Source organism: Lygodium microphyllum, chromosome 17, assembly GCF_053477565.2.
Source record: "Lygodium microphyllum isolate KBCC chromosome 17, Lygodium_microphyllum_v1.1.10, whole genome shotgun sequence".
Classification (NCBI taxonomy): domain Eukaryota; kingdom Viridiplantae; phylum Streptophyta; class Polypodiopsida; order Schizaeales; family Lygodiaceae; genus Lygodium; species Lygodium microphyllum.
This window is the reverse complement of record NC_141151.1, coordinates 22,397,148-22,469,236: the sequence shown is the minus strand read 5'-3', so window position 1 is coordinate 22,469,236 and position 72,089 is coordinate 22,397,148. Positions and strand designations below refer to the sequence as shown.

General features: G+C 42.7%; 1 protein-coding gene across 3 annotated transcripts; it reads left to right on the top strand.

The window, feature by feature from the left end:
• The first annotated feature begins 20,214 nt into the window (after window positions 1-20,214).
• LOC148021678 (RINT1-like protein MAG2) lies at window positions 20,215-39,096 on the top strand. Of its 3 annotated transcripts, none has more exons than XM_087697166.1 (3): window positions 20,215-20,670; window positions 20,759-20,877; window positions 36,013-39,096. In XM_087697166.1, exons 1-3 carry the CDS (start codon window positions 20,262-20,264, stop codon window positions 38,122-38,124), a joined length of 2,640 nt encoding a protein of 879 aa, XP_087553292.1. In that variant the 5' UTR covers window positions 20,215-20,261; the 3' UTR covers window positions 38,125-39,096. The 3 variants fall into 3 exon arrangements, with proteins under 3 accessions (XP_087553292.1, XP_087553294.1, XP_087553293.1); XM_087697168.1 differs by having other exon boundaries at window positions 20,513-20,654; window positions 36,013-39,091; XM_087697167.1 differs by having other exon boundaries at window positions 20,540-20,680; window positions 36,013-39,091.
• Window positions 39,097-72,089: the final 32,993 nt, after the last annotated feature.

Below are 72,089 nucleotides of genomic sequence, written 5' to 3'. Positions count from 1 at the left end.
TGACTATTGAATTACACATAATTCATATCTCATCCTCCTCCACTCCATTAAGCCAAAACACCTCGTGATGCCCGATTGAGTACCTGCGATTACCTACGTAATACCCTTGAGCACATAGCAACGCTTTGGGTATCCATCGTGACATTGTGCTAGCTCTCCATCGACGCCTTCGTCTATAAGCCCTAGGCTTCTTTTATGGTCTTCTGCGATATTTGTAAGTCCAATGCTTATCCTTGGCATTGTCTCCTAACCTTCTTGTTTCATGTATGGCCTCACTCACTGGTTCTCTTTGCTCAACATGTGCTTATATCAACTCTTGCAACAAGTCCTTACTCTTGTTACTAGGCTTGCCTAGTATGTCAGAACATTCATTATCTTTCCCTCGAGGTTTAGTGAGGCCACCCTTGCTAAAGGTTACGATTATCCTCACACCCAGTAGTGTCAAGCGTATCCTCTGTGCTACATAATCTGCCTCACACTTCGTCGCCCTTTTGAAGGGCCATCCTAGGAGGGTTTCCTTTCCACAATTAGCACTATTTGGAGGGACATGGAATAGGATAGGAAAGCTTCCAGTTTCAATGTTTACAAGGATGTTGCACTTTCCCATAAGTGCTTGGGAGTGTCCCTCATAAGGACTAAGAGTTACATTAGTCGATGTGAGCTCTGGTTGGCCTAGTAGGGTCCATGCTTCATAGGTCAAGATATTAAAATCAGCTCCTTTGTCCATGAGGGTGTTGACACAGTGCCCTCTTTTACAGCGAGTTTGACCTAAGATAAGTGGGTGGTATTATGTCTTTGTCTTCTGGGTCTTGGCTTGTAAATTCAAGCCTTCTGATACATACCTTTGAGTCCCCAACTGCACAATTGGATGTGGATTCTCCACTGATTTCCTGGGTCATCTGTGCAGTGTCGTTCTAGGTGCATCTATCAGTAAGACTGTCATGTTTAGTCATCCTTGCAGTTGTAGCTTGATGTTGTTCCATTCTGCTTTGACTAAATGCAGTCCGGACACAACACATACATGTTTTTGTGGTGTGGCCTTTTTGCCTTTGTTGGCTAGATTGGCCCACTGAGGCTCTAGGTTCTCTGCTTGTCTTTGTTCGAGTATGGGCTTTTGATTGCTCCTTTGCAAGTGAGAATCCATGCTTGTGTGGTGCCATTACTACACCAAGGTCTAATGTTGGAGGACCTGTCAAGGCGCGCGTTTTTTCTCTGACCTACTAGGGGGAGGTGCGGAGGAGGGCAAAGCCCCCTTTGCGGGGGTCCTATTAACGGGGCTCTGTGGCACCCAGCTATGCCTCAGGGTCTACTCCTACTCGTGTGTTCTTCGTATTATTATGATTCCATGCGAGTTCCTTGTTATTGAAAGTAGCTGTCAATTTCATTCACACTCGTGCTTAGTGCTTTCCAGTGCACGGTGCCAAATCAGGATTTCTCTCTTTTAGTGCACTTTAAATGATGAAATCAACGTGGGGTGTGAATGCAACATGACCAATGGAGTTCCTGCTCTTCCCCCTTTTGTTCGTAGCCTATTATGGCTCTAAGCGCATTTCCTGGCTGTCCTCTCATATTGTCTAGGGTTTATGCTGCACACTCTACACTCCCTCAAGGCCTGATTGGAATCTGAGAGTCAATTTCAGCTCTAAGTCTCACTTGTTCTATGGCCTGCTTCTAGAGATTGACTCTAGGTTGCCAAGGTGTGGTTTCTCCAATCTCTGGCTTCTGAGAGCTAAGTCCGGTACTCAGGGATGTTTGGGGATGGGTTCAGAGCGGCCTTGGCCTGAGGAGGTGGCTCACTTACCAATTTACAATGTTCTGCCCTGGTGGTCCGATTCTAGGAGTCGGACCGCTGTCTGAGTCTGGGTGGTCGACCGCCGACTAGAATTGGTCCGACTGGTTGAGGTAGGCTGCGTGATCAGACCGGGTGGTCTGAGTCTCAAAATGGATCTACTGCCACGTGGCAAGATCCGACTGGCAGAGTCGGACGGTCAGGTCATATAGTTGGTTCGATCGGACTGGGTGGTTCGACTGGTAAAAGGTCCGACTCCGAGAGTCGGACAGTTCGAGCGACCGATTCTGGGACTCAGACACCTGCAGAGTGGTTCAACTACGTTTGCCGCAGCGCAATTGCGAGGGCATGAATGATGAATGTAATGCGTGGGGGTCCTAGCACAAGCTCCAACTTTCTAGATCCAACAAGCACAACTCCGAGAAGGTCAATGAATACCTAGAATGGTTGTATGACAACGAAATGACAGGATCAAATCCCTTCTACAACTGCAGTCATAGTCTCTCTCTCAAGCTCTCTCTCTCAATGTCTGACTGCAAAATGAGGCTTCCCTTGACCTTTTGGGCCTCTTATTGCCCTGCACAAGTTTCCTTCAACCTTATGGTTGCCCCTCTTGCACCCATCTACTCACGATTTAGATTTTATGCCCCTTTCTCCCACTTTCCAGCCTGTTTTCATGAGGAGAAAACCCTTCTATTTTCCATGTTTCCTTGGTCCTAATCCTATCCTAATGCAACAAAAATAAAAAACAGTGGATGAGGTTGATTTACCTACTTGCCTACTCAACAACAAACCAAAATACTTACTTGTTCGGAAGATCAAACCACCTAGATCTCCTATCTATCTCAACCACTGGTTCGAGCTGAAAACCCTACTTCTATGCTCGATTTGAAGCACGCAATGCTTAAGGCTCGATTTCATCGGTCCCAGAAATGGAACCAAAATGAAGGGAGCTCCAAGCTCAACCCCTGAGACCTACGGACCGCTTATTGGTCAAGCGTTTCAAGCTGAGTAGCCATGGCTACCTCTCACATAGCCGATGCGCCCTCCCTACTTATGGGATGTAGTGAGCTTACCTTGATGCACAATCGAGTATCCTTCTCTCTCATGCACGCCGGTAGCTCCACGATCCTTGAGGCAAGCTCAAGCAACCTCAATCCCTCTCCAACAAGCTCCATCCTCCATAGCCATGCGAGACACGAGAAAGAATAGAGAAGAGAAGAAGATGAAGAGAGGAGATGGGGAGCTTCTTCTCCTCGATCCCTCACTCTCACACACTCACTCCCTCACACTCACTCACTCCCTCTCTCAAGCACAAGCAAGAAGGCAAGAAGAAGAGAAGAAGAATAATAAGGCTTTTGCCACACACAAGAGTGAGCTTCTCATTCACTTTCCAACTTTATATACAAAACCTTAAATCCCTTTTGGGCAATCATCCCCTTTTTTACATGGCCGATGGTTGCCTATGCCCTTTGTCCTGTTGTTCTTCTATCTTTCTAGCTTCCTTCCTACTGCCCAACCACCTTTACAAATTGCACGGGTGAGAGCCCGGCACTCTTAAAATAAATCATGGTGCACCTTGTGCTTTTTTACAAAAGTATAGACTTGCACTTTTTCTCACGCACCTTTTTCCTCGATTTAGGACTTTCTTGAACTTCTTGTGTTTCTAGGCTCTTCTTGGCATGCTTCACTTTTTCCTTGGCCTTGTCTTTTGCTTTAGATTTTTCGGTTTTTCCACCTTGTTGTTTGAGGGTTAACAACACTCTTGTGCCACACGATGATCCAATTTATCAAAAAATGTGGCTTTGCAACCACCCATTTCCCATATGAAAAATGCATTCTTGTTCCTTAGAGCCACAAGCAACTAGTATTTGATGGATATGCAACTTAGGTTACACATTTTGCATGGGTTAGTTAGTTTGCACCATGGTCATGTTAACATGCACATGTGGTTAGAGGGTTTCAAATTTGAAAGACCATCAAATTTAGTCATAAATAGCCCAATTAGAGTCTTTAAGATCAATGTCATAAAGCATCCACATTAAATGCAATTTCTTGCCAATGTGCCATTAATTGGGCACATGTTACGGGTTGTTTTTTTACCGTGAGTTACTTGTGCACCATATGGACAATCAGATTTCATGTAGAGATTTGCACAACCACCTTGACTATCAATTCCCTAGAACAACCTCTATGTCATGTAGTAATGAGGGTGGTTTTATAAAGGAGGGGTGGGATGCAAGGGGAGGCATGGCATGTCACATGCAACATTCAACAGTCGGAGGGGTCACTTGCTAATGTGACACCTCTAATACCAGCCCATGGTAACATTAACAATGACATTGGAAGTCATGCAAAAAAAGGTAGTACCATTCTGTTCTTTTGTATTTGTGTGTGTGTGATACAAATATGTGCAAAACCCTAGCTCGATAATAGCAATGGAGCATGTTACATTGGTATATATCAACTTTTTTCACCCCCTTTTCAAACCAATTAATGATTTTTTTCCACAAACTTGCTGGTTCCTTTTTCCTTCCCCTTTCTTATCATGTTTTTTAGCATTGGCGCAAGGTTTTCACTCTTAGACTTCAGTAGAACAAGAGATACATTAAAAAGCCAAAATGTTGCTTTAACATGAGTTTGCCCCTGATGATTGTTGTATCTAGTGCCATTGTGGCTCAACCATTTCCCCCCAGTTTGGTATTCGTTGAGGATGCCCCTCTCTTGCCCATCAACTTGAGATCAAAGGATGCCCTAGTGATTGTTGTCTGTAGTGCCATTCTACCTCAACCATTTTCCCCTAGGATGCCTCTCTCTTGCCATCAACTTTAGATTAGACTCACCTACATCTTTCATATTCCCTTTACTCTCTCATTCTCCATTCCTTGGACTTTAACATTCTTGTTTGGGAAGATCTAGTCACGCATAATGCATGTATGCTATATAACAAACCTTCTTAATTCATGCACACCAATAGAGAGATTTTTGTGTAGTTTTGGAATGTCAACAACACCAACATAAAAAATGCAAAAATAAAACATTCGTACTTGGACCCTTACACTAGGGAAGGGCAAAAAGTGAGCGTTTCAGTGACCTTTTCTGTGCAACCTCCATTTCTTATTCCATGTAGTCCACTTATTCCACCCCCAGATATTTCCACCACCAAAGCTTCCACCACCACCACTACCACCATGGCTTCCACCACCACCACTGTCATTGCTGTCGCTATTGCCACGGCTACCTCCACCACCACTACCACCATCTTTGCCACCACCATCACTGCCATCTCCACCACCACTACCCTCACCACCTCCATGATCGCCACCACTACCTTCACTCTGTGTGTGTGTGTGTGTGTATATATATATATATATATATATATATATATATATATATATATATATATATATATATATCTCTCTCTCTCTCTCTCTCTCTCTCTCTCTCTACATGCAATTTCTCCCTCTCACTCTACGTTCTCTCTCTTTGTGTTGCATAAATACCTATATATATATATGTACACACACACATATATAGATCTCAGTCACTCTTTCACTCTCCATATTTTCTCCCTCTCTCTCTCACTCTCACTTTCTCTCTCATGCATGCGATTAGTCCACATTGTATAATAATGCCTCATATTGGATTACAACACATGTTGTAATAAAATCTTCTCTTAAATCCTCTATATATATATATATATATATATATATATATCTCTCTCATAATGCGAATGCTTGTGTGGCCACTCTGTATTTTTAGAACTTTAATTGCAATGGATTGATAGCTCCCTCCCCTCCCCCCCCCCCCCCCAATGAATTCGATACAAGACAATTCATACAAGCAATCCAAATGTACATTTATATTGCATTAACTCTGGCAACAATGCTTTTGCTTGACAAATTGAGAGAGACAAGGTCATCGAAGGCTTGTTAAAAATTTGACATAAGATATCCAATAGAATTGTATACTAGTACTTTCTTAACAAAATAAAATGCAGTTGTGCTAAGAGGTAGTTTTAGCATTGCATTGCTGGTCATAGTGTAGGTGGTGTTGGAAAAGTTTTCCTACTTCCAAATACAATGTGCAAGTTTTCTTTTGTGAGTATGGATTGGTGTATAAACATGTTGGCATTTGCATCCATTCCAAACACTCGAAGGTACACATAGTATAGGTGCTTGCATACCAAAATGCACTTTTTCTTTTGTGACACGATCCATGAAATCCTGGCAATTACATGTTGGATTCTTTGCAATGCGCACATCATAACACTCTTAGAAGACACTTGAGTTAGGTATCTCTAGTCTAAAAAGCTCATGCTTCAAGGGCTTCACCACTGTGCGGGCCTTCACAATTGCATCTAGAGCCAATGCCGAGTCTATCCTTTTCCCTGCAGCTTGTGAAACACCTCTTTGATATCTATATGAGCCCTCATTAGCATCCACCTCTTTGTGGTGCCGCCTTTTGTAAAACAAACCCACCACTCTCCAACATGTAGATTTCTTCTGTTGTCCAATTTGTGCCTCATGCCACTAGCCATACTTGTGGAACCTTGGGCGATGCATGAAAAATGGAAGAACAAATGTTCTATGTATGGTCCACACTATCATTATAGAACCACATGAACTAGCGCTGCATTCCATGTTGATTGCTAGCTTCTCGTCTTGAACTAAACCACTCTATGATGCCCCAGAATGAAGGTGCATACACCCCATGCATCATGTTTTTTATTGGTTTTTTGCATTTCCCCTCTCTAGCTCTCAACCACCCTTGGTATTGCACAAAACTGTGAGCTGGAATCCTCCTTATAGCCCAAACAGTGTCATGAAGGATTGTCTCCACCACCATTTCCTCTGAAGAATTTGATGATACTGCCCTTGATTGGTTGGAAGGAAAAGGGTCCTCAAAGTTTAGCTTTCTTGTGCCCTTTCTTCTAGGTATGTTTTTGGTCACATACTCAAGCCTATGAGAGGCATTGGCTTCCTCTGACCCCACTTTCCCGTCAACCTGACAATTTCTCACTACACTCACATTGTCCCCTCAAAAATCAGGACGTTAATGCAATTTAATTCCTCCTTCCACCTCCTCAACCATCCTTGTTGTTGCTTGAGGTGTGGAGCTAATTCCTTCTTGTAGTCGACTCAAAGCTCTACACTAGGTCCTACACCATGGGACTTTCCACCAATGAATGCATGTCGTTTTGTGCTCTGTAGTAGAGCATTGGCCAAATCACTAACACATGCATTGTACAAGCAGTTTGGCAAAGAGGGAGTACATATATGTGGACTTTGGTGTTTGGTATAGCACTTGAAGCTGGACCCATTTTCAAAGCTATCTACACATGTACGAATAGGCATGTCAGATATGGGTAACATTGAAAGACTTAGTGTGGAGGTGTATGTCATATATGAGAGAGAGGGGGAGGAGAGAGAAGAGGGTATATAAAGTGTGTGCATGAAAGAGACAGAGAGGGAGATAGAGAGCGTGCATGTGTGTACAGGTGTCAGAGTGTCAGATATGAGAGAGAGAGAGAGAGAGAGGGGGGAGGTAGAGGGCAGAAAGAGGGAGCCAGGGAGAGAGAGGGGGTGGCGGATAGAGTGAGGGAGAAGAGGGGAGATAGAGAGAGAGAGGGAAAGAGGTGTGTGTACCTACAAGATTAAGTAAATATTCCACAACTTGGGGGAGGGTAGGGGGAACGCTTTGTCATAGGGGGTGTGTGGCCTTATATAACCGCTTTGAGATAGTGGGGCATTAAATACATGTCAGAGAGAGAGGTGAGAGACGTGTTGTACGAAGAGAGAGCTACGAGAGGGGGGAGGGGTGTTTAACATATTTTTCTTCACCAAATATTGGGGCGTCGATGACCCCTTCTTTGGCGATAAAATGATCCCAGTCCACATGCACACACACTCTATCTCTCTTCAACCATTTTGGCCCACACGCACTCTCTCTCGCATAGATGCAGGCATCCCGACAAGTCCTTTCTCAGTGGCAAAATGACCCTAATTCACATGCATTCGCACTCTCTCTTCATCCCCTCCAAAAAAATCCCATACAACTAACATAGTAATGTACTATCATACTAGCTGATTAATTAATATTCTTGTACTAACACATTGATTTATATGAAATGATTAATACTAATATGTAAATTAATTAATATTAATATACCAAGAGATCACTTCATACTAATTGATTACTATACTAACAAATTAATTAATAATCTTATTGATATAATTTGATTAATATACTAATTAACTAATTGATACCTTCTAACTAAATATTACTTGATTTGTACACGTATTAATTAATATCAATATTAATTAAATATTTCATCAATAATTTAATTAATAAAATAAAGTTAATCAATTGAGTAGTTAATAATACCAATAACTAATTAACTATTTAATAATCAACTATTTAATATACCAAACTACTAACAAACTAATTAATTAATTACCTAAAGATTTGATAAATAACTAAATATGTGATTAACTAATTTCTTGATTAATTAATTATTAATTAACTAAAAAAGCAAAGGTATGTACATGCGCACACACACACACACACGTGACACACAGTTGGCAGGTGATAGAAATTCATGCGGCAGCAGCAAGACTTCCCGTACGAGTGGCGCAGGTGTGGCACACGCAGGGGGGGGCACATGCAGCAGCACATGTAAGGACAACATGTATTTATGGAGAGAGTCATAGTCCGTAGGAGAAAAATCAAAGGCACATTTGTTAGGCACCTTCAAGGTGTGCCTTAAATGCACCACAGTCCATGAGAGAGAGAGAGAGAGAGAGAGAGAGAGAGAGAGAGAGAGAGAGAGAGAGAGAGAGAGAGAGAGAGAGAGAGAGAGAGAGAGAGAGAGAGAGAGAGGTTTAAAAATTTTCCCCCCAACAAGGGGACATCAGTGCCCCGTTGCTTGGGGAAATTTTTTTGAAACTCGTCCCCCCCTCCCCTTAAAAATTTGACTCCCCCCACAAAAAAATCAATAAAAATTAGAAACTAGTAACCAAAAAAATTTAACTAATAATTAAAAAATTAATAATTAACTAGTAAGTAGTACAAAATAATAATTGATTAGTAACCAGTAATTAATAAGTAATTACTTACTTAATTACTAATAATTAGTTATTTAATTATTTATTTAATGAGTTACTAATTATTAGTAATTGATTAAATAATTAACTACTTAAATAACAACAAATGATATATCATAAACCACTATACTTACTTAATTATCAAATATCAACCAATAATTAGTTAACTTTTAATCGTTATTGACTCTCCCCACAAAAAAGATTGACATTTTTCCCTTAATTCTTAAAAATTAACTCATCATTATAGACCCTTTGAAAAAAAAAGATCCTCCCTCTTAATAATAAGCTAGTTAATTATTTAAACTAGTTAATAATTAATCATTAGTAACTATTACTTAAAAATTAACTAGTAACCAATTAATTAGTAACTAATAAAAATTAATTATTAATTATTAACTAATAATTAGTTACTTACTTAATTATTAAAAAGTAACTAATCATTAGAAATTAGTAATTAGCTACTTAGTTCATTATTAAAATTTGGTTAATAGTTAAAAAGTAGATAATAACTCATTAGTTAATTAGTTAATAATAAAAAATTATTAATAATTAGTTCATTGTTTAATTAGTTATTAATTATTAATTAATTGATAATTCATTAGTTAGTTAGTTTAGTAATTGTTACTTAGTTACTAATTATGCATTTTTGTTGATTGACCCACGTGAGCGTGAGAGAGAGAGAGAGAGAGAGAGAGAGAGAGAGAGAGAGAGAGAGAGAGAGAGAGAGAGAGAGAGAGAGAGAGAGAGAGAGAGAGAGAGAGAGAGAGAGAGAGAGAGAGAGAGAGAGAGAGCATGGGATTGGTGGAGTTTCTCTGCTCAAAAGGGGGTGAAGGGGACTTGTGGATTTTTTTTCACCCAAGAATAGAGAACATGGGGAGAAGGGAGAGCAAAAGAGTGATGAGAGAGAAAAGGAGAGAGAAAGCATGCAATATATACTATTTTATCTCGTTGAGAAGGTGTTGCTGGCAGCCCCTTCTTCGATGAAAAAAGGAAGCCACAAATGTACCATATACTACTTTTTCATCTAAGAAAAGATTGTCGACATTGCCTTCTTGGCGAGAAAAAATAGTACATGTTGCACGCTCTTTCTCTTCTCCTCTCTCTCGTCACTCTTTTACTCTCTCTTCCCATTTGCCTATAAAAGGACCCACCTCTTTTTCACGTTGCGAATTGTTCCCACAACTCTCAATATGTGGCTCTCTCTCTCTCTCTCTCTCTCTCTCTCTCTCTCTCTCTCTCTCTCTCTCTCTCTCTCTCTCTCTCTCTCTCTCTCTCTCTCCCTCCCTCCCTCCCTCCCTCACTCTCTCCCCTTTCTCTCTCCTTTGTCTATAAAAGGACCCCTATAATTCAAGTTCATGTTTTTTGTCCTCTATCCTTGGTACGGTTCTCTCTCTCTCTCTCTCTCTTTCACATACACACTCTCTCTCTTGATCTGTCTCCATAGGAGAGTCTGTACTTGGATTTGTTCCTACTAGGCTACCATGTTTACATATATAACAATTGGTATTTAATAGCAAGAAATCAAGGAAGCAATATATTTGCAAGAAGTAACCCTAAACCCTTTAATCATGGCCAGATCGGATTTCAAAAGACAATATCATGTCACCCTTTTTTAGGGTGATGAAAGCATAGGAGAAGGTGAATTCAACAAATGTTTCCCTCGCCAAGCTTGCTCCCTAGACGAGTGGGAGTTCTTGTCACTATTGTGCAGCATCAGAGAGGTGTGAAGGCTCATGGCATAGGCAATACTGAGATTAATGTCAAGGAAAATGCAGTTGTGTAATGGCCAATGGAACAGATGGTAAGCAACCCCTCTCTTGATTTTTGTTATGGCTGCTTTATCTTCCCCTCTTACCCTATTTTGGATTGTTGTATATAGGAAATAGAGCAACGATCGGATGAGTCTCCCGAGGACTTTGACTTGTCCCCATGACCTAGAGTAGGACAGGCTATTGTCACTAGCAACAGCATGCAATCACAAGGGGAGTCACCCTCCAAGAGCGAGGGGAAGAGCAACACAAACACGATCATTGACATCCACTGAGCTACAAGCAACCATTGCACTTGCATGTGGAGAAGGAGTGACATCAGGAGAAGGTGGGCATGCTTTGATGACACAAACAAGGAAGGTTCAGAGAAAGCTCATAATATCGGAGAGTGATACTGACGAGGAAAGTGACGACCATCAAAGCATCAAGTCCTTTAGTGCACAACAGGGAGTGGCTACATGCAAAGTAAGAAGTGAATACAAATAATTGAAAAGGAGCGCATGACAAAGGCAAGGATATGATTGGCGAGGCTGCTCTCACAATCACCTGCAATAAATGTATTGTGCAAGCATGTATCAAAGACTGGAAACATTGACGATGAGTGCTTATAAGAGATGGTGACATGATTTTGATTATTGTTTTTATTTTTTAATATTGATGTGGATATTACTTCATTGCTTTATACAGATGTGGACATCCACCCCTTTGCCACCCATCCCATTATGTCGTTTGTTTCCATGCCTACAATAAGATAAGTCATATCAAGGTACAAGCAACTCTTAGAGACCTTTTTTAGCAGCATGTATGCTAGAGGAATGGGTATATTCATCGTATCATTAGAGACTCCAAGGCACCAGTGCAAGAAGGTTGATTATACAATCAATCGCCTTGTAAAAATGATAAGTGCAAAGGGAGAGATTTTGTTAGCTATATCTCGTACAAATAGGTATGCAATGGACTGTTTCCACATATGCTTAGAATGACTATGTGCACTAAAGGTCACATGGATGATGAAATATGCATGAGACTTTGATATAGAATGTACACAAGCCTAGCACAAAAGGGGATTGTCCATACATTGTATCGAGACCTTATTTGCGAAGCAAGGATGCTAGGGAAGGCTGACCACAAAACTATTTTTGATAAGTTAACTAATGATGCAAAGGCATGGGTGCAAGTGCATAGAAAGCCAACATCCAATCCTGCATGATACAAGGCACCATTGATTGCGCTTGCCCACATCATGTGGAAGGTAGGTAGTTCTTCAATCTAACTTAACAATGTTTCTCTTGATGTTTTTTTTACCAATGCAATAACATTGTCCTTAATTACCAAGTGCAGGATGAGTATAATATGGTGGTGCGACCAATCAAACAAAAATGATCACAACTCTCTGATTTTAAGAGTTGCATACCCTAGCCTCGAAAAGAAGTGGTATCGATAAGTTGCCACCTCTTTCTACTTGCCATTGATATATACTCAAACTACATTGGTCCAAAGTAACAATGTTTTTGTCAATGCAGAATTGTCTCATGCTTGGAGTAGGGCTCCAAGATGAGGGCTGTGTTGAACAAGGAGAGACTATACACATTGACATCCTCAAAGCTAAACTGGACAAATCACGTAAGGATATTGAAAACCATGGAGAGTTCTAACGATAGGAAATTTTGAATGTTGATGGGCATGTCTGAATGTAGATAGAGCAAGAGCGGGATGATGAGCGAGATGCCCTATTTTCCTCAATTACCTAGAAAGTGATACCCCTCTAATGAGAAAGGTTTGTACCAAAAATACTCAATGAAAAAACAAATGCAAGAGCACGATGTTCCAGAGGCATGGTAAGTAAAATGAGTTGCATTCTTAGGAGTATATTACACTTTGTTGTCTCCTAATACAGAGATGACGGGCTTATAGGAAACTAAATGCGGTTGTAGAAAAAAGAAAATAGAATAGCAAGCATACACCTAATATTGTCAAAGAAACCAATTAATTTGGTTTCTTCACACCCAAAAGGTTTGATATTTTAATGTACTATAGCCTAGACATCTCTTGTATTCTTGTAGTGAAAATATTTAACTGAATATGAATCCTAACCACCAAACCATGTAGGCCCCTTGATTGATACCACTGAAGAGCAGATCGCAATCCCAATGATGCAACAAACAATGAACTCAAGCAGTAGATGTAAGACAATTGAAAGTTGCAAGCTTACCATTTATAACATGCTCATCCATATTGTTCCTAAGGATTTGTATTATTTCATCCCTTGACATGTTTCCAATGGACTTGATTTGTAGTGAAAGGCGCCACCAAGGAGGTCTATGCCATTGGCATGGATAGAAGAATAGAGCAAGTTCTTCTAGATCTTGTGGTGGAGAGTCTTACCTTACACACCACTATAGAGAGAAGTGGTAAGACAATAATCAAGGACATGGCATCGCATCGAATTGACACACATATTATAGAGCACTGAGATAGTAAGCTTGCTTATACACAAAACTCATGATGTGAAGGTATGTAAATCTTGTTCATCACTAAAGTAACAACAAGAATGTTTTTTAATTGTGTAGAGGGTGCAAGAACTGAAGGTCTTGGATTTGAGGTGACAATGAACGTGGCCCGTATGTAGAGAGGTAAAGAAACGATGCTCATGAATTTCACACATGCCGTGATTGAATGGCGTCAGAGCTTTAGAACATTCTATTATTATACGATGTTAATAGTGATGTGTGTCCCTGTGTAGGGAAGGAAATAATGCAAGAACATGGACTGGCCGTACTAGGGGGGATGTGGCACAACTACCAGTAAACAAGCGTGACTCGTGGGCTTTTTTTTTCCAAAATACAATGTCAATATATCTTTTTGCAAGGGTGATACAATTTTTTGTTATGAACCTATAATGGTGGAGGATGTGCCAGGCACAAACACTGGTGAACTAACATACCTCAAGAATACTATCTTCAGTAACATTTTGAAGAAAGAATATGTTGCTAATTGTGAGGTCGTTGTGCAGAGGGCCATACTGAAAGTCACATGGAAGCCCCCTTGCAAGACATTGTCTCCCATGGAGCTACAATGGTGCAAGATGTGCTAGGCACATAACATGTATCAAGAATATTATATTTAGTAACATTCAGTAATAAAAATATGTTACTAATCAAGGAGTCAATGTGAAGAGGCCCACACTAAAAGGTGCATGGAAGACCCCTTGCAAGTCATTGTTTCCCATGCTGCTACGATGGCAAAGGTGGAGTGGCGTACTGTTCTGTGCGACCCATTCGAAACATGAAATGCATTACGAAATGATCAGCCAAGTGAGGAATTCTCCCAATTGGTAGAGACATTACAGGAGGTCAAGAAACACAAGATGGTTGAGGTTGATAAAGAAACCACAAACACATCATGCGATATCATGGTGGTTTGTCTCCCTAAAGGTAGTGTCGTGCATGGATTGGAGAATGGAGTTTCGTCATGGAACTCCCATACTGAGGCAAAGTCAGTCGATGTCATGTTCTCAAGGACACAAGGATGTTGCTCTTCCTTGCCACAACACACTCCATGGTAGAGCTTGTCGAGCAAGTTGTTGAGGATGGACAAGGACGGATGGAGTTGGGTAGAAATGTTGGGCCTTATGCATGGCATAGATTGTTCATTGTGAGACGCCTGTCTATATCATTGGAGGTAGAGAGATGAGAGTTTTAAAGTCATGATATGGTCATGTTGGATATTGTTTATGTATCACACTTGTTACTAGCTTCGTTCAATGAGTGCAATTTCTAAAATTAGTATTTCATGCTTTAAATGCAAGTACATGTGATATAGATTCTAGTGCACATACATTTAGATGTTGCGTACAATGGAATTATCCCTCTAGAGTTCACAAAAGATAACATTAATGCAAATGAGTGGGTGCGAGATACATTAGGATCCCCACTGAGAGGTCAATATGAGATCCAATGTTGTAAATGTAATGCATAGATATTTTGTAGACATTTAGTAGATTCCTAATCCCTTATATGAATACCACATACTTTAGGTGGCATGCAACATGATAGGGCTTTTTGGAGCTCATTCTTTGTAAATGTACATAAAAGAATGGAAGACCATTTTAGATTGCAATGCGGGATGTGGTGACCTTGCATCGATAGCGCTAAATTCCAGTAGACAATTTGCATGTCTATATTGGTTTGCCGAACATGGATATTTAAGAGCAAAAGTAACATGCTTACATGAACTTGTACAATATTTGAAAGTAATATAGTTCTCTTTTTTGTCATACCAATATATGGGTGCTCACCCTTCCATGCATGCATGTACAACTACCTCCCACAACCCAAAAATTAATTATGTTTAAGATGAATGGGGTGCTTTTACATGGGTGGCCAAAGTAGAAGGGATTGTTATCAGTGAAGCCCCTAGAAGTGGGTAAGTATTGGGTGATTTTGCTGCCATGGCTCACAAGGTTTTTGAAGGAAATATGTACATTGTTTGGCATTGCCATTTGGAGCTCCATGAAGGAAGATAACTTAAGTGAGCTACTCCAATTGGTTAGAAGCGAATGCATGAAGTCGTCAAAGCGAGCACCAAACTTTGTATTCTAATATGGACAAGGCAAGTGGAGAGCAACTCCCACAACCACTTCATTCGAAATGAGTTACACAAAGCCCCTTTTCTTGAAATATGTTGATGACATTAATTGGTTGCACTTCAACCCAACAATGCACTATTTGTGGATGACAGCATGGAGAAGATGTAGAGGAACCCACCCAATGCCTTTATATGCCCATCCCCCTTTGAGGGAAACCCCATGGACACAATCCTCATGGAGCACATGCTTCCCTACTTAATGTAGCTAGCATGCTTGCATGGTTCAGTCCTAGAGTTTGTTAGAGATCACCAATTCCACCCTCTAGTAATGGAACTCGTTGATGTGCATGATGAATATGTACTTTCATAATTATTTGATTGTGTTGATTTACAAGTGCAATGAAATGAGGATGAGAGGGAAGAGAATCAAGAGAGAGGAATGTGCAAGTGAAGGAGATTGTGTATAGGCATTTGCTCAATTGCAATACTATAAGATGTGTAAATAAAGAATGTGTAAAATATCTAGGGAAGGGTGGAGTGTAGATACATGCACGCATATGAATGTATATGCGCACAATGGATTGAGTAACAATGAGATAATATTGTTATCCCGATATTAACTATTCGAACTATGTGAAAAACAATATATATCGCATGTTATTATACTAAGTGTAACAAATTGTTTGATATCGTATCCTCTTGTAGTAAGTCCACACAATAATGATGAATTGAAAGTAATGAAAACATGTGCAATGTAGTTTCTCTTATGTGTGCACGATGGAAGTGATATAACAGGGTGTAATAGCAAATCATGCTCAATTGAATGTAGTAAAAACATGTGTGATGTAGTTTCGCTTATGTGTGCACAATGGATGTGATGTATCAAGGCAGAATAACAATTCATGCACATAAAAGTGAGAGGTACATGAATGTATATATATGATATTCTATTTGTCCTGATACTAACAACTAAAAGTGTCTAAGATAATGGATCTCATACAAACCCTTGACCCTTGCAAAATTAAGAGGGTTGTGAAGAATAGATGGATACCCTTACAAAATCGAGAGGGGGAGAGAGAGAGAAGTTGCTAATTGAGAGTGAGTGTGCATGTGTAAGAGGAGAAATAAAAAAGTTGCTATGAGAGAGAGAGAGAGAGAGAGAGAGAGAGAGAGAGACACACACACACACAGAGAGTGAGTGAGTGAGTGAATGAGTGCACACGCGTGTGTGTAAGAGGGGGAGAAAGAAAGAGAGGAGTTGCTATTTGAGAGAGAGAGAGAGAGAGAGAGAGAGAGAGAGAGAGAGAGAGAGAGAGAGAGAGAGAGAGAGAGAGAGAGAGAGAGAGAGAGAGAGAGAGAGAGAGAGAGAGAGAGAGAGAGCTGTACTTGAGGCAATTAACATGGGGGGAGAAACATGGGTGGGGACTGTGGAGGTGGTACTGACAATGACGATGGAGGTAATGGTAGAGGTGGTGGTGGTGGTGGTGGTGGTGGAGATGGTGGTGGCAGTGGGGGACAATAGTGGTGCTTGATACATGCCCAGGAGAAGAGGAGGAATAAGTGGACTACGTGGAACAAGAAACGGAGGTTGCCTAGGAAAGCTTGCTTAGAAAGCTCGGATCTCGCATGCACTCCCTTACACCCATTTGAATAGCAATACATACAAATAGTAAATAGTAAATAGCAACACACCCATAAGAAGGCAAAGAGACTTCAATCAAATGCATAATTTCCAAGTAGGAGTAGAACTAACCTATGGATCACCAAAGCAAAGCAAAGATCCATTCAAAAAGAGTAAAAACCTTTCTAGAAACTTCCACTTTCCATGCATTGTGCAAGCTCAGATGTACAATCATACCATCCAAGTCTCTCTTGTACAGACTCTTGAGAAAGCTCTAGAAGAGGGATAAGTGGGAATGTGCATGTTAATAGTAATAGCTAGCATGCATTATGTGTTGTTAAGGGATAGTGACATGCCCTCCCCTCTTGATTGCAAGCAAGCTAGGTGTTCCTAGGTGGGGAAGAGATAAAGGATTCCAAAAGATGGCATGAGTCAAGTTGCAAAGGATGCAAAATGTGTTGATTTGCATGGACTATTTGCAAGCAGCGAAGACCGTTGATGTTACTAGCCTCTTGAAGCTTTCTACCACTTCATCTAGCTTTATATGTGCTTCAAATTTGCCTCTAACAGTTTGTGCTTTCTCTCTTCTTAGCTCCTCACAATTGTTTTTTGAGGCAAGATGGCCTTCTCTTATCATGGTTGGTTATATCATTCCCATTCTTGTTGTCGTTGTCCTCCTCCCATTGTGGTCTTCTTAGCTACCCTCTCCTTTTTCCATTTGTGCATGTTAATTTGGAGGGCTTTAAAGGTTGTTGCACCATCTATGATGCTCAACCCCTCATCTACTACTTTCTCATTGCCTTTGCTTGAGCTTTTGGCCCACCTACACCTCAAGTTTGGCCATCCATTTTAACTCTCTTCGCCTCATGTCTTTGATAAGGGATTTCTTGACACCTAGCTTGAAGTTTTTATTGGTCCTTTCAATTGAGTTCCTAATCCCTTCGCAAGTCCTTAAGGAACTCTTGAATTGCCTCATTCACATCCTTATCATACTTGGACCTCTTCTTCTTTTAGTCTCTCTCGTCTTCATCAACATCACCTTGGCCTTTCCTTCTTTTCTTGCCCCTCTTCATTCTATTGAGGTTTTCTACTCTTTGTCTTGGTCCCTTTCCTCGTCTCTTTCCTCTTATTGTCTTGTTCTCTATCTTGATTTCTGTCTTTGTTCTCTTCTCGATATTCATTCCTATCTTCATCTCTTTCTTACTTTCTATCCTACTCCTACTACGAGCCATCCCATTGGTTGCCTTGGCCTTTGTTGATTTAGTCAAAAGGGATCTACCAATTGTGGCATTACTCTCCTCTACCCCAAGTTTGCCATGAGCTTGTGGATGGATTATTGTGGCCTTAGGAACACCATGGTTGTTAGAATTACCTTGGTGAGGGCATGTGTATACACTATGGTTCTTGCATTGTTGTCAGTTATTGTCTATCTTCCTTACTACTACTTGAGTATACCTTGAGCCTTAGTGGAATTCCAACCTCAAGATTTTTCTCTTGTTATGGCCCCTATTAGCAAGTCTTCCATGAGCTTGTTGGGAATTCAGTTAGCTAAGGTGTTGGGGAAAATGCTAGTGAACATAATTTGGAAGGCCTAAGTGGTCATCCACAAGTTGTCATTGAGTATGGGGATGAAGAGGGGGCCATCATTGTTGGGGTCCTTGCTCTCTTCCCAAGGCCACTGTGGACTTCTTGGACATGCCATATTGTTTAGGTTGCCTTCAGATGCCCAAGGCATGCTCCATTGGTTCTCGAGTGAGCATGATCCCAACTCACGAGTACTAACCTTGGCTAGTGAAGAACGCTATGGTGAATTTAGTGTCCATGTTGTAGTCCCAAATGAAAGTGGTGCATTGCTTCATCAGGGGCTTAGATGCCACGACTTCAATGTATAGCTACAGACCACATTCTATGATCCATTGTTGTAGTCCCAAATGAAAGTGGTGCATTGCCTCGTTAGGGGCTTAGATGCCACGGCTTCAACGTACAACTCGATGCCACATTCTATGATCCATTGTTATGTTTTTGGGCTGCTTGGTGATGGCTTTTTATAAACTAGTCGTTATGCAAAATTTCAATTCATCAATGTTGCACATGTTGGGTTTTAGCCGAAAGTCTATCCTTGTGCTTGTGGATTTGTTGGTGATGGAGTATGCTACCAACTCCATCTATAGGAAAAAGGTATGGGGTGAATAAAATTTGCCATGATAATAATTCGAGGAAATTTGAAAAGAATCATTGACACTAAGCATTCAATGTTTTGAAACAAGTAGTTGATCTTCTCAATGATTTCCATTTCCATCCTACCACTTCCATCTAGGTGTTTTGATGTTGTCGTGGGTGTTCTCTTGTGTCTGTGTGTGTTTTTGAACGAAAGGTTTTATTAGGTATGCACAAGGGAACATGTTTATGTACAAGTTGGTGTAGTGATGTCCTTGGGGAGCCACCAATTGCAAAAGTCTACATTATAGTGGCACTTAGCAAGGACGTCCAAATCAAACGGGCAACATGGTGATTTGTAGAGATAGGTGATGAGGTCAGCGTTGAGTAGGTATGGCCCCTCAAGTTGGCTTGTAACATGTAGGTCTTCCTCAAGTAAGACTTTGTCTAAGAGTGGGTGGTGTTCTAACTTTGAGGGTTAGTTAAGGTTGCATGTGAGTAGAATGGCCCTAAGGGAAATGTCAATGTAGTGGGTAGGATCATGCTTATTGTATAGTCTTAGGTTGGGTTCACACTAGGCAGTGGCAAGGAAAAAGGGTTGAAAAAATTCCACGTGGCAAAGTTATATTGGCTGCTAGAAATTCCGCAAGGCAGCTCCCTGCAACTCCCTTGGGAGCCCCCCCCTCGGAAGCTTTTGCTGCCGCCTGCTATAAGACAAAAGAGTTCAGTTGTACTAAGGTTTGAACTCTCGCGTAGCCAATGAGGAATCTTATTTTGTTGAAGTAACCACGCCACCTCACCATGAACATCGACTACCTCCTCAATTGTGTGAATGAAGACCCGTGCGGCGGAACAAATTGCATCTTCTGCTGCCCGGCTCCAGCCTTAATAGCACATTGCTGCTTGCATTGATCACGAGCTTGTTGCTATTGCATGCAATGTTGAGACAATGATTGTACGAGGCTTAAGGGGAAAAGGAGACTTAACCATGGCAACACATGGACCAGGTTGCCTTCGGTATTCCAATGAGCAAGACATGATCCACTTTCTTTCTCCATGGGATCCCAAGGGGGTCGGAAATCATTGTTTAGATGCCTTTACTTATGGTGCAATAAAGATTGAAGTTGGTTGGACTTAGCACAACCATCATCATGGCTAGGTATATGTTATAGCTTTCAAACCACTTTGAAAGGTTTGGGGGGGGAGGAGAGAGAGAAAGAGGGGGGCGGAGAATGGCTGCTTCTGCGTTGTCATCTGCTTCCTCCAGGATCTCCCCCTCTCTGCGGTTACTGCTAAACCAGGAATTCAAAACCATGGATGATCTGTCCCGTGCTCCCGCCCTGCTTGACCGGCTCTCAGGCGAGCTCAATTCGTGCGAGGATCTCATTTCTCACCTCCAGTCCAGGATCTTGAACAAATTGGACGCCTGGTCATCTTGTTCGAGCTCCCTCTCGTCTTCTCTTGCGCACGTGAGCCAAAGAATTCAGGACCTCTTGCACAGGTCTGATCAGCCCGCAGATGCATCCGTTGAAGCAGGAGTGAAAGCCGATCCCGCAGCTCATGAGAAAAGTGACCTCGTGGAACAGCTTCCGACTCTTGCCGTGGAGGTGGCTCGAGTAGAGCGGGTGCGGCTCTATGCAGGTTTTCCTTTGTATGTGCATGTTGCTGTCTGCTGCCAGGAGTTTCTATTTATTTTTCTTGTGGGTTTTTGATTGTTCTTTGCATGCAGAAACTGCGCTTAAGTTGGAGGCTCTGGTCGGTGATCTTGAAGATGCTGTTGCATCCATTGTCATGGTCACACCAAGGATTCAACTACCACGCAAAATGGTGAACTCACCAGCATCAGATGTAAGTGAACTTGGGGACTTTGGATGTGCCTGACAGCGTGTTTGTTTGCATGAGCTTGCTCTTTTGTTGTATTCAGATATCTATACCCAGATCTGTGTGTTTGTATGTGTGATAGTGTGTTCAGGCATGCACTATTTATGTTTGTGTGCAGGTGTGGAGTTCGCATAAGTGTGTGATTGGGTTGATGGATGGTTCTTTGGGTGGTGTGTGTGTGTGTGTGTGTGTGGGAGAGAGAGAGAGAGAGAGAGAGAGAGAGAGAGAGAGAGAGAGAGAGTCCACTAGAGGCCAAATGACCAATGAGACCAAAATGGTGAGTATAACAAATCCATTGTATGTCTCATCATGGATAAACAAAGAAAAGCAAAGCTAAATTCAAACAATGATGACATTAGTGTCTATAAGAGCTCTTCACTCTTTGAAAACCTACAAGATCCATTGTAGGGTTATAATGGAGGGATTTCAACTCCTATTTTGTGATAGAATCTAATGAAATAGCGAATCTCCTTGGGCATGTTTGACAATAGTGAGAGAATAGCTTAGATCCTGATGTCTCTTGCCTTGGGATTGGGGCCTCCCAGCTCTACATGGCTTCGTAGTCCTATCTTTACTCACTCTTGATAGTCCTCTACTAGGAAAGCATTGTATTAGTAGTCAAGCTTGTGGTGATGGTGCTATGATTCGAAAGAAGTTTGCCAATGTCCTTGTCTCTTATTCCACACATCTATGGGTACTGCTGTGTGAGGCCTGGTCAATGCAAATCTTGAAGTTCTAGGTATTAAGTAAGGCTACAAAAGAATTAGCCTAAACTGATCCTATAATTATCAGCATATTCTTTGGCTCTTCTATTGACCCAATCACAACTTAGATAATTAATTCTAGTCTAGAACTTTGGTTGGACAAATGGCTCAAAAAGTTGTTAGACATGGTGTGTGTTTTGCTATACGGCAAGCTGCCTTGCTATCAGTTTCACTCTAGTTGTCTCGCGGTTACAACTGCCATCTTTATCAAAGATTGTTGGAGATAGTGGAGTGTTAGAAAAGTGTGGAGCAACGGAAGCAAAGAGATGGTGCTGATAGATTTGTAGACATAGAAAACACGAAAAAAGTAAGAACACAATAAACTTAGAGAGAATAGACTTGGGAAATGGAATTCGTATATCAAGACTCGAGTGTGTGCAATGGGACGGGTTGTGGGCAACGAACAAAGTAAAGTAGTCTTCCTTGTTAAGCTAAAAATGATGCATTATACATTAAATCTTCATTATCTCATTAAAACAGTCCCAAAACTTCAAGATTATCAAAGTTTATATCCCATGAGCAAAACACTCAAATTTTGGGAGAATCCACATCTATAAATAGGAGGCTGCCCAATCACTCTCCTTATCTCTTGTTTTATAAGTTACCCGAGTTTTTCTCAACCTCCATCTATTAGGTGTCTCATTGAATTGTTGCCATAGTCATCTCCATCTATTAGATGCCTCATTGAATTGTTGCCATAGTCATCTCCAACTATCATTCTTCAGCTTGATGATCCTATAGGTTGTGTTTTGCCTAGCTTGTTGATGCCTTCATTATGTACATCATGTTGTTTTTGGGTTTTCAACCCTTTTTCTTCATCAACCTTTGCTTCGTGGTTCGAGCACTCAGGATTCATCTCTGGTGGATAATACACATCGACACATCCCTCAGTTTGCTCCTAGGAGAGCCACCGGCTGTTGGATTCTTTGTTGAGCATCTTGTATACTCTTTTCTTTATTTGTGGTATCGATTCATTCATTTTAGAGTTCTCTTTCTTCTTTATTTGATTTTTGCAGTTTTGTATATATGTTTAAGTTCTTAGTGTTTCATTTGTGCTCATACAGTCTAATATGTTTTTTTCGTAAACCCTTGAGGGTATCGTGGATTGCTTGGTTTATTCTTAATGGTATATACATTAGGTGCCGATTCAAGATCACTTCATTTTTTTGTCCTCGACCTTTGACGGTGGGATGGGGTTGGGATAGCAACCTGAGGGTTATATGCTTACTAGACCTAATTTGTAAGCGCAGAAAAGAATGTGAGAATGACAATACTTTGAACTTAACCAACTTGATTAATTATCACCAAGAAAAATGTGAGAGAGAGAGAGAGAGAGAGAGTCAACACCATGTTGAGAGGGGATGACTCCACGTTGAGAGGGAAATTGGTCCCTCCTTTACAAGAATTTATTGAAACAAAACCATGGGCACCTAATGCATGAACCATATACAAAAGGGTTGATGTGTTGCAATTGTGAAAATTAGGATTTTGAAACCCTAAGTTTTGCAAACTAGGGCGGCAAGCAGATTTTATTCTTTAGTGTTTGGATTAGATCAAACTAAGTAAAAAGTGTTTATTGGATGAGAGATAAATAGGAGAATACAAAGCATATGGCTAAAATTTCTGTATGAGAGCTTATTTTAAATGAAAAGAAAGAGATCTCGGATATGTAGGTGTGGGGTTTGGGTGCTCAAAAGTGGACAATAGAGGCTATAAATGATAAGTGTTTGTTGAAAATGGCAAGTGTAGGTACACTTTACTTGTCTCTTCAAAATGACACATGTTCTCATTTAGATGCTACATGTCACTTTTTTAGAGGAAGAAGCTTCTAAACCTTCTATTCTAAAAATTATCTCAAATGGTTAAAAATTTGAGATAGCTGCTGAAGACAAAATTGTTCCTTGCAAAGTTTTGGAGCCTTTGATGCGAATAGAATTTCCATTTGAGCAACTTCCCAAAATAGTAACCTTCTAAATTTTAGGAGTTGTCAAATTTAGCTTATGGAGAGCTTCATTATATAGATTCATTAGTTTATGGTTTGTTTCTTCGATCATGAGCATTTGGTTTCACTTTCTAAGATTACTTATTATATGGCTTCTAGTCAATGTGACTATCTAAGTGTAAAAGTCTTAGTCATCTGAGCTTTTTGGTCAATTTGATTGCTTGACTAAAAATGAGCACTATCAGTTGCACGTGTATTACCAGCACCAAATCCTTGTACTCCAACAGTCCTTGGGGGTGTAGATACATGTTTATATGGCCCACTTTGTGCCCCACGCATCACACCTATGCTCCCTTATATGGATTATACATTTCTCTTTCATTACCCAGATACATTAGGTGTTGTGAGCCATACATTGGCTGTTGCAAACCATAGGGATATGTGCCATACATTTCCATAAGCAGTGCCTGTCCAACCATAGCATGAAAAATGATACCTCCACCAAAGTATCCTTGCTGCCCCATGCTTACATCTGCATGAATACTTGTTGTCCATATTGCCATGGATTGACACTACCAAGTTGGCCATGCATTTGCACTTGTCCCACGGGTAGCAACTATTTGTGCTCATTAAGCTTTTTGGGCTCTTCCAAAGAAGGCTTAGGCACCTCCTTCGGTTCTTCCGACTATTTAGAAGCATTAGAAGAGATCTTTCTCTCTTTGCCTTTGCTGCTTCTTCCTTGGAACATTCAAGAATTGAGTAAAGTGGGTATCCTTTGTCAATTCAGCAAAGATTTTTGCTGCTGTTGTTCGCATTTGATCCTTGAAGCTATCATTGAATTCTTCAGCCTCTTGCTGGTCATCAGTCTCTTGATGCAGAGAAGTGTTAACGTTTGGGTCATTTTCCATGTTTTCAGCTTGCTGTCCATGCTGAGAACTATGTCCAACATTAGTCATTGCATTTTCCCCTTCACCACATGAATGACCAAGAAGTGATGCATCCTCTCTACTTGATCCAATATTACTGTGTGAAGACGTGCTTGTTGTAATTCACTACTATGAACAATTTCAACAAAATTGCAATGATCCCAAGTTGTAATCAACTGTCATGAGTCCACCAATTCAAAGGATTTGATGGTATCTCGACAACAGAACCATGAAACCAACCTTTAGTGGATGAGTGGTAATTCCTTGATTACAACTTAATCACAACCCCAAGTATTTATTGCAAAACTGAAAATACAAATTTACCTACTAATCTTTGGACAATAGACACTTGATTGGTCCCAAAATTGGGGCCCCTTTTGGTAATTTTTAGGCTTTATTGAAGTAGAAGTTGATTTACAATGGGATTCTCCCAATCCCCTTAGCAATAACTCCCCTTGTTGTTCAAAGTGACCAGCAAGTTTTCAATCTAATTAGCCTCGTGATTTGGGCAATTAATTGGCCTTCACTCACTTCGAGAAGAGTGGAAATGTCCCAAATTTGATGGCTGGCTAGTCCTCCACCCGATTTTATCTGAAAATCACCTTCAGCCTTGAATAATTCAAGACTTGGAGTCTTCAATGTTTGGCATGCTTCTTGAGGCAGTTGGTAAACCCTAATTTTTGTTTACAGTAGAGAAAACTGAAATTCCTCGGCCTCCGAAGGTCCAAATGTTGAGATCTTCAAAGTAAGGTTGTGAAATGGTTAGGGAATGAAAGAAAATGTTGATGAGAGAGAAAATTCAAAAGTTATATTGCAAGAAATGATTGAATGTGAGTGGAAATGCCCCAAATTTGATGGCTGGTTAGTCCTCCACCAGATTTCAGCTGAAAATTCCCTTCAGCCTTGAATAATTTAGGACTTGGAGTCTTTAATGTCTAGCAAGCTTCTTGAGGCAACTGTTAAACCCTAATTTTTGCCCTAAATAGGGTTTACAGTAGAGAAAACTGAAATTCCTTAGCCTCCAAATGTCTAAATGTTGAGATCTTCAAAGTAAGGTAGTGAAATGACTGGGGAATGAGAGAGAATAATGAGGAGAGAGAAAATCTAGAGTTATGTCACGAGAAATGACTAAAACTCAGTCAAATGCGGCTGCTGCCCTATCCCAACAGCAATAAATGCTCTCACTTGTACTTGGTGTCAGAGTGTAGCGATGCGGAAGCGTAGGACATAGACTGAGAGAGAGTGAACATAGAGAGGAGAGAAGACAGTGTAAACGCAGAAAATCTGCAGTGTAGTATGCTGTATAAGAGTGCAGAAATATACACGGGGACAGAGAAAATATCTACGTATGTCTCTGACTTGATGACCTTGATCTCTGTCAGCTTGAATACTGTCTCAGCTTCTTACAGATCTGAAGATCAAAATCTGAAAATGAATGAATACTAGAGCATGCCACAAACCGGCTATAAATAGCCAAAAAATAAGAAATAACTGCACCAAGTTGGCTGCATTTAGCCGATTGCAGTAAACTGTCCAACTGCAGGTGTTGATGTAGCACCCTATGGACGTGGCACCTTGATGATGTGGCCTCTAATGCTGATCTGTTGTCTACCAACTGTCCAGGAAATCACTGTCTAACACCCCCTCTCAGATCTTGGACGGGTCAAAAGACTGAGAGATTTGGAATGCTGTCGAAGAAGAGCCTGGGGAAGCGCTTTCGTAAACAAATTTGCAAGATTATCCTTCGTCTTGCAATACTCCACATCAATGGTCCCATCCAGAAGCTTCTCTCGAATCAAGTGATACTGGATCTCAATGTGCTTCGTCCGGGCATGGAAGGCAGGATTCCGTACCAAGGCAATGCAACTCTCATTGTCGCACCGCAGAAGAGTAGGACGAGTCTAGGGGCAACCAAGCTCCTTCAACAATCTCCGAAGCCACACAACCTCACATGTGGTGGAAGACGCAACCCGATATTCTGCCTTAGTAGAAGAAAGGGCTATCGTGGGCTGCTTCTTGCTACTCCAAGAGATAACATCTGTACCCAAGGTAAAACAATAGCTTGTAGTAGACCGTCGGTGGTCCACATCGCCAGCCCAATCCGAGTCACTCCAACTTGCAAGAACTAGATCGGAAGCATCTGTACTTGCGGGATAAGAAATCCCTAAGTCAGAAGTCCCCCTCAAATTTTTTGAAGAATTCTCAGGGTAGCCTGCTAATGCACCTGTTTGGGTTCAGTTATGAACCCTGCCAAAAGGCCCACAGCAAAACAAAGATCAACATGAGTGTTGAGAAGCCAAATCAAGGATCCAATCAACTGACGGTAGCATAAAGCATCCATCACGAGAGAATCTGAGTGTGAAGTGGCCTTCCAATTCGGATCCATAGGAGTAGTAATGGGCCGACAAGTCTCCATCTCAAAAGTCACCAAGAGCTCTTGAATGTACCTTTGCTAAGAGATGAAAATCCCCCTCTGAGATTGATAAATCTCTTAACCTAAGAAGAAATGAAGAAGCCCCAAATCTGTCATCTTGAATGCCTGATGTAAAGCTATCTTGGTCTCTGGGACCTTTTGTGCATGATCCCCTATCAGAATCAAATCATCAACATATAACACAAACAACACACGACCAACCTCGGAAGTGTGCACATAAAGTTGCGGATCAGCCTTGGAGCACTGATATACCAACTTTGACTAAAGAAACGAGTCAATCTTCTTGTTCCATGCATGCAGAGCCTGCTTGAGGCCATACAAGGCCTTCTTCAACCTGTAAACTTTCCCATCCGAGGATCCAAAGCCAGGAGGTTACTCAACATAGAGCTCCTCTTGCAAGTCACCATTTAGAAGGGCTGACTTCACATCCAGCTAATAGACAGGCCATCTCCCATGGCCAACCAAGGCAAGAACAACGCGAATAGTTGCCATATGAGTAGTGGGGGCAAAAGTATCATGGAAATCAATGCCTGTGCCCTGGGCGCTAAGCAAAACCTTTAGCAACAAGGCGAGCCTTGTGCTTGTCCAAAGAACCATCGCTAAGGTACTTGGTCTTGAAGACCCACTTGACACCAATCACCTTCTTGTGAGAGAGACGAGGCACAAGAGACCAAGTGCCATTCCTCTCAATAGCCTCCAACTCGGCTTCCATGGCCTTCCGCCAATGATCAGACTGCAAAACCTCCTTCATTGAAGTGGGCTCACGATCTTGCATAACACGGGTCAACAAACAATAGTTGGAGCAAACAAGCTCTGAAGAATGTGCCTGGTTTCTCTGTGATCTCTGCGGTCCATCCTGCGGTTCCCACTTCTCAGGGACCCCCTTGATCCCTGAATCTCGGAGTGTGTCATGGGCCCAACGAGGAGGACGAACCTCTCCTCGTTGCTCTCCATCTGCGGAAGACTCAATAACATCCATCGGCGGAATCTCCTCGGGGGTGGCCGGTGGAAGTGAAGACTTGGAATCAGAAGAAGAATCTTCATCAAAAGACTTTGGCTCCAAAGGAACTGTCTCGGGAGCCTAACTCTCCTTTGGATCTCCAAGAATGGGGTGCTCCTCACCCACCTCTGTGGTCAGAACTTCCACGAACCGCACATCGCGGCTCGTGTAGACATCCTGCTTGGCGGTGCTCCATCATAGTGCGTGCCATCTCGATCACACTTCGGTTCTTCTGCTCCAAAATGCCATTCTCTTGGGAAGTGTTGGTGTTAGCAAACTCGTGGTGAATGCCCCTATCTGTACAAAACGAGCAAACTCATTAGACATAAATTCACCTCCCTTGTTTGAATGCAAGGTCTTTAGTCGCCGGCTAGAACGGTTCTCCTCAAAGAGAAGCCAATTCTTGAAGTGAGAGAAAGCCTCCGACTTCAAAGTCAAGAAATAGGCCCAAGTCATCCTGCTATAGTCATCTACGATCAACATGAAGTACAAGCTCCCCTTCAGGGACCTAGTCCTTATCGGGCCACAAAGATCCGTAGATACAAGCTCCATGGGTGAAGTAGACCGCCTAGAAGCTTTGTTCGGAATCACATCTCGATGCAGTTTCCTATGAATGTAGGAGACACATGGCTGATGGCTCACCACTATGTCCGGCAATCCTTGGACAAACGACCCTCGTGACGCCTTTCGAAGGTACTCGTAGTTCAGGTGGCCAAATCGAGCATGCCATAGCTTGGACTGTGTCTGAGAAGTAAGAAGAAGAGAGGTAAGAGTTGAGGAAGACTTCAACTTGTAGATGCCATCCTTCTCATACCCTGTAGAGAGAACCTTTTGTAAACGCCCCGAACAACGTAGTATGCTTAAGAATTATGATATTCGCTTGTTTTCGAGATTTAATATAAAAGAGAATGAACACTTAAAGCTGAAAATGAAAATTACTCACAAAATTACAGCCATGAAAATGTAAAAGTAATGGAGACAAGATTGAGGGTTGAAGATAGGCAACCCCCCCCGAAGGAATGTATTTCTGCTCAACCCAAGTCCCTTAGGGAAGAGCTCAGTTACAATCAACCTGAGAGTGAGGAGAAGTAATTCTCACTCTCACAAGATCATGCAAAGATATACAAACACACGTGCATTATCTATTATGCAATGATAAGAACTGATTTCTTTACAGTATGAGAGAAGAAAGAGGGGAAATCAGCCTTTCTCTATCGTTGATCAGCAATACATGGATAGAGCTTGCTTCTTGTTGCTAAAATGGAAGAAAGAGCTTGAGAAGGAGGTGCTGTAATGAATTTACAGGCTTGCTGTCCTGTAAAACAGCAGTGATAGAAGAGGGAATATGGAGGAATTTGATAATGGAGAAGTGGGGGATGATGATGGGGATGAATGGGGCCAATTTCTGGCTATCTGTGGGTGCTGTACATGAGTTTACAGCAAAGAAAAATGATGCTGAATGAAGAAAAACGAGCTCTTATTTATAGGAGAGGGAAGAGCTAGTACAAAAGGGGAAAGTGGAGTAGCACAAGACAAGTGTCCAGCCACATGTCATGAGATGTGACAAGTAGTGGGACACTTGGAAACTTGTGTGACAAGTGTCTTGACACTTGTCTCTTCTCTATGGCCTTTCTTTTTGGGCTGAATACTGTCAAGAATAGAAACAACCAAATTTAGTAAGCACAGTCAGAGTACAGAATTTACTATTTTTAGAATGACATTCCTATTTTTTAGGACTAGCATTTTTTGGCTAATTTGAGGCTCCTAAAATTTAGGGACCTCCTAAAATTTAGGGACCCCCCCCCAATATGGGTGTCATATGAAAGCTTTTTCTGTGTACATCGCAAAAACGGTATCAGAATCTTCATGTGACTTTCCTATGCAAAGAAATGTGCGTTTCAAACTTTCAGCCCATACATGCACACTGTACAAGCATTTCATGATCATGCCATCTTGTTGATTGTAACTGTCTGTTCTGGCGGATCTAGCCCACACTTCAAGGCATCAATCCTTTCTGTGTGCGAGTCTAACCTTGATATGCGTGAGTTCTGGTCACAGGCGCCCAATCGGGCCATATAGGTGGAAGTGTGAACTATCTTTTCTCTGACCCACCGCGTGGGTCCACCATAACATGTGACCAAAGTTGCTATTTTTTTGTAGGTCCTTACTATTGGCGAAGGAGAAAAGGTTGTGTTTTCAGCCTTTTGAAGTAGATTTTGAGTTTTCATTGCCTTTAGTGGGTGAAACTCACTGAGGACAACGAAGGAATCCCTAGTAGGCACCACCATCATGCGCGGAGTAAGAGGGGGAGCCCCTTGTTTTTGAAACATGTCGAGATACACCATTAAGAACTTAGAATGAGTCCTTATCAAACTCAACTGTCAAACCCAGAGCACAGATCTTGTTCATTGAAAGGAGATGATATCCTAGACTTGGCTCATAGAGCACCTCTGATGTATGGGCATCACCTTGCCCATCAAGAATCAACTATATATCACCCTTGCCTTTGATGGGGATTCAAAAACTGTCACCTATGAGAATTTGCCCATGCATCAAACACACATATGCAATCCCATTTGAAGGAGTCATGTGGCGAGAAGTGCCACTGTCTACAATCCACACACGAGACTGTGGGGCCATCATCGGCGCATCAATGGCCATCGGAGGAACATCCTCTATCACCTTCAAATGAAGGAAGGCGGCCAATGAAGGAGCAACCATTGCCCCGAGTCCTTTGTAGTCTTCTCATTCTTGGTCTCCTTCTTGTCCTTGTTGGGGCAATCTTTCCAGTGACTTGTCTTGCCATAGATGTGTCACGTAGACACCTAAACACACTCAATGAACTGCCTAGTAAGAAATTCAGCACGCTGAATTTTCTGGTTTTTGTCTTTAAACTGCTCCAAAATACATGTACAGTGTCCCTGGAGCTTCCTTGAAGCTTCTGCAGCAAATAGACACCAAAAATGTCCAAAAACCTAAACTTGCAAAAATATACAGCAGGCTGTAATTTCCTGTTTTGGGCCTTGTTTTACCTGCCAATTACTTGTGTGCGTAGCCAGCGGACTCCCGCACCTTATGGGCCACTTGCCCTTTGAATCCTGCGAGATTCCATGCGAGAAATCTCAGGAAAACAGCGTTTTCCACACAAGTATCTGCTTGGGAATGCAATTAGCAAACCCTGTACCTGTTCAAGAGGCTCTTGCCTCGGCAATTATGCATAAACCCACAACACTGTACATGATCCATCTGATCAGCCCACAACACTGTACATAATCCATCTGCTCAGATAAGGAGAGAGCGACCTAGGAGGAGCAAACTCAACCTCTGTACATGAGTCAAAGATGAAGAAGTATCCTCCATAGCTGATGTATTTGCAGCAATCTGCCCTCAGCCCCATGAGTTTCATGCTCCAATCTGCCCCTCATGCATTGAAACTCGTTTTTGTGCTGCTCTTTCTCTCTCTTTTGGGAATTTATGCCCAAATTGTGACACATGGCATACATGTAACAATTTTCCTGTTTAAACCTTTCGGTCTAAAATTCTCTATGATCGGTGCAAAATTTGACCTCGGCACACACCAGAGAATTAATCCTCGTGCAAAAACGAAGATAATGACGCAAACAGATTCTGGGGTCCAAAAATAGTAACTCCCTAAATTTTAGGAGCTGCTTCCATTGCATCCCCACTAGTATTCTGACCATCTTTGCAGACTATGGCTACATACAAATTTGCAATGTAGCTCAACTGAAAGTGAATTTCCACTGATCCCACATGGACTAATCTCTTGCAGATTTGTCCATCTTCACTTTGAACTAGTCTTTTCCAGGCTAGTTCTTCAACACACTTGTCCATATACACTTTCACAAGTCTCTTCTAGGCTAGTCAATCTACAGTGCCATCAGTCTCTTCCAGACTTGTACTGGACCTTAACTATCCAGTCTTGACTCACTGGACATTCCTGTCCGTTTCACATACTGGCCATGCAACTCAGGCGTTTAGATTTCAAGAGGGATCCTTCCAAAAAGAAAAACCAAATAAAGTAGTAATAAAGAAATTAGCAAAAAGGTAATAATTGTCACAGTCTTGTGACATACCTCCCTCTCGAAATCGCAAACGTCCTCGTTCGCATGAACGTCATACATGCTTCAAGCTAACCCAGTGAACTTACACTTGGCAGCACATGTACAACGCATACATGCTATCAGTCAACATTGTGTACTGAACACACTATTAACACATGTATGTTCTAACTGTGAAACATGGCAGACTATCATCATGTGACTCCACATCATTGTTTCCAGATATAGTGGCCAGTACACCACAATGATATCCCCATAGTGGTAGTTTCTCATTTGATGACTCCACATCACCCTGACTAGAGATCTAGTGGCTGGTACATCAAAATGATATCCCCACTGAGTCAATTTCCAGAATACATGCCCGATCGAGTAACCATTGTTACAACATGTATTCAATTCAATAGAAGTAAATACTGTATTCTTGCAACCTAGGGAGCCCACCTCTGTGGAGGCTTTGTAGTCACAATATTGGAAGAAGGCTATGGAGCAAGAGTTGGATGTTATTGATTGGAATGGCACTTGGGATCTTGTGCCTAGGCCCATTCATTGGAAGTGATTGGTGTTAAAGTGTGGAATTGAAGAAGCAGATTCTCAACATTCTTAAGTGCCTATAAGTTGTGGGGTATGGAAGAAGTTCTAGATTTGAAGACCGTGCCATGGTTGTGTCCTAATAATCCATATGTTATAATTTAACCCAATACAGATGAAGTGATGGCGTGAAGCAGAAGGGATGCAACCATCCTATGTATTGTGATTAGTGTCAAGGACATGAACTTGACGTTGATACAAGATATTGATATTGCTGCAAAAGCATAGGTAATTCTCAAAGCCGAGTATGAAACCTCAAACAAGATGAGGAAGCAAAATCTTGATAATCAACTAGCTCTTGAGAAGATGCGTGAAATTGAACCTACTAATTAGGGTCAAAGAATTGATCTTGATATTGATAGAACTTGTTGATATTGTTGCAAAAGCATGGGCACTTCTCAAAGCTGAGTATGAAGCAACAAACGAGATGAGGAAGCAAAATTCTGAAAATCAATTGGCTCTTGAGAAGATGTTGTTGAGATTGTAGCTGCTGAAAAATTCATCACTTGGGTTAAGGACTTGGGAGATCAAATGGCGGTTGTGTTAGTAGTCACGTGTGCCATTTTGGTCATCTCTTGCCTATGAGTCTTTGTCAGAGTTAGATGATGACATATGGAGCTTTGATAGTGTATTTGTTTGCTTGGTAATCCAAAAAGGACCATAGTACCTTGAAGATAGTTTATAGCCTTGCTGATGTAGAATCGGAATCCTTTGGGACTCTAAGGTAAACCCACATGCCCTCCTAGGGTTGTTGAGAAGTATGATTTTGGTATGTATAAAATGTAGCATGATCTTGGGCTGTTTTAATGCTTTCCCTTGCAATCATCAATATCTTCTATATGCCGTGTAGAAAGTTGACCATTGTTTGCGTTGTACTTTCATCCCTTTGAGCTTGATAGCAATTTGTGGTTTTGGCTCATAAAGGCACATCGGCATAAATGGACTTTATTAGATAACTGAATGCTTAGCACTAGTATAAGCAAACTTGATGAGGAAGATAACACTCCCAAATCGAATTGTCTATGGTCCAACTTGCACATACAACACGACACAAGCCATATCCACGACAAAGAATATAAGAGGAATGGACATTAGATTCACCTCCCAATCATAGAGCCAAATGGGTTCACCCTTGAACTTGGGAGCTAGGAGCAAACTAGGTCACAATCATGTCCCAAGAGCTGGCTTCCCATATCACCATCCCAACCATCACCACCCATACACAAACAAACCGCTCACAGCCATGTCCCAAGAGCTAGCTTCCCATATCACCAACCCAACCATTGCCACCCACACACAAACAAACTCCACATGCCCCGTGGACTTGGAAGGCCATCACGCTAAGTACTGTGTGGGATTCATGGACCTATCGAACATTTGCTCGATGGGTTGTTTTGGTTGCATGCTCCGAAAGGCATGCATGCAATGCTCTACTTAGTGTAACAATTTGTGGTATGGTTTATAAGCTTAAGCTATACCTTTTTGTGTACACAATCTTTACTCTCTCTTGTTTCATGTTTGCTATTGAAGCTTCCTAACAGAAGTAGGCAGTTGGGAAACATCAACCATCTAATTGTAATTATTTGCAATAATTAAATATTTTGATTCTCTAAATTCTTTGTTCATCACTTGCTTATAGAATTTCCTTTGTTCTATAGCATTCTCTTTTTCTTTGAAGGAGAGACATCAAATGTTTCAAAAACATGTTTCATAGAAAAACAATGTTGCTTATCCAACACAAGGCTAAAAAAGAAGAGAAACCCTAGAAATGTGAGTGGGTAACTAGAATGGTCGTGTAATATTAGATACTATTTGGAAATCATATTTTAAGGTTGTATGCGAAGTTCAAACTTTGGCTCTAGAGTCTAATGTTTGCTATTTAGACTCTAGAGACTATGTGCATCATAGGTATCCAACAAAAACAAACCCTCATATAGGGTCCCAGACAGCCTGAGTGCATAATCCATTTCCGTGTGTCTGACAATGCATTTGCCATACTCAAAGATGACCTGAAAGCCATGTTGGTTAGAAGCCGAGATAGACAACAAGTTCTTTGTAATGCCACGCACAAACAAGACATCTAGAAGCGTGAAGTCAGAACCATCTGCAGCAACAATAGTGATTGTCCCAATGCCACAAACATCATAACTGCAGCTGTTTATCCGGTATGCAGAATTCGGAGCTATGGCATGCCCACTATGGACATATGAGTTTTGGGAGTTTGATGACCCTTCAGAGGTTCATGGCAAAGTTGGCAGATCTAGAGGCTAAACCCCTTGCAGTTCTCCAGAAGAGATAGGACAATTGGTGCCAGGATCTTCTTCGGGTTGGACAGATTTTATAGATGACAGGGCTTGTGACATGGAGGGTCTAATTGATATTGTTCCAGGAACCACTTTATCAGATTACGTACCAGTACAGTTGGTTCTTATGGAGGGAGCCAAAGGAACAATTACCAATTTACCAGCATTAGAATTCCTTTACACAAAACCCAACTACACACACGTATATTAAGAGAGCCTTCTTGTACCCACTTCGTCATTGTAGGCTTGTGGCTTCCTCCATTCTTTTCTTCCTGTCTTTGACACTGCTTGTTTTGCAAGGAGGCGCCTTTTGTTAATATTTCTGTCCTGTAATTCAAAGGCCCAATGCAAGGTGGTGAAGTCGAGGTCATGTGTTTTGACACTCTACCCAAGTGTTCAAGGAACTTGTAAGCCAGACAGGAAGTGGATAGTTCTAATTATTCTTTTGATGGTTTGGAAATGTTATAATCTGCTCACATACAATGCATTACCTTTTCTGTGTTAGGTCAAAGCAAACAGGGTAGTGAGGGGTAAAGGCTGCCGTTCCTGATTTGTTGTTTCTAGTGAGTTACAAAATTGGTTCATGGTTGCCTAGGTGCGTAAAATGCAAGCGCAGAAATGAAGCTGGGTAAGTATTTGCATAAAAGAGGTCGGCCCTTGGATAATATATAAATGTCAAAGTTAAACTCTGAGCATTACATTTCAGTTAGGTCAAGTGTCTTCTCTGCCTACTTAAAAATGGCCTAAGCTGTCTAGAAGTTCCTATGAATGTGCTTATCTGACTTATTTGCATGGAGCATTTGTGATCCTTTGCATATGCAACCACAATGAAACATTCACTATAAAAAAAAGTGTGATCTGGATATTTAAAGAGAGAGACCCGAGTGTACCCACTTCATTATTTCCTTGCCTTGTCATTGTAGGCTTGTGGCTTTCACTGTTGTTTTCTACTGCTTGGTTGGCTACAAGGTGCCTTTTGTAATTATTTCTATACTTAGTTCAAAATGGAGAGAGAGAGAGAGAGAGAGAGAGAGAGAGAGAGAGAGAGATCCTTTCATGTATGCAGGTGGTGTTAGGCTTATCCAACAAGTTTACAACTGCAATAAATGCACTTCAGAATATAGAGGATGTTGTCTCTAAATTGATGGCATCTTGGCCACAGTGGAAAAGACTGTTTTTTGCTGTTGATAACCGAGTAGATGGTGCTGTAGCTTCTTTACGGCCTTCTGCTGTTGCAGACTATCGATTGAAGCTAGTAGCAATCGGGTGGCCACCACTGTTATCTGCAGGTATCACACAAGGAGATTATAGAAACAAAAAGTCAGAGAATCCATTGCTTGAAATGTATGGTGATTCTAAGACAAGATTTGAACAGAGTTTTGTGACTCTCTCAACTCTGCAAGCAGTACAGAGTCATCGCAAAGCCAGGCAACTTTCAAGTATAAGCCAATATGGAAACAGATTACAAAAAGGACGCACACTTAAATCGGTTGATGGTCATGAGTTGCTGTGGACAATGGAGGAACTAGTTGCACCCATTGGAGAAAGGGCCGAATATCATTTTCTTAAGTGGAATGAGAAACCAGACCTCATTTTTGGGCTGGCTTATCGTATTGCTCAACAATACATAAAGAGTGTGGATTTGGTTTTGCAGCCGATGCTAGATCGCGTAAGATTGGCTGGGTATTGTGTGCGTGAGGAATGGGTATCTGCAATTGTTAGCATGGTGGTCAGACACCTTCGATCGCATGTGTTGGTTAAACTTGCAGAAAGACTCTTGGATGATGATATGCCCAAAGATGTGTCGGCACTGTGGCTTCACATGGTAGATCTGGCAATAGATTTTGATAAAAAAATGCGGAGTCTTGCATTGCAACCTCTTGGAGCTTTGATAAGCAATCTAGACTTGGATGCCTTTGAAGAAATTGAGGTTGATATACAGCCTACAGTCAAGTGTGTAAGTGTGTTTGCAGAGCAAAGGGAGTGGCTAGAACTGTGGGCTCACATAGAGCTGGCTGATGCTCGTGATAAGCTCAGATTGGATCTGCAAAGGGAAAGGGGCTGGTTGTCTGATGACAAGTCAATCCTGCTGGGGACAGCAAAGGTGGAAGCTACCCTGTATGATGAAAAATTTAAGGCTCCACACCATGCTGAGACTGCTATGACGAGAATGTGGATGCTTGTTAACCGTTGTCGCAGTCTACTTCAACCTGATTGGCAGCTGTCATTTATCACGTGTGTTGGTGTTCCCTTTGTTAAAAGCTATTTAGGAGACCTATTACAAAAATGTCAAGAAGCAGAAGCCCTGACAGCACTTGCAGAGGAGGATGCTGTCTTGAAAGTTGCCATATGTATAAATGCAGGCTATTACTGTGAATACAAACTACAGGAGTGGAGTGAAGATGTGTTTTTCTTGAATCTGAGGCTTTTGCAAATTTCACAAACAGGTGATTCAGAGAAGAGCTCAGAACAGAGCAGTCATGAAATGACTGAAGTGGCATCATCTGTACAAGGGTCCATCTTTGATGGGGAATTGGCTTGCTTGATGCAGTTTCGAACTGAATGGATGCAAAAGCTTGTTTCGGCCATACAGAGGACTTTTGAGGCAAGCTGCCAAGAGTATCAACGAAATAAAAAACGATGGCAGGACGTCGCTATGGATGACACTAAAGGGGATCAAATTTCAACAGAGGGTGTACAGATGGACTTGGAAATTGGGGTCTCTCCTTCGCTTATTGATGCATTGGCTTTATTGCAAGGTAGATTGAGGGTTCTGAAGGGAACTTTAGGCAATGATGTCTTTTTGGATATGTGGCGTAGCTTAGCTTCAAGTTTGGACCTGTTCTTTCTGAATGGAATCATTGTGAGTGGCATTAAATTCTCTATGTATGGCAGTCGGCAACTTGTCAAGGATATTGATGCCCTTTTACAGGTTTTTAGACCTTACTGCTTGAGACCAGCAAGTTTCTTTCTGAACCTGAGTGATGCAGTGGTACTACTGACTTTACCTGCAGAAGATGTTGCTGCCTTGCAGAAAAGCCTGTCATCTGCTTCAAACTGGCAGTTCAAAGAGAACACAGAGGAAGTCAAACTGCAAAGCTTGAGGGAATATGGAGTGAGATGGATCAGTCCTGCAATTGCTGGGAGAATTCTTTTGCACCAAATTTTACCAAAGTAACGTTGGAGTTTCTGTTGCATGCAAACTAGTTGTCCAGCCTGGTTAGTTGTACAGAGTTCCAAAGGTGGAGGATTGCTGCATGATAGAGCCAATGTAACCAAAATTTGTCAATGGTGGGGAGGGATCACATACTTAGAGCCTCTTGAAACTTACTGGTGCCTTACAATAGCATGGCTTGCTGACTTGGCATAGTTTTGTTTGACTAGTTTGTGGCTCTGGACGGATCCCAAATGCAAAGGGAACTTGACAATTACAATTATGCCCTATCCAACACATGGCTTAATAACTTGTACAAGCTAACACATGCAAATCTGTTCATCCTGATCCATGTGATTTATGCATGTGCGACCAGTGAAAATGATGCTAATCAGTCAGACTGATCTATGAAGAGTGAAAGCATGATGGCAAAAACTTGCTCATGCATTATATTGTTCCACAGTGATTTGGAAAGTAACTTATGTTTGAATATTCAAAAGAAATATTTGCCAAATGCCTTAAGGTTTTCAAGTCCACCTCTAATCAAACTTGGTGCCTATGCATAATATTCCCTTTTGTTTTCAAAATCTCTATGAGGACTAGTAATGGTAGGTAAAAATAGATGTGAAGCTTCATTTGATGGTTCCCAAGTCGATAAACTGCCTATAAAAGGTAGATATGAAAATTGAGCTCTCTTTCAAATTGGCATTCTTGTCCTCATTGGCTCTCAACAATATGCTATTGAAGGTTCGAAAAGATGGAAAGTGAAGAGTATATTGACTCGATTCTTAGTGAATGGGGATTATAGGTGGTCTTATTGAGTAAGGTGAGGTTCGCTATAATGGCAACAGACTTGTGTGGTGGCTTTTTATGACCCATCCTTGTTGAATCTTAAAAGGGTCTTTCCAGGGAGGGGGAGATGGTGCTAGACCTGGTATTGGGGAGGAGTTATTTTAGGTTTTTTGACATGCATCACTCTGAAATAGTGTACTCTTCGCTGGAGCAATCAAGTTAATCAAGCTAATGAATCGTACAAGGATGTAATCCATTGTTTGGCATCCCAAAGGCAAGTTGCATTGTTTTGCTGCTTGGAATTTGCACTGTTCTTTTGATAAACTTTGATAATAGTATAGATGTGTAAGGTTACACTGCTGTTCCACAAAAGTTACTATTAGGCATGTGGTTCTTGTCCTATTTTAGTACATTTGAGATCATGCTAGTAATGATGTCAAAATTAGATGACTTTACCAATTGTGTCTAGATAGTAGAATTGACAAAATCAAAATCTTTTCTTATGGGGAAAAAAATCCAACCTAATTTATCAAATTGATCAAACTAGAACTAAACAAACTTAATTGAAGATGTTAGATAGTTTTTTATTATTGCACTTAAAAATAAATGGGGAAAAAAATCCAACGTAATTTATCAAACTGATCAAAATGGAACTAAACAAATGTAATTGAAGATGTTAGATAGTTTTTAATTATTGCACTTAAAATCAATGGGAATACATGGCTTGTACTCCCAAAACAAGTTTCAGCCTACTTGACTATTTCAAGTGGTTTGATTAGGGATTTATGATAGTAGTCAAAGATGCACAGTCTTCAAATCATGAGGCCTTGTGGTATTTTTAATCAATTATCTTTTGTTGATCATTCCATTAAAATGGCTTTTATTAGCTCCACATACACACAAGATTTATATTTCATATAGATTCTAAATATTAACAAAGTTGGCTTCTCCTACAAGTTAGCATTCAAAAGTACCAAATTCTACTTTGCAAATGAATATGGTGACATGTTCTTTTGCCTCCTAACTCTGTAAAATTATGGCTACCTTTACTTTGAAAGCCTAGTGAAGTCTCTAGGTGCCACACTAACCTTAATGGACAAACATCCTTAACTTGTGCAATGATACATACTTTCTTCTTGTCATCCCTATAAAAAAAAGACACATGAGAAGTTGTAATTTAATGTGGTGGATGAGGAGCTTGAAGAGTTTCATGGGAATCAATAGATTCTTATTCCACAACAATTTTGAGGCAAATACCTAGGATCACCATGCCATGCACTATAGTGCCACATATAGCTCCTAGTCAACCGGCCTATTCCCTACCACTATCTGGCACTTAACTCCTTCCATTCACCGCCTACATCTAAGCATACCTTAGGTCAAAATACTTATTTCAACAGGTCACACTTCACAACTTTGTCAAATTCAATGTAGCATGTTTTGGACTCCTAGGATTTGCAAGACCTTGTTAGGGGTCCCAGCCCCAATTTGACACTCATTGGTGCTCATATGAGATAGTTCTTGGAAGAGTAGAAACACCATATCGAGTGTTGAGTTCATGCAACAAATGTCTTATGCTTGAGTTGCACTCACAAGTACAAGATTTTGACCTTGCATAGAGATTAAGATTACTAGGAGAGACTACTTGGCTTCATGTTGGCATAATATCGACACTTACCTGTCAAATCCATTTGTTCCTTCATCTTGTGAAACAACGCTTGGGCAAGTAAACAATTTTCTTATGAGGGCACTCGATTGTGCATATCATTCCATTTGAGCATTACAGTTTGCATTACTCCTTGAATCTCCCATGCATTGGCATTGTATTAATTTGGAATGTGGTGCTTTGGAAGGGGGGGAAATCTAGAAAGCAATAGTCCATTTATGGTGAAAACTCATTGCACTAGGTAAGCACGCCTCCCTTTTACCTTGTCAAAGAATGGCCAACTTGGATCCACCATATTCATAGCACATCATCAATATGGTAGTCTACTATGGCAGTCAATGTAGGTATTTCTTCTACACTATATCACTCCATCCTTGCATTGGAATGATTTTGCTCATGGAAGTTTGGGCATCCATTATCCCTAGCTTAGCCTATTTTGTGTTTGGAGGATATTGCCATTAGTGGAGGATCATCATTAGCTAGTTGGCGTGACTAGCATACCTTGTGTTTTGGAGCATATTTGACACATGACCTGTTCCAACCTATTTCATGTTTGTAGGATATTGCCATAAGTGGAGGATCATCATTAGCTAGTTGCATACCTTGTGTTTTGGAGCATATTTGACACACGACATGTTCCAACCTATTGACATCATTGTATAACTAGGAAACCTATTAGTGACTTGAATTGGAGCACTCCTAGCCTATATTTGGTTGTATTTTAGAGATAGTGTTCATTTTCATTTAGCACATTGTGTGTGTGTGTCTCTCTCTCTCTCTCTCTCTCTCTCTCTCTCTCTCTCTCTCTCTCTCTCTCTCAACACTTGAAATAGTGCAATTTCAATTTTGCTTTATTGTGTATTATGATTTATCTTATAATAACACGAATTCTTTACCTTTTTCTTTTAAAAAAAAAAAGTTTCTTGTTTCCTCCCCGTTCCCTAATCTTCGTAGCTATGATTGTTATCCATGCTTCTTTCTCTTATAATTGTCACAATTTGAATAGGATGTATTGCAAGCATTGGGAGGGATGGTACCATTGTTGCATAGAAACTCATTTTCTAACATAGTAGTCTTGGAGATTAGTGCTCCACCCCTCACATAATGATGTAGGTAATAACTGACTCTATTCTTGTGAGTCACACATATGAGGAGGACATTTATGAGCAGCAAATTTATGTGGTAGGTCTTAGTTTCAACATGAGATGGCAGTTGATTGTAGGTAGATAGATTAAGAAAAACCCTAGAGGGGATTGGTACATTGCCAACTTAGCTACATGCATGTCTAGAGTCACTTTGCTACATTAGGTCCTTATTTGGAGGCTGGTTTGAACATGGGATGATGGCCAAGTGTGGGTAGATAGCTTGGCATAAAACCTAGAGGGAGTTGGCACATTTTGGTAATAAATTTTTAGCTCTAACAACCCCTCTTAGGACCACAACTAGAACCATGGGACCGTAAGAAAACCTCAAGCCCATTTTTACCCCAAGGTGTTGCACCCCGAAGCAGCCATCGCATCAGACCAAGGGTGTATGTTGGTCTACCAAGACAACAAAGGAGATGGTTATCTTACCAAAAGGAAATCCTAAAGCCTAAGTAGCCTCAAGATATATTAGCTTGTGGACCTGACTCATGAGCCTAAGGAACTAAGTAGAAACTAGACTAGCCTAGAGCACCCTAAGGGTGTTGGCCTAAGTCTGTGGCTTGCATTTGTAGAGTCATTACTACACTAGGTCCTTATTTGGAGGCCCTATCACGGTGCGACTTTTTCCACTAGACTTCTAGGGGGTACGTGCGGAAGTAGGTGGAGCCCCTCTTCATGGGGGTCTTGGGTGGGGGGAGGATTCCCCCTCCCCCTACCCCTTTTCTTCCTCACATTGCCAAAATGACGGTATGCTAAGTACCATGCAAGATTTATGGACCTTCTGTAAATATGCTTGGTCGTCAATTTTGGTAGCATGTTGAGAAAGGCATGCATGTAACAGACTATTTAATGTCAGTGTTTGTTTCATCATATGCAAGCTTAGACTCTAAGCAAGTAGACTCGTGAGAGTTAGAGAGAGGGCACAACCTTAGCTTGCTATAAACACACATTCTCATGTTCAAGTTCCTTAATGGGCGAGCGAAGCGAAGCTTGATGGCACCAACTATTCTTTGTGGATATTTAAGATGAAGGCCACCTTAAGTGCCAATAAGATGTGGGGTGTGGTAGAAGGCTAGAATTTGAGGCTTGTTCCATGTCTATATCCCAATAATGTAGAGATTATAATTCAACCCAATACAAATGAAGTGATATCATGAAGCAAAAGGATGAAAGCATCCTATGTATTGGAATTAGTGTCAAAGACTTAATTTTGATGTACAACATGTTAATATTGCTGCAAAAGCATGGAAAATTCTCAATGTTGAGTATGAAAAGACAAATGAGATGAGAAAGAAGAATCTTGAAAATCAACTGGATCTTGAGAAGATGTATGAGACCACAGTTGCTAAAAAGTTCATCCCTTGGGTCAAGGACTTAAGAGGCTAGATGAGGAAACATTGTGGCCATCTCCTATGTATGTGTGTCATCTATGGCCATCTCCTATGTATGAGTCTCAATCATAGTTAGATGACGATATATGGAGCTTTGACAATGTATTTGTTCAAGAGTTCATTTTTCCAAGACATTTTAGGTGGAGGTTCACTCTTGCATTTGTCATGGCAGCCTATTTCAACTTGTTCTAGGCAAGCACTTTTGTTATGTAGCATGGCGGCAAACACATCATGTGTAGGTGAGAAAACCTGGTGTTACATGCTTGGACATCTACATAAGTGCTAGTAGCATTTGCCATAGTGCTCATGAATTGATTTAGTGTGAACGCACTAGGGGTACTTCTAGGTTAAGGAAATTGAGTTGTATTTACAGGACTTGGGGTCCTATTCCTCCCATCGTTGTGTGTTCATTACTCTTGGACTCTTGGACACATGCATCTGGTTATTGGTATGGTGTGGGTTGGTGGTATGGGACACCAACTCTTTAGATGATGTGGTCATGATGCAATTTATTGTTGGTGCCATCTATATGTCCAAGGATTGTTGTCCTCAACAATATCCTTAAGAACAATGAATGGTAGTCGACTCCCATGTAACCTCTGATTGCAAATAGTTCTTCCACTTGACCAAATACTCAAGATAAAGGGTCCAATATGATCATTTATTCCTATTGTCAATAATCAAATTGGGTTTGAGTGCAATATAATGATGAGTGTGCTTGAGTCGTGAGACTTTCTTAATGGGGACTATTAGTTCAACTTGCCCCAATTGTTCTTTCAAATGACTCACATGGAACACTAAGGGAACTTGGATATTTGGAGGTCAATGTAACTCATAAAGCGTCATTGCTTATCTTCTTGGTAATCCAAAAATGATAGCAATACCTTGAATATAGTTTATAGCCTTACTATTAGTTATTGAATCAAAGTCCTTTTGGACTTTATGGTAAATCCACATGCCCTCTTGGAGCTGTGGAGAAGTACAATTTTGGTTAACATAAAACATAGCACAATCTTGGGCCATTTTAATGCTTCCCTAGCAATTCGCAACATCTCCTACATATTGTGTAGAAAGTTGACGAGCATTGCTGCATTTTCATGCCTTTGAGCTTGATAGCAATTAATGATTTTAGTTCATAAAGGTGCATTAGTATAAATGTACTGTATCAAGTAGTTGAATGCCTATCACTATAATAAGTAGGCTCAATCTGAGGAAGATAAAACTCAAAGTTAGATTGTCTACAATGATCCAACTTGCACACAAGACATGTCACAATTTTATCTATAGCAACAAACATAAGAGGAATGGATATTAGATTTATCTCCCAACCACAGTCAAATGACTCACCTATTTAGCTTAGGAGCTAGGAACAAACTAGGTCACAACCATGTCCCAAGAGTTGGCATCCTATACCATGAGCTCAAACACATCCCCCCTGAAGGGGATGCAATGGCAGTAGAGAAGGAGAAGAGGAAGACGCGGCATAGAAGAGCACACACAATGTAGGTGCTGTCAAGAATGATATGACAGTCTTATTGCACTATCTCGTATATATGAATAAAGAATATGGGTGGTCAGTGTGTACACAGGCAGACCCAAGGGCCTTTTACCCCAACAACCTCCCACTAAAAGGCCAATGGGTGAGGGAGTGAAAAAACAAAGAAAAAAAGGAAAAGAGACAAGGTGAGGAATCATGACATCTCACCCAATGCCCAATCGAAAAGTGAGCTGTGCAATAAGCGAGAACCTCTGTGAAAGAATATTCAAGCATCCCCGAGTCCATGACATCCAGGAGATAAGAGATCCCGTAGCTCCATACAATGGAGCAATCCAAGAATGCTTCTCATGAAGCAAGCACAACTCATGAGTGCAAGGCTATAATGCATAAGCATCAGAGTAACGCGTAGCATCAACGTGGCGCATAAGAGACAGCTGAGAGCACATAGACTCTCCAAAGTCAATCATAGAAGAAGGGCCAGCATCCCGGACACATGTCACACATGTCAGACGGGGTCTTAAGATAGTATGTGGCCTTAGCAAAGCGGAAGATTGACATACGGTTGTAGCATCAACCATAAAGTGCACTGAACGCGCATCAAGACTTGAGAGATGTCAGCATCTCATAAAAGATAGCATGACGGTTGCGTATAACCTGCTGGCAATCCAAATTCCATAACCTGTAAGACTGAAAGTCACCATCTCCATAACCAAGGAGGATACATTTGTGTGACATAGGCATATCTGGCATACATAAAAATGCATGGGAGCCAAACATCCTCAAGTAATCATAGGAGGGTCTCATGCCACTCCATGCCTCGTGTGGTGTAATACCATCCAAAGTCAGACACGGCGTCCTATTAAGCAAGTAGACTGCAGTCATAAGGGCCTCAGGCCAAAAGCCATAAGATAACCTAGCTGTGGCAAGCATAGAAGCAACCTTTTCCTGTAGAGTCAGGCACATGCCATGAGCAATCCCGTAATACTGTGGGCATATGAAATTAATACCAGACTGTTGACAATAGGACCGAAAACTGGGAGAGATAGCATGACTCTCATAATCCATCTGCAAGCACCTAGGCCTGCAACCAGCAGAATCCATAAACCTGTCGAGCATAACTGCGGTATCCTTAATCCGTACTAAGGGAAAAGCCCAAACACGGTGGGTAGCATGATCCACGAAGGTCATAAAGTACAATGCTCCACCAAGTGATTGGGAAGGCATAGGTCCATATACTGCATAATGGACAAGATCTAGAGGATCATGCCTCTCACGATCACCATGAGCCAAATGGGCTCTGCAAGGACCATAAGTACAATTAGGGCAAGCATCAAGATCTGCATGTGACAAAAAAGGCAGCATGGAGTCTGAACAAGACAAGATCTCCATCTCTCTATGGTGCATATGGCCTAGGCGATGATGCCATAACAATGCATCTGGTATCTGGATAATTGCAACCGTAGAATCTCTTACATGAGAGACATGCACTGGGTAATGAGAACCAACTCTAGAACCTTTGGCCAAAACTAAGCAACCACAACATATCTTCCATGACCTATCCTGAAGAGAAACAGAGTAACCTGCATCATGCAACTGACGGATAGACATCAAGCTCTTACTAAGCATAGGAACATGTAATATCATGGAGCACAAGAGAAGTCCCATCTGGCAAAGCTAGACGTATGTCCCCTGTACCAACAATAGAATAAGTTTGCTCAAGGCCCAAATCAATACATTTGTCAACCTCCCTGTAAGAAGAGAACCATGCTCTATGAGGGGTAACATGATAAGATGCCATAGAATCCAATAGCCAATCTGAGGCATAGGCCGTATCATTGAGGAAGAAAGCTGTAGGGAAACTAGATGACATGATCAACTGCATCATCATGGATAACTGCATGTACCTCACCACTAGAAAGAGTGGTAACACCTGTTACATCGCTAACTCTCTGCTCATGTTGAGTACCGTCTTTGTCTCTGCAGCTCTCTAATCCATCTAAAACATTTTCTTTTAACATGCCCAAGCTTTCCACAATGGAAGCATACAACATCTGTACTGAAGAACCTGTAGAAGATGACAAGGGATCCAAATCATCATAAATAGGGCTATCCACATCCAAGGAACTCAAAGAGTCTAGGGCTATCCCAACATAGGGAACCTACTCATCAAGACAAATGTCAATAGAAGCACAAGTGGTAGAAGCATGTTGCTGCAAGTACTCTTCCATTCTCATTGGAGAGGGAAGCACAGAAGCATCAACCAGGGATGTAGAAGCTCCCACATGAAGAAGAGTCGTAGCCAACTGCACGACATAACCAACCATAGTACGGTAAAGCATAAGGCATCTGTCATAAGATCATACAATATTCAGCAATGAAATCAGCCCATAACCATACGCATATGCATAGCTCTGCAGTACATTATGCCACCTAGGAACATCCAAGCCAAGTAAAGACCGACAAGTGATAAAGCATCCTACAAGAATCAAGCTCCAGGAGAAGCCCAAACATTTGTACAACAACATCCAAATAAGTGGCTCTGTAAGGTATACAACAATAGACCATGTGCATAGACGGGTAAGCATACATAGCATCTGCTCTCTAACATGGACGGGCAACACTAGCCCAACTAGCATAGAAGCTAGACAACAGAGGAGCAAGAAAGCCATAACTGCAACCCAAGCACTATAAAGTCCACTAATCGACCAAAATAATGTGCAATAAATCCAAGCACCAATGAGCATAGAAAGCTCAATAAAACTCTGCCAAGATAATGAAGCAACTCTGCTCAATACATGTTTGCAATGATCAAACATCCATGGATCCATAACATCGGAGCATAAGGCCAAGTAGCATCCAAGGTCGTAACGGAAAAAGCCAAATCAATGTCCAATTGCTTCACAAAAGTCCTCAAATGCAAGTCTTGTTAAGCCCAAACATCTGTCATACTGCAGTTGAACCCAGAAGCATCCACCAAGACATAAACCCACATGGGTAGCCTAGGCATAAGCTCATAAGTGGAATGCCAGCTGCAAATAAAAAATTGATAGTGAACCATATAATTGAGCTCTACTTCTTGCTCAAAAGCATTCCGGGAGCAAAAAGAACCATGTGGCATCATCCAAATACATCAGTACATAAACTCAGATAGCTGGGAGCACCCCGTGACCAATAGGCATAATCCAACTGTAGCATAAATAGCTTCAGTCCCCTGAATATTCTAGTAGCAAATAACCTCTGTAAAATGAGCAAATCAGTGCTCAAACCAAGCTCAAATTGAAAGGCAAACCATAGGCATACATTCCCATATGTATAGGCACCAACCGGGCATAATCGGGCATCAGATGACCACATAGCATAAGCATAAAATGTAATGACAAGGGGTTTCCCTGTTTTGGGCTGCCTGTGGACTATGTAAAATAGTCAATGGCTAAGCAAATTCAGCCCCAAAAGCATCTCAAAACATTGGGCAAACATCCCCAAAGCATTTGGGCATCAAATACCAAGTCTTGGGAGCATCACATAAGCTAAGAGCATGACATTTTCTTACTGTAAATCAACTTAGATTTATTGCAGACCATTGTATGATCAAAATTTGGGAGATCTCACATCACCATTTGCGTGTCCCGAGCGTGCCAAAACCCCAAGTTAGACTCTTACCTTGCCTAAATCAGGTTTCAGATGCCTGAGATATGAGAAAAAATGGGAATTTTGAGCCAGATTTTGAAATAAGCGCAAAAAAATGTGAGCTGCTATTGTGGGGCCTGTAGGTTATCTTGAGGATAAGGGGGAAAATGGGGGCATACAAGGTGCCCAATGAAGCCAAGGAACACCTGCAAAGAGCCTATGAGGGCCGGGGAGAGGTGGGAGATGAAATCTTACCTCGAGGGGAAGAAGCCATGGCTGGCATTGAAGCTCCAAGCTCTGGGTGTTCAATCTGGGCTGAAGTAATGCCGGGCCAAGCTCCACGATCAAGTTCTGATCCAAAGCTCTGATACCAGTTGAAGGGGATGCAATGGCAGTGGAGAAGGAGAAGAGGAAGATGCGGGAGAGAAGAGCACACACAATGTAGGTGCAGTCAAGAATGATATGACAACCTTATTGCACTATCTCATATATATGAATAAAGAATATGGGCGATCAGTGTACATGGGCAGACCTAAGGCCCTTTTACCCCAACACCCCCCACACCCCCTTCCTTTTTCATGGAGTCGGAGGCCATTACACTAAGTACCATGTGGGATCCATGCATGTGGTGAATATATGTTCACTAATCGATTTTGGTTGCATGCTTGCAGAGGCGTGGCTTAAGCTTGTGAAGCAAGCCACAAATCGTTGTGCTAAATAGAGAAAGCTTGCTCTCTCTTGTTTCTTGTGTGCTTATGATGCTTCCCAATAGAAGCATATAGTTGGGAAGCATCAACTATGTAATTGTAACCATGTGATAATCAAAGTTTTTGATTCTCTAGATTCTCTATTCATCACTTGGTTGCAAAATTTTTCTTTATTCTATTGTGTTCTCTTTTTCTTTCAAAGATATACCAAATGTTTCAAAAATATGTTCTATAGACAAAGAATGTTGAATCTCAACCACAAGGCTAAAAAAGAAGAGAAAATGTGAGTAGGCACTGAGAATGGTTCTAGAGTCTTGTATTTGCTATCTAGACTCACTCACTCACTCTCTTTCTCTCTCTTATGGTATGTTTATGGTAGTCAACCTTAAAATTAATGGTGAAATCCTTACTATTGTTTTGATTTACATCCCAAATATATTTACCATAAGGATATAACTATGGTGCTTGATGAAGAAGGGATTCAAAGATCAGCCTACTCTACTCACATGCACTTAGAATATGACATGCATCTTGGAGGATTAATTCCATGGTGGTGGCTACATGCTTGTGATAACCTAGTAAGGATGCATGAATTACACAAATTGGCCCTAATAGAACAGAACAAAGGGGGGGGGGGGGGGACAAGGGTAGATCCTCTTGGCATAACAAATAATGTTGGTGACACTTGGAGGGCATGCCACTTGAATCGAATGTATGCCAACTTGGACGCTTGGTGGCCATGTGATGGTGTCAAGGTTCACAACGTTGTGGATGTCACTACATTCCATCTCTTGATCTTTAGGATAGTGTTTGTTAGGAAAGACAACAAATGGTCACCCCATGTAGATTTAACACATCTCTTTTGTAGGATTCAATGTTTATTGATAGTCTCAAGAGAGCCTAGTGCAAGGCATGTGGCCATGTTGCTACTCATGGTTTTAGCTTGGCACAACACTGCATGGATGCCATAATCAAGGTTTCCAAAAGGCATGGTAAAGCCCAAGTGATCACTAGAAGGAGGAGTTGGGGTGGTTGGGCTCGGCACGACGGTGGTATTGGCTAAGCCCCAAATGCCTTGCTAGCCATTGCTAAGATTGACTTTCTGATCCTATCCTTCACAATCTTCTAGTAGTTAGTGCAAAATAGTACCTCAAGCAGCAAGATGAGCAACATGTTAAAGCACCGAGAGTTCAATTAGAGAGGTGACTAGGGGTTACTTGGTGATGGCCCCACTCCCTTCTTCTTCAATGCAATTAAAAGTCAAACACAAGAAGGAGATCATTACCTTTGTAGAGGATTAGCAAGGCAACAATGAGATAACAAGGATTTTCAAAGAGCACTGTGCCTATGGACTATGAGAGGACTATTGGTGATTTTTTCCACGATGTTGTCAAGACTATCCCTTCAAAGGAGGCAGTGCAAGTAGAGAAGCCTTCTTGATTGAAGAGGTCAAAACAACCCTTGGCTTGTTGAAGCATGATAAGTCCCTAAGGTTGGATGGTTCCTCACCCCCTCCCCCTGCTAAAAGAAAGGTCTTCCAACAAATATTGGAAATTTGTGCAGAGGATCTTGGTTGACATCCCCAATGGGATAATAAGGTTTTGGATTTTTTCTTGAAGATTTTAATAGGGCCTTAGTTAAGTTAGTCACCAAAATGGTTAACGAAAGCATGACAACCCACTGGAGACCTTTTATAATTCTTTGGTTTTCCTACAAAATCCTTGCAGAAGCTCTATCTTTGAGGATAACGCATATGTTGGCTTGGGTTGTCCAGTAACAACACTATGGCTTCATGTTTTGTTGAAAAAATTCATAACTCAATAGTAAACCTAATCTCCTAATTGATCATGCTTTGAGCATGTAGGATGATTTTATCTTGGTCAACATGGACCTCGATAAGGTGTATAATAGAGTCAGTTGGAACTTTAATATTGGCAAGCTATAGTCCTTTGGCTTCGGCCCATATTCACTCAAATGGTGGGGAGCACTTTTTAGTAATATCACTGTGGGAGCTTTTGCTCAACTGCCAAGACCCACGGACCGCTTATTGTTTCAAGCGTTCCAAGCCGAGCTCTAATGGCTACCTCTCACATAGCCAACGCGCCATCCATATCTACGGGTGTAGTGAGCTTACCTTGATGCCGAAATGGGTTAGCTCCTCTCCCACACACTTCGATAGCTCCATGATCCAAGTGCAAGCTTCAAGCAAGCTCCATCCTCAATCTCCACACTCCAAGCTCCATAGCCACGAGCAAGACAAGAGAAGAGGAGAAGAGAAGAAGAGAGGGGAAGATGGAGAGCTTCTTCTCCCCGGTTCCTCACCCTCACACACTCACTCCCTCACACTCTCACACTTCCCTCTCTCAAGCACAAGCTCAAGCAAGCAAGAAGAAGAGGAAGAAGAAGAAGAAGAAGAAGAAGAAGAGACCCACTTTTGGCCACACACAAGAATGAGCTTCTCATTCTGTTAACCCTCAAACGAACAAAGGCGGAAAATCCGGAAAAGCTAAAGCAGAAGACAAAGACAAAGGCCAAGGCAAAGAGGGACGGAAGACAAAGGCAAACAAGGAAAAGCGCAAGTCCAAACTTTTGTAAAAGAGCGCAAACGCATCATGGTTTAATTCAAGGAGCGTCGGGCTCTCACCTGTGCAATTTGTAAATGTAGACGGGCGGTGGAAAGGAAGCTAGGAAGATAGAAGGACAATGGGAAAAAGGGCCTAGGCTACGGCCGGCCATGTAAAAAAGGGGAAAAGGGGATGACCGCCCAAAAGGGATTTAGGGTTTTGTATATAAAGTTGAAAAGTGAATGAGAAACTCATTCTTATGTGTGGCCAAAAGTAGCTCTCTTCTTCTTCTTCTTCTTCTTCTTGCTTGCTTGAGCTGGAGCTTGAGAGAAGGAGTGTGAGAGTGTGAGGGAGTGAGTGTGTGAGGGTGAGGGACCTTGGGGTGGAGAAGCTCTCCATCTTCTCCTCTCTTCTTCTCTTCTCTTATCTTCTCTTGTCTTGCTCGCGGCAATGGAGCTTGGAGCTTGGAGCGGGAGGATCGAGCTTGCTTGAAGCTTGCACTTGGATCGTGGAGCTACCAGATTGCGCAGGAGAGGAGGTAACTCGAACGGCATGGAGGTAAGCTCACTACACCCGTAGATATGGATGGCGTGTTGGTTATGTAAGAGGTAGCCATTAGTGCTCAGCTTGGAATGCTTGAAACAATAAGCGGTCCGTGGGTCTTGGCGGTTGAGCGAAAGGGATGACCGTCCAAAAGGGATTTAGGGTTTTGTATATAAAGTTGAAAAGTGAATGAGAAACTCATTATTGTGTGTGGCCAAAAGTAGCTCTCTTCTTCTTCTTCTTCTTCTTGCTTGCTTGCTTGCTTGAGCTGGAGCTTGAGAGAAGGAGTGTGAGAGTGTGAGGGAGTGAGGGTGAGGGACCTTGGGGTGGAGAAGCTCTCCATCTTCTCCTCTCTTCTTCTCTTCTTTTCTCTTCTCTTGTCTTGCTTGTGGCAATGGAGCTTGGAGCTTGGAGCGGGAGGATCAAGCTTGCTTGAAGCTTGCACTTGGATCGTGGAGCTACTGGATTGCATGGGAGAGGAGGTAACTCGAATGGCACGGAGGTAAGCTCACTACACCCGTAGATATGGATGGCGCGTTGGTTATGTGAGAGGTAGCCATTAGTGCTCGGCTTGGAACGTTTGAAATAATAAGCGGTCCGTGGGTCTTGGTGGTTGAATGAAAGCTCCCACAATTTGGTTTCGTTTTGCCAGGACCAACGGATTCAAGCCTTGAGTGCTTGCGCGCTTTGAATCGAGCATCAAAGTAAGGGTTTTCCCGAACTGGTGCTTGAGATAGGTAGGAAATGAGGGGGTTGAAGATGGTATTTGATCTCCTTGGTAAGTAGGTTTTTTGCTTTTTTGAGATTTGCGTGTGAGATGGAGTAGTGTAGGTATTTACCTTGTGATTTGGATGCATTAGAGTAGGAGAAAACAAGGAAAAACAAAGAAAACAAGCACCAGGGTTTATTGTTGCAAAACAAGGCAAAAATCGTGCAAGAATTGGTAAAACGCTTGCTAGTGATGCCTAAAATCGGCATGTGAGTGATTGGGGGCACCAATACCATACCCGGGAAGGGATATAAGAGCCAAGAGGCCAAGGGTGAGCTCATTTGTGATTGTTTCAGTTTGAGAAAGAGAGAGAGGGAGAGAGGGAGCCATTGCACGATCTGCCCCGATCTAGCCATTGACGAGCCTACTGCGCTAACCAAGTACATAAATCCCTTTTCCTATCATCCTAGATAGGATCTGGAGGTTTTTGCTTGGAATGGTTGAGTAAATCACAAGAATCAAGCAATATCGGTATCACGCTATTTTCGTCGTGCCGCATTCGGCCCGTCCGAGCGGTCGCTTCTGGGCCGAGTCCCAGAATCGGCCCTCGGCCCCTTACCATTCGGCCACTCGGCCCGAAACCCTAGTCGGCCCTCGGGACCGTCCGAGGCAACTACCCAAGTCAACCCACTCGGCCGTCCGAGTCAAAGCTCTTTGCCACGTGGCACATTTGGCCCTTGGCCACAACCGGGATTCGGCCCTTGGCCAACTGCCGTTCGGCCCGTCCGAATTATCCTGTCCGAACCTGTCATTCGGCCCGTCTGAATAAAAATCGTCCGAGTCAGATCTGGAGATTCGGCCCTTGATCCCGAGCCATTCGGCCTGTCTGAGTGACCCACTCGGACCCTACAATTCGGACCAGTTGGTCGGAGTGCAATTTTCTGTTAAATCTGTCAGAAATTTGACTCGACCCAGCAACTACACAGTGGCGCAACTTGTCGAAATCCTTTGGGTGCTCAGAACTTGATTCTGGCACACGTAATAGAAAAAAAAACCGTAGCGACAGCCGCTTAGCAGCCAGAGGTAGGCAATTGCGAGACACAGAGACTTAGATGCAAACCGTTGAGTTGTAAAACCTGATTGGCAAAAAACGAACGCTGCAACATATTAGAAAGCCATTGAATACGCCAAGACGACCAGAAAATTGACCCAACAAACGTATCAGGCCTAAAACGACGCGAGAGTGCATAAGACGCTTAGGAATTGGTTGCTGCACTCACCCTGAATTTTCGCACTTGAAGTATACTTAAGGAAACTGAAAGCCTGATTGAGCACAAGTGCACAGGAAAAGACACACACGTTGAGTAGTCGTAAATTGAGGATTGTATTCAATAAAGAAACTCACTTAGATAAACCACTCAAGGATCCCACCAGTAGGAGAGGATCCCCGCAGAGTGGGCCCTGCCCCCTCTACACCTCCCCCAAGTAGGTCGGAGAGAAAACGCGCGTCGTGATAGGTCCTCCAAATTGGACCCTAGCATAGCAATAGCTCTACACGAGCATGGATTCTTCCTGGCAAAAGAGCAACCAAAAGCCCGTGCTCGAACAGAGACAAACAGAGACCCTAGAACCTCAATAGGCCCATCTAGCCAACAGGGGCAAAAAGGCCACACTGCAAAAACACATACGTGTTGCATTCGAAGCGTATTTAGTCCAAGCGAAAAGCAACAACATCAAGCTACAATCGCGAGAATGACTAGATATGACAGTCCTGACGATAGATGCTCCTTGAATAGCACTACATTGACGATCCAAGGCCCCAGTGGAGAATCCACATCTAGTCGTGCAGTTGGGGGCTCAAGGACATTTGTTAGAAGGCTTAAATTTACAAGCTAGGATTCGGAAGACGAAGACATAGTACCACCTGCTTATCTTAGGGTCAAACTCACCACGAAAAGAGAGCATACTATCGATGCTCTGATTGATGAAGGAGCAGATTTTAATATCTTGACCTATGAATCATGGACCCTACTAGGCCAACCAGAGCTCACACCGACTAGTGCAACTCTTAGCCCTTATGGGGGGACACCCACAAGCACTCATAGGGAAGTGCAAAATCCTTGCGACAATTGAAACCGAAAGCTTGCCTATCTTATTTTATGTTCCTCCAAATAGTGCTAGCTGTGGGAAAGAAACCCTCCTAGGAAGACCCTTCAAAAGGGTGACCAAGTGTGAGGCTGACTATGTAGCACAGAGGATACACTTGACACTACTGGGTGTGAGAATAGTCACGACCTTTAGCAAGGGTGACCTCATCGAACCTCGAGGGAAAGGCAAGCAGGGTGCTGACATGACAGTCAAGCCTGCTGACGAGAGCGGGGACTTGTTGGAAGAGTTAATACAAGCATAGGTCGAACAACGAGAACCAGTGAGTGAGGCCATGCCGGAAACAAGAAGGTCAGGAGACAATGCCAAGGACGGCCTTTGGACTTACGAATATCGTAGAAGACCCCAAAAGAAGCCCAAGCCTTATAGACGTAGGTATCGATGGAAGGTCAGCACAACGCCGCGATGGATATCCAAAGCGTTGCTATGTGCGCAAGGGTATTACGCAGGTAATTGATGGATTTGGGTACCAAAATCCCCTGCTAAACCGCCTCTATCAGCTGAAGGCCAGGGTGCATCAAAAGCAATGAAGCACAGGAGGAAATCTAAGAGAAACTCTAGGTCTCGAGGCAAGAAACCAGACATGATTGTTCAAAGGAAAGAGCCTCAGCCTAGCATGCTAAATAGACAGATGTCATATGTAGCCATTGAGCATGCACAATAATCATTAGTGCCCAAAGAGCCTTTGATTTCCCAAGGGGAGAACAAGCATCATAGACACAACATTGTTCAAGAAAAGGCTGATCGCTCAACAAATCAAATGGCACAATCATCTAATAGCCTCGAGCAAATCATTCAGCCAGTGCCAAGTCCACCTAAGAGCCCTAGATCTCCTACATTCTCTTTTTCCAAACGAACATGGGAAGCACAACAGCGGTTGTTAAGGGAAACTGCTCAATTCCAATCTCTATCTCCATCTAAGCTTCCAAATGTCCAAGAGGTGGGACATGACGCCATCTGTAGCTCTCGACCCAAGGATATGCATGAGTAACCTAATGTGAGTGGATCAACTCATGCTCATCTACATAGATGAGTGCTCAAAGGGCAACAAAAAACACGGCCACTTCCGATCGCCCTAGGGACTTGACACCGCAATCCACCAAGGGTAGCCAGCCCACTAAACTAGCTGCTACTACTTCCGATCAGGGATCACAGCAGTCACAGCCCTTAGCTGTGACAATGCTCCTTGTGGAAAGTATCCTTAGTAGTTTACCTGTGGAGGGGGTGTCGCAACCAAATCCCTCGACAACTCCAGCACTTTCAAAGTGCCTAAAGCCTAGGCTGGAGGAGTTAAACACAAGGGAGTTGGCCGAAAAGCTAGACTCTCCGAAAAGGGAGGTAGTTGTGCTCTCACAACCTAGCGAGGCTATTCAGCAGGCCACGGCCATGTCCCATAAGGACACACTAGAGAAAGAGAATGCTGAGGCCCAACCAAGCACATCAATGGTTGATCTAGTCCAAGGTCCTGAGTCGTTGAGCGATGCACCTTCACTGACCAGGAAAAAGAGGAGAAAACAACGAAGACAACAATAATCACAGGTGGTTGTGGACCCCAAGAGCATTGAGACAAAGAGTGACGGAGAGCTAGGGAATAAAGCATCAAGTCCATCCACCAACGAACCCATTGATGTCTCTCCTGATAGCGGTGAAACTTCAGTCACATCTGCATGCTCTGAAAAATCAAAGCAGCCGTTGCCATCAACAGTTGCTTTCAACACTCAATCCACCGACAATAGAACTCACATCGATCAATCAAGAGTGGATACAACGTCGTCACAACAGGGTGACAAATCTATACCAGTCACGTCCGAGAAGAATCATGACAAAATAACAGCAAAATCTCAGGAAAAGCGCACAATCCCTGAGAGCATAAGCAATCCTAGCATTGACCAATCTTGCTCATCTAGGCCTGAACCCCCAGCTAGGCTAAAGCCTAGATAAATTCCTAGAACCTTGCATGAGATGGAAACCGAGCAAGCCCTCGTTGAACATAGAAGTGTCGCAGAATGCTTATCTGAGTTGGATGCTAAGCTCAAGGTGTTCGCACGAGTCTACGTCCTTGCGGACGTGGGCACAATCCCCAAGGAGAAGCTTGGAGATTACTTGCCCTTCCCTCTATCCTGGGAGGAGCAAGAACATCTTAATGAGCACTACGATAGGCTTCTGCATGAACGCATGCGACTCATCTCTGACGAGGAAGCCGACGAATTGCACTTAACTGTCACGTTCAATGAAGTGCTCTGCCGATCGAATCTCGTAGACATAGAGCAACTAAAGCGACTAACAAAGGGCCGAAGTCAATTTGAACAGCGTTGGTGTGAGAACCGCGTTGCAATGGCCGAACTAGGGGCTCGGATCATGACAGTCTCTGAGGAGTGATTGGCCAAATGGCGGTCTCAAAGAGACCCAACCTATGTGGCACCAACTTCCCTTCGAGTGCTAACTGGCATTTGGCATACGGACATAGCTGGAACTAGCCTAGAGAGCCCTTTGATTGATAAGGTTCTCACAGAGGAGGAGTTACACATTGCTAGTAGACTCGGACAAGGTTCCATGCTGCTCGATGTGGCAAAATATCTATCGGTACTAAGTAAGCTGCCACGAGTGCTAGATGCGTGTGCCACGCTCCAGTACAACCCTGAGTTCTACAATTGGTTCTTATCCTCATGAAGTGACATGGATTCATAAATATGTATATAAATAAACACTGATTTTTGTGTCACCATGTATAAACAATATCAATACACACAAGCAATGATAGTCAAGCGTAGGAAGAAGAGTTGGGTCTGACAGGCTAAGCTTCTCAAGTCCTCCTCTCATCACGCATTTAAAAGCCATGTGACCATCCCCACCTCCAAGTGAAGGGCATGCAACCCACATTACTGCCATAGGAAGCCTTGACTAACAACTCTGATGGTGTAGACAGGGTATAGTCCCTTTCTATACACCTTCTTTCCTTTTCGGTCTATCCTTCCAAGGAGGAGCCCTCCCTAAATCCATGACTGCCAGCCGAGGTAACTCGGCGTGAACGAAGATCTGCTAATGACAGGAGGCTAAATATACATCACGGGGGCCATCCTTCTACAACAAGCACCGCATGCCCCACCCCTCCCCTGCTCGTCCTATGCGCTTGATAATCTGCACTATAATCCCTTGCATATGAATGGTCTTATCATGTGACAAATCCTAATCCTTGATTCGTATCTTACAGGCCCCCTGCAAGGAAAACATGGAAAACCAAGGGCAGCTAGCTTGCAAGGACGCTCTCCGCAGCCGACGGAAACATGCAGCACACGCCCCTCTGCCAGGGCGCTACGTGCCCACTCTTAAAAGGTACGCCAAGAAACGCTGCCCCAAGCGACACCGCCCCGGACGAAGGCCGCAGAATCCGCGGGCCAGGGGAGCGGACACTTCAGGAGGCACACAAAATGTGGCTATGCCAGTTGCACAAACCCCCAATGCACGCTCAGGCACCAGGTGCTCACGAAGTGACAAAACGGCCAGGGATAGGGCAGAATTTAATGAATTGTTTAAAGACATTCTGAAAACGGTAGCGGCCCGGGACTACATCATTCATGTCCCAGCCGACATGTTCCCTGCCCAGCCTCACGGGAACCCCGCACTAGCACCGCCCCGGTCGCCTAGCCTACCGAACTCACCCTGCCTCGTACCTATCGACTAAATCCCTATGATGTACGAGTAGCTTGACAAGTCAGCATGCCAAAACACTTTGTTTTTTGATGCGTAAAGGGGCAAGATCCCCACTTGTACATATTCTCGTTACTTCTCTTTAAGGTATGCGACCTTAACAAGCAATGAAATAGGCATCCCAATAGACATCATAGAATTCTGAAAAATTATGTCTTATCAGGATTGCATTTGTTCGATGCACTTAACACAAGCAAGCATATACTCTCACAAAGTGACCAATGGATGCAGGTTAATACAGGTCCTTGTGCGAAAGTGTTCAATGCCTGATCTCACCGCTAGACCATTGGCCCCACAAAGAGCCGTGACAAAGCCACGTTGCCGAAAGTAAAAACCACCCTCGCCGACCACCCACATTGCATGGCCCAAAGCATATTCATGGGCTACGCTCTCTTTCTGGGTCAAGCTCTATAGTTGGCTCACGACAGTCATTACCTCAATTGTACCAACATCGCGTCTATCGCAAGGAGGTTTGCAATATCTCAAGTGTATCCCCCCATCTCAACAACTACTTCTCTAATAACGAGGCTAGGGCACAATCATCACTGTAATATCCATTTCTTGCGCCTTCGAAGCTTGACATCTTCCAACCCACTGAAAGGCTGATAGCCTCAACATATTGCAATGGTTGTACTAAAAAAAAAAGCACCTAGGGGTCCTCAAATTAGGTACTTCCAGTAACCTTGATCGACTGGCTCCGTCCCTAGTCCCCTAGCCCTTTAGCATCACCCACAATTGTCTCGCCTCTGGTTAGACCTGTCACCCTGACCCACTTGCACAATTCCCTCTTACACTCTGCCTTACTACCATTGCAATCCATTGTGGTAAGCACCGCACGATTGGCCATGAAATGTACACTGTCCTCATCAAGCACGTCCAATAGCTTCCAGCTATCGAAAGTGCGGTGTCCCTGTATTCAATTATGCTACGTCGTGCAGTCACAATGCAAAGGATGTCTCATATACCTCCACGTGTACTTCTTCTCAAGATGGACAACTTTGCTTCATCAACACATTGTTACGAGAAACTAGCCTGCGGTCGTCTAACTACGTAATATCTAAGTATGCACGAGCACTTGCATAATATCTGCACTGAAGTATATACACAGTTTGGGTCCTCAAGTGCAGGACAATACTCTCAGCTTGCTTAGAGTTCGACCTGTCTTCCAAACTAATCAAAATATGTATTGTGCATGATGAAAAGACTAGCACTACCCCTTAGGGAGAGACCACATGAGAGCTTTTCAATTGCAGGTATTGAAGAGTCCAACGAAGGTGTCGTTCGGTCTTCATCAACACTCAACTCTAAATTCCTATCCTTATCACCTTGTAAGCCTGCCAAAAATTAGAATGTACAAAATCCCCAACAAACAGCCACTTGTACTCCATCAGTGCAACCCCCCCAAAGAACAACCCTACCACCAACTCCCATTGCCCTACCACCTACCACTCAACCCACCAATGTGCCCCCAATGACCTTCCTTCCCACCACTACCAACACTCCGCTATGGCAACCACAGGCGTCCTTGCCACCCACGTCTTCGGTGCATGCTAAACGCTTGCTACCTACAACGGTGAGTGCCATGGGACTGGCACTCGTCTAGGAGGGGGGAATGTTAACCGTCAAATGAACAAAGGCAGAAAATCCGGAAAAGCTAAAGCAGAAGACAAAGACAAAGGCCAAGGCAAAGAGGAACGGAAGACAAAGGCGCACAAGGAAAAGCACAAGTCCAAACTTTTGTAAAAGAGCGCAAACGCATCATGGTTTAATTCAAAGAGCGCCGGGCTCTCACCCGTGCAATTTGTAAATGTAGACGGGCGGTGGAAAGGAAGCTAGGAAGATAGAAGGACAATGGAAAAAAGGGCCTAGGCTACGGCCGGCCATGTAAAAAAGGGGAAAAGGGGATGACCGCCCAAAAGGGATTTAGGGTTTTGTATATAAAGTTGAAAAGTGAATGAGAAGCTCATTCTTATGTGTGGCCAAAAGTAGCTCTCTTCTTCTTCTTCTTCTTGCTTGCTTGAGCTGGAGCTTGAGAGAAGGAGTGTGAGAGTGTGAGGGAGTGAGTGTGTGAGGGTGAGGGACCTTGGGGTGGAGAAGCTCTCCATCTTCTCCTCTCTTCTTCTCTTCTCTTATCTTCTCTTGTCTTGCTTGCGGCAATGGAGCTTGGAGCTTGGAGCGGGAGGATCGAGCTTGCTTGAAGCTTGCACTTGGATCGTGGAGCTATCGGATTGCGCGGGAGAGGAGGTAACTCGAACGGCATAGAGGTAAGCTCACTACACCCGTAGATATGGATGGCGTGTTGGTTATGTGAGAGGTAGCCATTAGTGCTCGGCTTGGAACGCTTGAAACAATAAGCGGTCCGTGGGTCTTGGCAGTTGAGCGAAAGCTCCCACACATTCACTTTTCGATTTTATATATAAAACCCTAAATCCCTTTTGGGCAGTCATCCCCTAATCCCCTTTTTTCCATGGCTGGCCATGGCCTAGTTCATTTTTTCCATTGTCCTCCTAGCTTCCTTCGTACCACCCATCTACCTTTACAAATTGCATGGCGCCCGACACTCCTTAAATTAAATCATGATGCGCTTGCGCTCTTTTACAAAAGTTTTGACTTGCACTTTTCCTTGTGCGCCTTTGTCTTCCGTTTCACTTTGCCTTGGCCTTTGTCCTTTTGCTTTAGCTTTTCTAGATTTTCCACCTTGTTCGTCTAACGGTTAACATTATCCCCCTCCTAGAAGAGTGTCAGTCCCATGGCACTCACCGTCGTAGGTAGTAGCCTTTGGCATGCACTGAAGACGTGGGTGGAAGGGACATTGGTGGCTGCCGTGGAGGAGTGTTGGTGGTGGTGTGGAGGAAGGTCGTTGGAGGCACGTTGGTGGCCTAGGTGGCTAGTGGTAGGGTTGTTGGAGTTGGTGGTAGGGCTGTTCTTTGTTGGGGATTCGGCACATGACGATTCTTGGCAGGCTTGTAGGATGATAAAGGATAAGAATTCAGAGTTGGGTGTCGATGAAGAGCGAACGACACTATTGTTGGAGTCTCCAATACCTGCAATTGAAAACCTCTCATAGGTGGTCTCTCCATAGGGGTAGTGCTAGTCTTCTCTATCGTGCATAAGACATAGTTCAATTAGTTTGGGAGACAAGTCGAACTCTAAACAAGCTGAGAGTATTGTCCTGCACTTGAGGACCCAAACTGTGTATATATTTCGGTGCAGATATTATATGAGTGCTCGTGCATACTTAGATATTACGTAGTTAGAAGACCGCGTGCTAGTTTCTCATAACAATGTGTGGATGAAGCAAAGTTGTCCATGTTGAGAAGAAGTACACGTGAAGGTGTATGAGACATCCTTTGCATTGTGATTGCACGACGTAGCATAATTGAACACAGGGACACCGCACTTTCGGTAGCTGGGAGCTATGGGACTTGCTTGATGAGGACGGTGTACTTTTCATGGCCATTCGTGCGATGCTTACCAAAATTGATTGTAATGGTATTAAGGCAGAGTGCAAGAGGGAATCGTGCGAATGGATCATGGTGACAGGTCTAACCATAGGCGAGACAAGCTCCCTAGGTACGTCTTACCCTTGATGTGCCCTGAACAATTGTGGGTGATGTTAAAGGGCTAGGGGATTAGGGACAGAGCCAGCCGACCAAGGTCACTGGACGTATCTAATTTGAGGACCCCTAGGTGCTGTGCTGTGATCGTGGCTGCTCGGTATTTTTTCTTTTCTTTTCTTTTTTCCGTTTCCGTTTTCTTTTTTGTTTCCTTTCCTTGTTCTTTTATCTTTCTTTCTTTCTTTCTTTCTTCTTCTTCTCTCTCTTTTTTTTTTTTTTGACTTGCTTGAGTACAACCATTGCAATATGTTGAGGCTATCTGCCTTTCCATGGGTTGGGAAATGTCAAGCTTCGAAGGCTCAGGAAGTGGGTATTACAGCGATGATTATACCCTAGCCTCATTGTTAGAGAACCAGTTGTTGAGATGGGGAGATATACTTGAGATTTTGCAAACCTCTTTGCGACACGCAATGTTGGTACAATTGAGGTAACAACTGTCGTGAGCCAAATGTAGAGCTTGACCCAGAAAGAGAGCGTAGCCCATGACTATGCTTTGGGCCATGCGATGTGGGTGGTTGGCAAGGGTGATTTTTGCTTTCGACAGCGTGGCTTTGTCACGGCTCTTTGTGGGGTCAGTGGTCTTGTGGTGACTTGGGCATTGAACACTTTCGCAAAAAGACTTGCGTCATTCTGCATCCACTTGTCACTTCATGAGAGTACATGCACGGCATATGCCGGAACTATAATAAACCAGTGCAATTCAAGGAGACATCACTTATCTGAATTTCATGGTGTTGACTTAGACACTTATCACCCGCGCTTGATTAGCTTTTTCTTTTGCTAAAGATGTGAAATATATTAAACGGAAATATAAAAAGTTTGTACAATTGGGGAACATGTCAGCCATTAACCCTTTAAAGACAAAAAGTCATGGCCAGGTAGCATTTGATAAGCCTTTTATACAACATAGGGCTACTCTATTTGTACGAGACGGGGCGAGTTGGGGTGGTCGGGGGCGACTGAGGTTCTGCTAGTGCGGGACTCCTGTGAGGTTGGGCAGGAAAGATGTCAGCTGGGACCTGGATGGTGTAGTCCCTGGCCACAATTGTTTTCAGAATGCTTTTAAAAAATGCGTGAAATTCTTGCTTGTCCCGAGTTGTCCTCTCCTCTTTCGAGCATCTGGTGCCCGCGTGTCTATTGGGGACCCGCACGATCGGTGTTGCCACGCCATGTGTGCTCCCTTGAGCTCTTGTCCTCTTGGCTTGGGGGGTTTTCGGCCTACGTCGTGGGCGGTGTCGTTTAGGGTCTCATTTCTTTGCGTACCTTTTAAGGGTAGGTACGTAGCGTTCTGGTGGAGGAGGTTGTACTGCATGCTCCCTTCGACGGCAGATAGCGTCCTTGCAAGCCAGCTGCACTGGGTGCTCCATGTCGGCTACCATAGGGGGACCTGCAAAATGCGAACCAAGGATTAGGCCTTGAGGCAGGATAAAACTATTTGCATGGAAGGGATTATACAATGGGTTATCAAGCACATATGATGAGGAGAGGAGAGGTGAGGCATGCAGTGTTCGTTGTAGAGGGAAGGCCCCCATGATGATGTTCGTTTTGCCTCCAGCCATTAGCAGATCTTGATTTATGCTAAGTTGCATGGAGTGGTTGTCATGGAGTGGAGTAGGGCTCATCCCTCGAAGGATAAACCGAAAAAGGGGAAAGGTGTATAGAAAGGGACGGTGCCCCATCTACACCATTAGAGATGTTGGTCATGGCTTCGTATGGCGATAATGAGGGTTGCATGCCCTCCTCCTGTAGGCGGGAATGGTCACACAACTTCTCAATGTGTGGTGAGAGGAGGACTTGAGGAGCTCAGCCTGTCAAACCCAACTCTTCTTCCTGTGCTTGACTATTATTGCTTGTGTGTGTTGATCTTATCTATACAAGGTCACAAAAGTCATTGTTTATTTATATACATATTTACCACGATGATAAAAACCAATTGTAGAATTCGGGACTGTACTGGAGTGTGGCACATGCATCTAGTACTCGTGGTAGCCTTCTTAATAACATCAGGTATTTTGCAACGTCAAGTATCATGGTACCTTGTCCGAGTCTACTTGCAACATGTAGCTCCTCCTCAATGAGAACCTTATAAGCTAGAGAGTTCTCTTGGCTAGTTCCAGCTAAGTCAGTAACCCGAATGGCAGTTAGCACTCGAAAGGAAGTTGGCGCCACATAGGTTGGGTCTCTTTGAGACCACCATTTGGCCAATCACTCTTTTGAGACTATCATGATTTGGGCTCCTAGTTCGGCCATTACAACACGTAAATTGACTTTGACCCTCCGATTGTCTCTTTAGTTGCTCTATCTCTAAGAGATTTGGTTGGTAGAGCACACCGTTGAATGCTACAATTAAGCGTAATTCGCCGGCTTCCTCGTCAGAGATGAGTTGCATACGTTCATGTAGGAGCCTGTCATAGTGCTCGTTAAGATGTTCTTGCTCTTCCCAGGATAGGGAAAATGGCAAGTATTCTCCAAGCTGCTCCTTAGGGAATATGTCCATGTCCGCAAGGACGTAGACACGTGCGAACACTTTGATTTTAGCATCCAACTCAGTTAAGCATTCTGCGATACTCCTATGTTCAACGAGGGCTTGCTCGGTTGCTATCTCATGCAAGGTTCTAGGAGTTTGCCTAGGCTTTAGCATAGCTGGGGGCTCATGCCTAGATGAGCAAGATTGGTCAATGCTAGGATTGCTTTTGCTGTCGGGGTTTCCATGTTTCTCCTGAGGCTTTGTTATTGCATCATGGTTCTCCTTGGATGTGGTTGGTATAAATTTGTCACCTTGTTGTGACAGCATGGTATCCACTCTTGATTGGTCAATGCGAGTTTTATTTTCGGTGGATTGAGTGTTGAAAGCAACCATTGATGATAATGGCTGCTTTGATTTTTCAGAGCACACGGATGTGTCTAAGGTTTTACCGCTATTAGGAGAGAACTCAATGGGTTCATTGGTGGATGGACTCGATGCTTTATTCCTCAGCTCTCCAACGCTCTTAGTCTCAATGTTCTTGGGGTCCACAACCACCTGTAACCCCTGTTGTTTTTGCTGTTTTCTCCTCTTTTTCTTGGTCAATGAAGGTGCATAACTTAACGACTCAAGACTCTGAACTAGGTGAGCCGTTGATGTGCTTGGTTGGGCCTCAGCTTTCCCCTTCTCTGGTGTGTCCTCATGGGACATAGTTGCATCCTGCTGGAGAGTCTTGCTAGGTTGATTGGTCAGATGCGCCATCTCCTTGGTCACATCTTTGAGAGGTTTCTCCTCAAGTGTAGGCTTTAGGTGCTTTGGAAGTGCTGGAGTTGTCAAGGATATTGGTTGCGGCACCTCCTCCATGGGTGTACTGCTAAGGACATGATCCGCAAGGGGTGTTGTCATGGCCAAGGGCTATGACTGCTGTGATCCCTGATTGGAAGTAGTAGCGGCTAGTCCAGTGGGCTGGCTACTGTTGGTGGATTGCGGTGTCAAGTCCCTAGGGCGATCGGAAGTGGTCGTGTCTTTTGTTGCCCTTTGAGCATTCACTTGTGTAGATCGAGCATGAGTTGAGCTAGTCACATTAGATTGCATAGGCATATCCTTGGGCCGAGAGCTACGGATGGTTTCATGTCCCCTCTTGGAAATTTGGAAGCTTAGGTGGAGATAGAGATTGGGATTGAGCAGCCGCCCTTGACGACTGCTGTTGTGCTTCCTGTGTCCGTTTGGGAAAAGAGGGTGTAGGAGATCTAGGACTCTTAGGTGGACTTGGCACTGGCTGAATGATTTGCTCGAGGCTATTAGACGATTGTGCCATTTGCTTTGTTGAGCAATCAGCCTTCTCACAAGTAGCGTTGTGCCTTTTGTGTTCATTATCCTCTTGGGAAGTCAAAAGCTCCTTGAGCACTAGTGGTCTTTGTGCGTGCTCAATGGTTACATATGACATCTACTTATTAAGCATGCTAGGCTGAGGCTCTTTCTTTCAAACACTCATGTTTGGTTTCTTACCTCGAGGCCTAGAGTTTCTCTTAGATTTCCTCCTGTGCTTCATTGCTTTTGATGCAATCTGGCCTTCAGCTGATGGAGGTGGTTTAGCAGGGGGTTTTGGTACCCAAATCCATCGGTTACCTGCATAATACCCTTGAGCACGTAGCAACGCTTTGGATATCCATCTCGGCGTTGTATTGACCCTCCATCGATGCCTTCGTCTATAAGGCTTGGGCTTCTTTTGGGATCTTCTATGATATTTGTAAGTCCAAAGCCCATCCTTGGCATTGTCTCCTGACCTTCTTATTTTAGACATGGCCTCACTCATCACTGGTTCTCGTTGTTCAACCTACGCTTGCATCAACTCTTCCAACAAGTCCTTGCTCTCGTTAGTAGACTTGACTGTTATGTTAGCACCTTCCTTGCCTTTCCCTCGAGGTTTAATGAGGTCACCCTTGCTAAAGGTTGTGACCATCCTCACTCCCGATAGTGTTAGGTGTATCCTCTGTGCTACATAGTCGGCCTCACACTTGGTCGCCCTTTTGAAGGGTTTTCCTAGGAGGGTTTCCTTCCCGTAATTAGCGCTATTTGGAGGAACATGAAATAGGATAGGCAAGCTTTCAGTTTCAATTGTCGCAAGGATTTTGCACTTCCCTATGAGTGCTTGTGGGTGTCCCTCATAAGGGCTAAGAGTTGCATTAGTCGGTGTGAGCTCTGGTTGGCCTAGTAGGGTCCATGATCCATAGGTCAAGATATTAAAATCCGCTCCTTCATCAATCAGAGCATCGATGATATGCTCTCTTTTCGCGGTGAGTTTGACCCTAAGATAAGCAAGTGGTACTATGTCTTCATCTTCCGGGTCTTGGCTTGTAAATTTAAGCCTTCTAACAAATGCCCTTGAGTTCCCAACTACACGACCAGATGTGGATTCTCCACTGATGTCTTGGATCATCAGTGCAGTGCTATTCAAGGAGCATCTATCATTAGGACTGTCATATCTAGTCATTCTCGCTATTGTAGCTTAATGTTGTTGCTTTCCACTTTGACTAGATGCATTCTGAATGCAACACGTACGTGTTTTTGCAGTGTGGCTTTTTGCCCTTGTTGGCTAGATTGGCCCATTGAGGTTCTAGGGTCTCTGTTTGTCTCTGTTCGGGTACAGGATTTTGCTTGCTCTTTTGCAAGTGAGAATCCATGCTCATGTAGAGCCATTGCTACACTAGGGTCTATTTTGGAGGACCTGTCACAGCATGCTTTTTCTCTTCAACCTATTCGGGGGAGGTGCGGAGGGAGCCCCCTCTGCGGGAGTCCCGGGGGGGGGGGGGGGGGGGGGGAGGGGGGGCAGTCCCCCCCGGCCCACGGGGCCGTTACGGTAAATGCCATATGTGATTTGAAGGCCCGTCTATAAACAATTTTGAACTACTTGCTTCTAGATTTCAGCCCAGTGATCGATCCATGAGGTGGTTTCAGCTCTATATGGTCTCTCGGTAAGTTTCAGGGTCTATAAGCAAAAATGTGAAAAAATTCAAATTCGGCCTCACTGGTTCGAATTGCAGGGGCCGAATGCCCGATTCAGCCTGTCCAAGGGCCGAGTAGAAAGGGCCGAATGTAACTGGTCCGAATGTCATATTCAGCCAGTCCGAGTCTAGTTGTCCGAGGGCCGAGTGGCCGAGTGGACCGAGGGCCGAGTCAAGTGGGCCGAGTCAGCAGGACCGAGGGCGGAATTTCAAAGTTGGTCCGAATACTTAATTCAAACGGGCCGAGCGGTGGATGTCCGAGTTGAGTGGGCCCAGTCGGCAGGGCCAAGGGCCGAATTTCAAAGTTGGTTCGAATACTTAATTTGACGGGCCGAGCAGTGGGTGTTCGAGTTGGCAGGATCGAGGGTCGAATTTCAAAGTTGGTCCGAATACTTAATTCGGACGGGCCGAGCGGTGGATGTCCAAGTTGAGTGGGCCGAGTCGGTAGGGCCAAGGGCCGAATTTTCGAGCGGTCCAAGGGCCGATTCTGGGACTCGGCCCAAGATCGCTCTCACTCGGACATGCCGAGTGTAGCGCATTTTTTCACCGGACTTTACGAAATTCACCGCGCCGAGCATTGGAGGCCTTCCCCTTGGTTGAGCAGCTCCAAATCCAACCCACTCATGTAGGGGAAGGTGTAGAATTACCTGGGCCTGGGCAAATATCTCTCGAATGGTAAGATCGAAGCGGATCCACTCAACGAAGCTTTTTTCCTCTCTCCTGCTCTCCTGAAACCTGCAATGCACAATGTGGCATTTCTTGCCACTCTTGGCCCCTTATCACCCTGTCCAGGCCTGCACTCACCTCAAGATTGCTTCCCTTACTAACATTTAACCCAAAATTTTATTTCTTGCCCTTCTTTTCCCAGTTTCAGCCTATTATACAACAACAGAAAACCCTACTGTTTGCTTCAATGTTTTGCTCCTACCCTTCCTAAATGCAAGAAAAAATTATAAGAAAAATACCTACACTACTCCATCATGCTTTCCCAAGTCCAAAACAACAAAAACCTACTTGCTAAGGAGATTTAATACCTCTTCAAACTCCCTCGCTTCCTACCTATCTACCTCAAGCACCGGTTCGGGGAAAACCCTACTTCGATGCTCGATTCGAAGCGTGCAAGCGCTCAAGGCTTGAATCCGTTGGTCCCGGCAAGCCAAGACCCACGGACCGCTTATTGTTTCAAGCGTTCCAAGCCGAGCTCTAATGGCTACCTCTCACATAGCCGACGCGCCATCCATATCTACGGGTGTAGTGAGCTTACCTTGATGCCGAAATGAGTTACCTCCTCTCCCGCGCACTTCGGTAGCTCCACGATCCAAGTGCAAGCTTCAAGCAAGCTCCATCCTCAAGCTCCACGCTCTAAGCTCCATGGCCACGAGCAAGACAAGAGAAGAGAAGAGAAGAGAAGAAGAGAGGGGAAGACGGAGAGCTTCTCCTCCCCGGTTCCTCACCCTCACACTCCCTCTCTCAAGCACAAGCTCAAGCAAGCAAGAAGAAGAAGAAGAAGAAGAGGAGACCCACTTTTGGCCACACACAAGAATGAGCTTCTCATTCACTTTTCAACTCTATATACAAAACCCTAAATCCCTTTTGGGCGGTCATCCCTTATCCCCTTTTTTACATGGCCGGCCATGGCCTAGGCCCTTTTTCCCATTGTCCTCCTAGCTTTCTTCCTACCGCACATCTACCTTTACAAATTGCACGGGTGAGAGCCCGACACTCCTTAAATTAAATCATGATGCACTTGCGCTCTTTTACAAAAGTATTGACTTGCGCTTTTCCTTGTGTGCCTTTCTCTTCCATTTCACTTTCCCTTGGCCTTTGTCCTTCTGCTTTAGCTTTTCTAGATTTTCCACCTTGTTCGTCTACTGGTTAACAATCACTGCCTTGGTTGGCGTCAATGGGCTTATTTCCTCTAATTTCCCTCTAAGATGATCAATCAAACAAGGATATCTCCTTGCCCCACAGTTGTCCTCCTTAATTACTAACCCCCTTATCAGGAAATGGACAAAAAGATCACTACTTGAACCACAAAGGACTACCCATGTTGGGAGCTCAATAGTTTGCTACAAAATTCTTTATGGACAACAATGTTAGCATTGTCAAGATTGAGAGAAGCTAAACAGAAAGGTTGTTACAAATCTAAGATGAGTTTGCTCTACTTTTAGCATCCAAAATTAGTACTTGAAAGACTGAGTTAGCCCTACTAAGTTGGGATGAACCTCAACAATGGATCTTATCTTATGTGAGGGTAATCATGACAAATGAGATCTTTAAATCCTTAGGGTGCGCCCTAATAAGATTGAAGATCTCACAGTGACAACAATTTTAATGGCTTTATTTCAAGGCTAAAAGGAAGGTATCCAAGTGGCAAAGGACCCATCTCACCTTTGGTGGGAAAATGGTGACCATGAAGTCTATACTCACTTCTTCAATAAATTTCATTGGTTCTATCCTACCATTCAATAAAAGCTCTTGGGAAAATTTTGAGAAGCTTTTTAGAAGGTTCAACTAGTCTCAAGAGTCTACAATGTATTTGAAGTAGACACAAAATTTTTCTACCTCACAAAGTTGCAATATAGAATCGATGTGCTAGAGGACATGTTGACACCTAATTAATAACAGTCCTCTTCTTATATTTTGGATAGATTTTTTGTAGGACATATCTACACCTAATTGATCAAACCTAGTGGAGGATAGATTATAACTATATATGCTTCACACGACATTGGAATAGCGGGAAGTATTTAGGCACAAGAAGCTATAATATTGGCATTTCATCAAGCTAAGTTCATAATAGATCTAGCGGTATTCTATTTGCTATAACAAAGTTGAAATTGAAAGAGCTACTTTAGATATGTCATATTATCTTCATTTATGCATGTTGTAGGATGCAAATAAGTATATACTATGACCTAATATTTGCATGCTATTTATTGAAAATGTGCTATTACCCTCATTTCTATATACTCCTAGGCAAAAATAAATAGATATTTTAAAAGATTAGGCATAGATTGAAAATAAGGTTTTCTAAATGAACAACTTTGGGAGAAGGTCAAACTCTAACTTAAATCAAGCAACCTACAAGATTTAGTTAACACGAGAATGGCCCTTTTTGGTGATATATGTGGGCTAGATGGGCAAATTTTGAAGCTCACTAACCTACTTAAGACTTACCTTTGAGGTTTATTTTAAAATGTAGGAATTGTATGGCCTTTGGACTTAGGACTTTGGGACTTGAATGGATAAAGTGAACTAAGAAAACTCACGCCTTGCCATTGGATGTTTAGGCTCTTTGTAAAAAGCTAAGTGTAGTGTCCAAGCTCTAGCCTTGATGCATTGCTAAACCGATGGTGTACATTGTTTGAATTTCACATATGATAACATATATACCATTAACATTAAAGAAAGGAAATATATGAATTTACCAAATTAGTTTAGATGGTAGAAGAAAAAACATTGTGTCTAGATAATTTTGCCATTTGTATTCAAAAAAAGAAAAAGATGAGTTTATCGATTGTATCTACATGGCAAGAATGATAAAATTGAAGTTTTCTCATTGGAAAAAGAAAAAAAAAGGAACTTCCAATTGAAAATCTATTATCTACAAAATGGTTAGGGATTCATCAAATTGATCACTAAATAGACATAGTTGAAGATGTTAACAGATTTCTATTATTCCACTCTATGTTAATGGGAATATATATGGCTTGTATTTTAAAGAGAAGTTTTAGGTTAATTAACTCTTTCAAGCGATTTGTTTAGGAACATATGATAGTTGTGAAGATGTGCAATCTTCGAATAATTAGTTTTTGTAACATTTTAAATCAAGTATATTATGTTGATTATGTTTCCTTAAAATGACTTTTGTAAGCTTCATGCACATAGTATGTGTATTTTGTAGAGAATCCAAATAGCCACAATGTTGGCTTCTCGTACAAGCTAGCATTTGAAAAATACCAATTCTATTTTGATGGAAAATTCAAAAAATAAAGTTGTACTAATTTATTTAGTTGTGATCATATTCTTTGCTCGCTCTAGAGAATAACATAAGAGGGCACACAATGTTTAAAATTGGCACATTTCTCATACAAGATGTTAGAGACATTGTTAAGGGTGTGGGCCTCTTGCAACCCAAGTATTGTGCAATTTCTGACCAATACATGCTCAATCTTTGGGCATGAAGCTAACTTGATTTTCAGATGTAAACCTAGTTGACTATCTATGTCTAGCAATTTGCTTTGCACATATATTAGTGTTTTGGTAAAGAAAGTATACAAGCAATCGTGAGCTTCAAGTAATTACATGCATGAAAGGCCATTCATTGTAATGCTTTGTTATCATGTTTTTGCCCACATATCATAAAATAGGGTAAAAAGGCCAA

Bases quoted from the DNA above. Each gene is read 5' to 3' on its own strand.
- LOC148021678 (XM_087697166.1), top strand. From the start codon at position 20,262: ATGGCTGCTTCTGCGTTGTCATCTGCTTCCTCCAGGATCTCCCCCTCT. The intron at 20,671-20,758 runs GTTTTCCTTTGT...CTTTGCATGCAG, and splicing joins GCGGGTGCGGCTCTATGCAG to AAACTGCGCTTAAGTTGGAG. The intron at 20,878-36,012 runs GTAAGTGAACTT...TCATGTATGCAG, and splicing joins TGAACTCACCAGCATCAGAT to GTGGTGTTAGGCTTATCCAA.